Raw genomic sequence first — 71,470 nt, forward strand, 5'->3', positions numbered from 1 at the left:
CAACCATTTCACAAGCTGAGGAAAGGGTCATGACATGGGTCTGAGGGTATCAGAGGTCATAAATGATGAACCAATCAATCGGCTCTGCTCCTAAAGGCACCTTGGTGTTCATATGGACAACACCTTTGGCTGGAAGGCCCGTGTTCAAAGTGTGTGTTATCGTTTAGAGCAGACACTCACGGTTAATCAGAGGGTTTATGTTATACAAGGCTGCATTACAGAGTATTTTAATATGACTCATGAAGGTTGTGGAGAGGAATAGAAACCAGTCTCCCCAGGCAAGCACAGAGAATATGATCTGATCTATCTTTATTCTCCATGCCAAGTATGATCTCTTACCCTCTGGCAGAAGATATGGGTACCCCAATTTAAACTTAACATTTCTAAACTATAGTCCTATTGGGACCTACCTCAATTAAAACTTTAAATAATGTTGCTTGAGGCTGCAGGGGTTGTGCAATAGCTTCATGATATAATGCATATGGTTGTGTAACCCTAACCCTTGTCACTGTTTGTGAAAGATGAGCAATAGACTGTGGCTGTGTGATGTGCTTCAGACTGACTACATATAACTTTGTTTATGTTGTTTTTTATTGTAAGTATATGTCAGCTGTGTGATAAAACAATATGTAAAGTGTTATGTGTAAAGCATTTGAACAACGAAATGAAAAACGTTGTCAGAGGACTATAGCAAACACATCATTGGAAAGGTCTCAACCTCGACAGTAACATATGTCAGTCTGAGGAGGATACATTAATCCTGCTTTGAAATATTGACCTCTGAACCTTGAACCCAGTACATATTTAAAGGCTTGTCATTTAGCAACAGAAGGTGCTACACACATAAGACCAGCTGTTATAGAAAGCTCTGGACCTTAGCTGTCATGTAGATATGGTCACCAAAGTTTACCCACTGTAAGCACTGTCAAATATGGTAATAAGCTATTTTCAACTATTTAACGATTCACGCGGTCGCAGGGGCAGCAGCTCCAGCAGGGGACCCCAAACTTTCCTTCCCCGAGCCACATTAACCAGCTCCGACTGGGGGATCCCGAGGCATTCCCAGGCCCAGTTGGAGATATAATCCCTCCACCTAGTCCTGGGTCTTCCTCGAGGCCTCCTCCCAGCTGGACGTGCCTGGAACACCTCCCTAGGGAGGCGCCCAGGGGGCATCCTTACCAGATGCCCAAACCACCTCAACTGGCTCCTTTCGACGCAAAGGAGTAGCGGCTCTACTCCGAGCTCCTCACGGATGACTGAGCTTCTCACCCTATCTCTAAGGGAGACACCAGCCACCCTCCTGAGGAAACCCATTTTGGCCACTTGTACCCTGGATCTTGTTTTTTCGGTCATGACCCAGCCTTCATGACCATAGGTGAGGGTAGGAACGAAAATTGACCGGTAGATCAAGAGCTTTGCCTTCTGGCTCAGCTCTCTTTTCGTCACAACGAATAAATTGAATGAAATACCCGCTGCACCGATTCTCCGACCAATCTCCCGTTCCATTGTCCCCTCACTCATGAACAAGACCCCAAGGTACTTGAACTCCTCCTTCCTTGGGGTAAGGACTCATTCCATACCAGGAGAAGGCACTCCATCGGTTTCCTGCTGAGAACCATGGCCTCAGATTTAGAGGTGCTGATCCTCATCCCAGCCACTTCACACTCGGCTGCAAACCGATCCAGTGAGTGCTGAAGGTCGCTGGCCGATGATGCCATCAGGACCACATCATCTGCAAAGAGGAGCGATGAGATCCCCAGCCCACCGAACTGCAACCCCTCCACACCCCAACTACGCCTCGATATCCTGTCCATAAATATTACAACAGGATTGGTGACAAAGCGCAGCACTGGCGGAAGCCAACCCTCACCCTCGACTTACTGCCGAGAACCCGGACACAGCTCTCGCTTTGGTCATACAGAGATTGGATGGCCCTGAAAAGGAACCCCCTCACCCCATACTCCCGCAGCACCTCCCACAGTATCTCCCGGGGGACCCGGTCATACGCCTTCTCCAGATCCACAAAGTACATGTAGACGGTTGGGCATACTCCCAGGCTCCCTCCAGGATCCTTGCGAGAGTAAAGAGCTGGTCAGTTGTTCCACGACCAGGACGGAATCCGCATTGTTCCTCTTCAACCCGAGGTTCGACTATCGGCCGAACCCTCCTTTCCAGCACCTTGGAGTGGACTTTACCAGGGAGGCTGAGTACCACCGGGATACATTGGTACAGATCGGAGAATATGCAGAACACTTTTTTACAGACAGAATACTTGACACACTACGCAAGCTTCGCCTGCTACGGAGACCAGCACCTCAGCCAGCAGTGTTGCTCGATGCCGCTAGCTGGGTAAGGGGGCATCCAAAGCGGTGTGTGGAAAAGTGGGACGAGGGCAGGAGTTCCAGCTAGGTGGAAAGCTAACGCTAGCCGGCCACCTGTGCCATCCATCCTGCTTGCAAGTGTCCGCTCATTAGACAACAAAATGGACTACATCCAACTTCAACGAAACTCCTAACGCGAGTTCAGAGACTGCTGTGTTTTTGTTTTTGTGGAAACATGGCTGAACAACAGTGTACCGGACTATCCAGCTACCAGGCCTGCCAGCCTTCCGAGCAGATAGAGATGCTGCTGTGTCGCCGGATAAAACTCGTGGAGGTGGGCTGTGTTAACATGAACTGGTGCAGAATTGGGGTGCTTCTATCCAACTAACTGCTCACCGCTGGTGAAGTTTGTGACTGTTAAATGCGACCATTCTACATTACACGCAAATTCACGGCTGTGTTTATACTTGGTGTTTACAACAAGCGCTAATGCAATGCGTTAGCTGAACTTTACGGAGCCTATAATGTGTGTGCACTAAATGTAGCCTGTTTCATATTTCCTTTTTATATAATGTCGTTTTTATATATTTTAAATGTGTAACACCACTTGTGCCACGGTGAAACGTTGTTTCGTGTATATGGTTGAAATGACAATAAAACACAAAAGGCTTGACTCAGTTGACTGCCTCTCTGTAAGTGGTAGGCATGGCTTGGGGGTGGCCTCGTAGTGAAGCGAAGTAAGTGCATTCTGGGATTTGGTGTCTTTCATCCATATGAGCCAAAAACACATTTTCTGGCTTTTCTCGGCCTTGAAGGCACCAATTTCAAAAAAGATTTCACATTTCTACTACATAAGTGACCCAATTTAAAGATATATTCATCTTTCCAGCGGTGAAATATCCCTTTAAAGCAGTTCATGCAGTAAAAACAATACACAGGAGACAAGGGAAATGTAAAAACATTAGTTTTTTCTAACAGATTTGCAGTTGGCAGCCATCACGAACAATACATCTGGAATGAGTTCATCTTTTCCTGACTCACCGAACCATGTTACACCAGGTCAATCAGAATTTACAACCCCTTCAAATAATCGGACCTTAAATTAACTAGAAGCTAATAAGAACTATCTGTCAACTACAGTGCTGTCAACAATATCTTATTCTTGAGATGTTTAGATTTAGAATTAGGTCTCTTTTTTATATTTTTTATATTGTATTTTTCAGTATGTCTATCATTTGTAGGATAATGAATGAAAAAGTCATGAATAAGTAGTCACAAATTAAAGAATGTTGTGAAAAACATTATCTGCATATAAGGAAGCTGCTTAGAAGAACCTGTTTGACAGATAGCTTCCACCATCGTCAGCCAAAGAACAGGCTCTCGGCCAGGAAAAACTGGTTCCAGAGCAGCACCAACTCTTTGCTGGACTCAAACCTGTCTCAAACCAAGTCCTGCTTACGTCAGCGGCTGGGGCGGGGTTATCGCAACGAACGAGAGCAAGAGTGAGAAAACACCATTGGTCCAGCCACACATTATTTTTACGATTATTATTATCATTGCCATTTGTAATTGACCCTTACCTCTAATCCTTCGAATCAGAAACGGTTTAAAAAGTCATAAAATAGTCACAAATAAAGGAATGTACTGCTTTGCATACAAAAATTATGAAGGGGAACCTGCTCAACTGAAATATTTAAAAACCCAGTAACGTTTGATCAGTTTGTAAGTGTTTCTCTCTTAACTTTGTCACTTAGCTGCAACTTTGACTTCATGAATGTAACGGGAGACCAAATGACATATTGATGTTTTTAGAGATGATTTATTAACACTGGGCGATCTGTATCTGTGGCATATTTGAAAAGTCCATCCTCAGTGTAAGTGCACTGGAGGTTTCAAGTGTCCACATCGCACTTGTATAAGTGTCATACTGGACAAAGTAGTTCAATCATCTCCATTCCAGTGCCTGCCTCCATGACATAAACTTGTGGATGACACAAAACTACCTGAAGCTGAATAACAGTAAGACTGAGCTGCTAGTGGTTGGCTCCAAATCAGCTCTCGCTAAGATGGAACCTTTCACCCTTTCTGTAGATGGCAGCACCATCCCTTGCTCCAACCAGGTCAAGAGCCTTGGTGTCATACTGGACAGTACACTCTCATTTAGTGCGTGCCTTTTTCCGTCTAAGGAACATTGCACGGCTTCGCCCAGCGCTCACCCAGCAGAGTGCAGAAGTCCTTGTCAATGCATATGTGACATCCTGCCTTGACTACTGTAATTCCATCTTGTCTGGCATTCCTAATAAGCTACTCCACCGGCTCCAACTCATTCAGAATTCTGCAGAGAGGATTATAACATGCTCCAAATACACTGGCCATGCAAACACCATTGCTTATGCAACTGCACTGGCTTCCAGTTGCCTATAGAATATGTTTCAAAGTCCTGCTACTGGCATACAAGGCCCTACACAATTATACCCCCACCTACCTCACTGACCTCCTGGAAGTGTACACCCCTGCCTGCTCACTGAGATACTGCATGTCCTTAGTGTGAACCTCAGCACCCTGGGAGAGAGGGCTTTCAGCTACACCGCCCCCAAGCTGTGGAATTCACTGTCAGACCACATCAGACACTGTGACTCAATTACTGACTTTATAAAAAGACTTAAAACATATTTCTTCAAGATGGCTTATGGACTGACAGAGTGACTGACTTTTATCTATTTTTTATTTTTATTTTTATGAGATGACTATAATTTTAACGATGTTTGATGATTGTTTGTTTGTGAAGTGACCATGGGTGTCATGAAAGGCGCTTTAAATAAAATGTATTATTACTATTATTATTATTATTATTATTATTATTATTATCATTAATCATGCTCGTACATATGTGAGGACAGAGAACCATTCCCTCTCCAGCAGATAGATGTAAAACAAACTGCACAGACACAATTCTGCACAGTGAAGCTCGAACATCACAGTGAAGTAACAATAAGCAAAACACATTTTTGAGTGGAGGTGGGCTTTAACTTTGATTGTATCTGGATTATTTCCTACACTGTTAATTCTACCTCAGTGGAAATCATTCATAGAAAAAATGTTAATAAAGTGAAGCAATTCAATTTGACATGCTATAATTTCCCAGCCACCCAGAGCTGAACCTTTTACCTCCACTGCAAACACTGTACTACATTAGTGTGCTCGCACAATATCTAGTCATGAGCTTCAGGAATCTTCTAGTCTCACATTGCCAGACCTTCCTCCACAGCGCTGCGGAGGAAGGTGGAACATGTGTACGTTCAAAAGTTGTTTTAGTCGTGCAACAGAAAACTCAGATTGGACAGATAGTCTAGCTAGCTGTCTGGATTTCCCCTGCAGAGATCTGAGGAGCAGTTAACCATAGTCCTCACAAATCCACCGGAGTTTAAAATGCTAACACAAAGAAAGTATGGGTGGAATATCCGGCAGCACCTGAACAATCCCAGAAATGGAACGTCATCGTTATAGACTAAGACCACCTAGACTACTTGGCGAGACCAATGGCCAAGTCTGAGACAAGTCCGTGTGCAAATACCAAGGGGTCCAAGACAAGTCTGAAACAATCGAGTCGAATCCGAGACCAGACTTGAGTAATACAGCACGGAATTACAGCAATCATGGAGGTTAGATTGAGTTGGATGTCTGAATTGAACGTCACATTTTCTCCAGTGGAATTTTTTGTAGCTAGATTGCCACACAGAGCTAGTCACTGTTGTTTTTAGCAACCATTACTCCAACAGGAGGACATTTGTTAGGGACTATTTCAACTGCGAATTAATCTACATTTGGGTTGTCTACTGAGTTTTTGTGGCAGCAGGACGGTGCATGTGATATACAGACGAACACACAATACAATGCCGGTTTGGAACATTTCATGACTAGTAGTTAATTGAGAGGAAGACAGGATTATTAGTGTGTGTCTCTCCCAACACACAGTTATGATCTGCTGAGAGAACAGGATCCCTCTCAGTGTGTGCACTCATATGATACTATTTTCAGATTAGTTTATCGTCATTCATGCTATGTTAAAAACATAAAGGAACGAAATGTGTTATCCAGATTCAAAGTGATTAATTCAAAATCAGACTGAGACAAAAAAGCTACATACTGTGTGAGCAAAGTTTAGGGAATGACCTTTTATATAAAAGAAACACAGGCAGGAAATGTTTTTTTTCTTTTTCTGTTTATTTCACTAAAGATATAATAAACAAAAACTAAAACTGTTTTATTACCCAACATTTTACATTTTACTTGTCTTATACGGCTTTTATTCATCAAAGAGCAATGTCGGTAAAAAAATGTCAAAATGTGAATGTGCACACACACACACACACACATGCAGTTGCAATCATACGTGTGTGAGAAACAATGTGTGAGTCTGTACCACTGAAACGTAATAATAATCAAATGCTTATAATAACCTGTAATAACCACAATATTAACCAGCTAATGTTGGGACAATATAGGTACTTTTTTTTTATTTTTAGTTGAGTTATGTCCTGGTAACGAAATAGTAAGAGTCCAAATATGTAATTTCTTCACATAATATCTTCAAAAGCAATCGTTCTGTGGTTTATTTCAAAACACCGCTTTCAATGTTTAAATCCTTCATCCAGCACGTATCTAAACCTACATTCACCTCAACCTCTACATGAGGGTATTACGAAGTTAAAATATTCATTAAAGTAGTAAACATACAAAATAGAAACTACCAGTCCTATTGGAAACAAATAACAGATGCATATATTTATATATATATATAGGATGTCATCGTTGTAGTTTTGGATGAAAGACACGTCATGACAATTACGTCTCTACTCTCAAAACAGAACCAACTGTAAGTGTTTGTGTATGTTAACACATGTTGTGGGTTAAAACTACATGTTTGATTCACTGTGAGCGCGTTTGTCATTTTCAAAATCACTATCCTGGGAGATGAGCTTGTAGGGTTTCTTCCTCTCCCTCTCCTCCAGCACTGAGTTTCCCATCTCCACGTCTTTGCTGCGGAGCTCATGACGAGAGAGGAACTCCACAATTCCGGCTCCGATCGAATCCCCCAAAACATTGGTTGTGGTACGCAGACGGTCCCTACACCACATCACAAACAAAGAAAATAAAAGGGGAAACATGTTAAGTACACTCCAGCTATATTTGAGGGCAGCATTATTTTCAACTCAAATGAGGTAAAATACTCACAAACAAAAACAATTTTATGAGTGTAAAAAAAACGCTCTAGATTGTTTGCATTTCTTTGAACCAATCACAATCGTCTTGGGCGGCGGTAAGCTCCAACCCAATATCTCCGAAAATGTTGGTCGTGCAGCAAAGCAGGCCTGCTTGGTTCTTTCAGGGAATGATTGTAAAGATTTACAAAGAATATGTTTACGGCCTTTACTCTCTAAGTAGGACATTTTGGGACCGATTGTTGGGGATTGCTATAGACAAAGTACACATGGCGATACACTGTTAAGAGCAAATTATGTTTTCTTTTGCAGGGTGCAAATATTTCACCAAAACAAGTTCCTTACCGAGACCATTTTGCAGAGCCACCGTCGCCGCGTCCGGAGCTTAGCCCAGCCCAAGACGATTGTGATTTGTTTCAAGAAATGCAAACAACCGAGAGCATTTATTTTCTCCTATACTAGAATGTATCTGTGGTGGATCCAGATCTTACTTCCACAGGGCTGTGGAGATAGAGCTGGCAATGCAAGACTTAGCCTGAGGTGAAGCTTAGCTTGAAAACTAGCCTGACTGATTCAGCTATCTCAAGAGAAGTTTCTACAGGAACTTAGGCCTGACTTATTTGAACCACTATTATGAACATTATTTTCTGAAAATAAGACAGATTCACTGGAGTAAGCCTGGTTATAACACACCATAGCTTTAGAACATACAGGCTTTTATTCATTAACTTAAGCGCTATACTTTCTTCTGTTCAGCATGACAAGCACCTGCCTTCACATGGGAAGGCTTTGACAGACATTCATATTTGGTCCATCCTAGTTAAAGGAGAGAAGGGTTTTTTTTTCTTATTACCCCAGTTAGCTGAGTAATTTCTGGGAAGGGTATTCTAATTGAAATGATTAATTTGGGAAACCTAATTATGTTTCTATGTTAAAACTCATTGCAGAAAATATTCAATACAAAAGGGAAGATGTAGAACAAGACTCCAGGGAGAGAGGAGAAGTGTGTCACTAGGTGGTAGTAGATACAGATCTGCTTTTGACCTTTAAGATGACAGAGATGATTTATGTAGGGATGTAAGTTAAAGTTACAGCACTTCACAAAGCAATGTGTCACACACACACACACACACACACACACACACACACACTAGAGCTTAGATCGGGCCCAAAAAATCAAGCCCGACCCTACCCTGAGCCCGTGCACGTTGTGTCCGAGCCCGGCCCGGCCCGGCCCGGCACATTAACTGTAATTATGAGCCCGAGCCAGATTTAAACCTGACAATTTTTAAATACGTGGGCCGTTATAACTGACGTTTTCAACTACAATTCCGAGTTGTTTGAACTACAGAAATCTGTTTAGAATTATCTTAATGAATAATGCAACAAGGACGAAGCAAGTAAACTGTTTGTTTATTCAGAATGGAATGGATCGCAAATGGATCCGAATGAAGAAACGTAAAAAAAAAACCTATAACCCTATAATTCACATATAATCCAGAAAGCTACTCACAGGAACCAATCAACTGCAATGATTAAAGTGATGTCATCAGTAGGAAGTCCAACAGAGGTCAGTACAATCACCATGGTGACCAGGCCTGCCTGAGGAATGCCAGCAGCTCCAATACTGGCTGCAGTTGCTGTGATACTTGGTTGAAGAGAAGCAGATGATGCTGTTACTGCTGTTTTTTAATAATTGATAACAGCATACGCATGAGCTATTATTATCCTCTTTTGTTCCTTACCTGATGGTGATGATCTGACCAAAGTTCATCTCCATATTGTTGACCTGGGCAATGAAGATGGCTGCCAGTGCCTCATACAGAGCTGTTCCGTCCATGTTGATGGTGGCACCCACAGGCAGCACGAAACGTGTGATTCTCTTATCAATTTTGTTGTTCTCCTCCAGACATTTAAAGGTGACAGGCAGGGTGGCTGAGCTGAGAGATGAAAGAATGGAAACAGGTTATAAAAAATAGTTAAAAGGATCAGTCTTAAATTTTGGGAAATATGTTTCAGAGGTGGAAATAATGAATCACTTTGCTGTTTCTGTCAGAGCAAAACATTCATAGCAACTATATGACCTCCCGGTAACGCTAACTTGGTAATACAGCACCGTAAAGAAAAGATCTTTACGACAGCAGGTGTGGTAGAAACATTTCCACTTTTGTCCAAAGCGGCCGCTAGAATCAACACAAATTACAACAACACAACACTTTAAGTTTAGGCAACAAAAATACATAGGGTAAGCAAAACATTAGGGATTGGCTTAAAATGAGTCACATAAAACGACTTAAATATGACGTCAGAGACTTCATTGGGTAACAGACCATGAGCCGTAAAACTCGGTTAATATCAAACAGTGACAGTTGACTTATGGTTTCACGCGGGACAACAACCCCAGTCTTCTGAATCAAAGTGCTGTGTTTGTTTGACCTATCTACCCCAACCTGCCTCCTCTTTACGTGAGGCTCTGTTAGGCTACATTTACATTACTACATTTTGGTTTTTAAGCGTTTTAAGAGTTTTGAGCCAAAAGTGATCTCTATGCACACAAGTGTTTTCAGCTCCAGTAGAAGAACTAATCTCCGTTTAAACTAACACACTCAAACCACATATCTCATCAGCATTCTCGTATACTGGGCATGCGCGTGCCGGGGTAAACAGGAGGCAGCAGGTATACTCCGCCCCTTGCTGGCAGTTGCCATAGTCACGTTAGGAGATTAATCTCAGAGAACGAGCCCTCATGACCGATAAGACCCAATCAGGCAGCGAAACATTGCCGTCAGTGTCAGTGACACAAAGTTTGAGGCCGTTGAGACTGCAACACAACCCCGCAGATTCCGAACCAAACCGGTTAGAAGTGTTTTCAAATGTCTCCGGTTTAGGGGCTCGGAAACGCCAGAGCAGTGTGAATGCAAGGTGTAAACGTAGCAAAAGATATTCGTTTTCAAACCAAAACGTAGCATTGTAAATGTAGCCTTTGTCACCTCACTTCTTTGTTTGCTGCTCTTTTGATAATTATTACAGCCACGAGAGATAGCTGCCTAACAGCCACCCCCAGCTAGCTGGCATTAATGCTTTAACCACTGGTTGAAAAATCTGCCTTATCATGTTGTAGAACAAAGTTATTGTTGCTGTCACAACAATTAACTAAATTACCAGACCGTCCTCACCCAGAAAACAGCCGTATAGGTTGACTGTGCAAGAAGCTCATAACGACCCATAATTACATTTCTTGTTAGGCGGTGACCTCTCGTGGCTGTAATAAGTATAAGAAGAGCAAACAAAGAAGCGAGGTGACGAAGAATAAGAGTGCCTCGCATAAGGAGGCAGGTTGGGATGGATGGGTCAAACAAACACCAGACTTTCACTCAGGAGACCGAGGTTCAGGCTGTTTGCACGAAATGGAACCAGCCGATCTGTTGTGCGTAATCGTGGCTTGACAGTGTGCAACATCACTCCAGATAGAGACTGCAAATGGACAGATACATGCTGCCTTCAGATAGCTGTAAAGAGAATCACCAATGTAAAGGAAAGGCCTTCAGTTGATAGTTACATGTTGAAAAGAATCCTTCCCAGGGCCTGCAAGATATTGTAGAGATAACTTGCCTACCAAAAACAGCCTAGACCACAACATGGCATCAAGTCATCAGACATTAAATACATTTTTTGTCTTTCCAATTTATAACCCAAGTCAGCGCCTATGTCCTGAAGCCATGTGCTGTTTTATTTATAGGGACATGCACCAATTGAGCGTTATTACCTCTATAAAGGAGGTTTTCTGATCAGTTCATCTATCTGTCAGCAGGATTACGCATAACTACTGGCTCGATTTTCAAAATTAACATTTTTTGGTAGAATGGTGTAGCATGGGCCAAGGAAAACCCCTTTACATATTGGAGCAGATCCGAATCACACATTATTTTTCACTTTCGTTAACATTGCAAGAAAAGGCATTGTACTGCATTCACTTGGTGTTGGAATAATCAGAAAGATTAGTTCTTGACTGGGAAAATTCACACTGCATTAACATTGTTAGATAGGGCATGCCTTGGAAGAGGTCTGTGCTGTGCCCTTCTAGTTGAAACTACTAAATTCAGAAGCCTGCCACTATTGAGAGTGGTGTGATGTTAAAATCGTTCAAATAGGAACAACAGGTCACTCCTCGCAGGCATTCAGAAACAAATAAATAGTATAAATAATGAAAAAAGAAAGCTTGAGAAAGAAGTTCAAACCATATTCACGTTCACACTTTGTACGTAGCCCTCATAATTATGATGTCCAAAAGTTGTGGGGGCCCTGTTCGAACTAGATTGACAACTTGAAACATACTCGCACTTTTAGCAAACAGAACAGATTTGGGTAGTTCAATTTTAACTTTTGACTGAGCTAGAATAGCTGTTTTCACTTGCTCCCAGTCTTCAATCAACCTAAATGTGTGTTTTGGCCACAAACAAGCATAGTTCCCTAAATGCTTGACTGTTTTACGGAATAATTGTGATTTATTTGTTGAAGTGTGGTAGTGTTGGAAACGACTCACCTGGAGGAGGTCCCCAGGGCTGTTATCAGAGCTTGCAGGATCCCAGCAATGAAGACAAAGGGGTTTTGTCGCGTGATGGCAAAATAAAGGGTGGGAAGAATAATAACTCCATGGATCAGTAAGCCTATGATTACTGTGATGGTATACATGCCCAATTGGCCGCCCATCTCTGTCAGATCATCCATCTCCACAATTTTTCCTGCAATCAGGAACAGAATACCAATAGGAGCATACCTGCGAGGAGGAGAGGAGGAGCGAGTTATTGGAGATAAGTATGACGGGAACAGAAAATCACCTTTCACTTAAATTAAAGTCTTACCACATGATGATGGCAACCAGACGCATGATGGCTTCATTGAGGCCGTCGAAGAAATCCCTCAGGAGCTGGCCCTGCTCCTTCATGTTGCCAATTATTAGACCAAAGCACATGGAGAAGACCACCAGCCCGAGGGCATTGACCCCGTTCACCTGACCTGGCACTGGGATCACTTCCTCCCGGGTGATCTCCATGACCTCCAGGGTGCCATTGGTCGAGTTGAAGAGGGAGTCATTCACTGTCACAGTCACATGGACTACTCGCTTTCCATATTTGGTTTTGAACTGGAGAATGAAAGAATTAAAGGATCGATTTTATACTAGTGGACCTTGAGAGAGCTGAAACAGACCACTGGCCCAATGTCAACCGCCACAATCAAGTTGTTAAAGTATGAGTTAAATTACTGTCGCTCACCCTTACTGCTGAGGACCAGGGACAAAGTTTTCTAATAGTTTTAATGGCTCCGTGACCTTTTCTCAAATGGCACTATCAGGTCAAAACATTTCTTCGACCAACACTTAAGGCTATGAACAGATATAGTATTTATTCTATTTGCTGTTTTTTATTTAATTATTTAATTTTGCTTCAATTTATTCATGGTTCCCAGATGATTAATCTCTATGTTATTAGTGACCCAATAACCTTATATCTAGCACCACTCTATTCATAAGAGATTGAAAAGTTTTGATGACGTTAATGGAGTTTTGGTTCAGTACATATTATCAACCAGTTACTACAGTCTTACTGTTTAAGAGAGTCTCAATCTGGCCAATTATGTAAAATGAATTCAAAAGTGAAAGTTGAATCAGGAAAACTGTGGCAGTGTGTTGGTTGTTGACTATTAGCTAAACTTTGCTAGTCAAGTTAGCTGGCTCATATGCTGTAGCTAGAATCATTCTTATGGTGGTCAAAACTGCTAACTCTTTTGTGATGGCATATCATTACCAGAGTTCAAGTCAAGTCAAGTTTATTTCATCCATAAAAATGGAAATTACAGTGCTCATGCCCACCTTAATGCCCATAAAAAATAGAGCATAAATACACTACAATAAATACAATATACAATACAGTACAATACATAAATACAGTTATAAAATTATAAAAATGTACGTTTAAAGTGCTTATTGTGCTGTCTGATAGTCTGAGGTATAAAAGAGAGAGCATACTGTTTAGTTTGTGTCACAGAGAGGGGAGACAGAGTTGAACAGTGCTTGAGCCCAGCTATATGTATTTTGTACGTAGAGTTTTGCACTCAAATTGGAGTGGCTTTGTTTTGTTTTAGAATAGCCTACTTGAACATGTGCAAATGTTTAACCCCCTTTATTTAGCAACAACAATAAAACATAGCTGTACGGATCAATATACTTATATTACCAACTGGATCAAATGACTATGTCTAATGATAAAGATGTCGCTTGTTTTGGGAATCTCAGACAGACACATAGTGGAGCATTTATAAGCTTAAGAGCCAGATATTTCCCTCTAGGAGACAGTGGAGGCCATCACAAGAACACAAACTCTAAATGTTGCATCAATGTTGTGTCTGCTATATGTATAAATAGGCAGTTGATTGCTAACATCGTAGCCATTTAACAACTTCATATGGTGATAATATGTCAATGATGTTTTTTCCACTAGTTCTGTTGGCCCCACGTTGCCAAATGACTTAGTGCAGTTTTAAGCTTTAGCTTTCCTTGCTAAACCAAAACAACATAAAACCAAGAAGCATAGTGTTTATTATGCAGAGAAATTGGTGTAGCCTACTGTTACACCCCTATTATCAGCATGTCTCCCTGTATCTTACACCAACACAATCCATTCCTTACAGACATACGAAATGTGCATCAGGAGTGAAATCAAGCCAACATGTTGTGACTTGCTAGCTATCTAACTGAGAATAGACTGAGAATATCCAGACTGTAATGGGTAAGGAAATCTGCATTGTATAAAGGGGTGGATTGGTCAAGCGTCTACACCTCAGCATCTGAGTGTGTAACAGGGGGTGAGAGAGAGCAAAAAAGGTAAGGGGAGGGAGACAAAGACAGAGTTTTAGAACACATTGGCTTTGGGTTCAAGTTGGGTTCAGGTTGAAAAATGTTTTGAGCTGTCAGGCCTTAGCTGAGCTGGGGCCTACATGAATCTGGTAGGGTCAGTCAAGGCCAAAATGTCAGGCCCATTGAAGTATTCTACCCCTGGCCTCTACACAATCTGTTATTTTGTGGGGTAAATGAACACTGCAGGGGCTAAGTTGGGAACCACTGTTCGCAACCTTTTTGGTCCAAGGTACACAGCCCTGTTAGATAACTCACGTACCCCTTCATAAATTCCCAATGTATGTTCCACATGTATAACACTACTCATTATATTGTTAATTATTTCATACTTACTTCATAGTTAAACTGAAAAATGTAGGTTGGTTAGCACAGCAATCAAACTACTACTACCACTACTACTACTACTAGAATAAAGTTGAATGTTTCAACCATATATTCATTACTTTTAGCTAACAATTTTAACTGTTAATGTTTTTAGCGAATCATTGGAACTGTTTAGTCATCTCTTTTAGCTTTTTATTTCTACCATTTATCCATTACTTTTAGCTAACCATTTCTGCCGCTTATGCAATACTTTAAAGGTACACTGTGTAGTGTAAGTATTTTATTAGCTAAAATCAATGTCTTCATTCATAAATATGTCCTCATTGGTATAAAATTAAAAAGGCAACGTGAATTCAAAACACAAGGGTAAACATCGGGATAGCCTTTCCCAGGTGGAAAGAGCCAATGAAGGAGAAAGACTTTCAAGTTCAAGTTGCCGGCTTTCTTCTCAACAGGTAAGTCAATGTTACGGTCTAAATTACAAGGGTAATTACTTATACATGCTCACACTAATGATTCAATGCAGTTTGCAGTTTGTTTGAAATAACGAACCTCATCAGCTTCTTGGTACATAAAGGCTACCGTAGTTGCAACACACATTTGAAAAAGCGAGGCGCTAGAGAGCACTATTCGTTTGAATGCAAAATACAATTTCACAGCTAGATGGGAGAAATTCCTACACAGTGGCTTAAAGCTTTAAGCTAACTATTTCAATCGTTTAGTCATTATTTTGAGGTATCTGTTTAAACATATGTGCTTGTTTGCTGACTAGTTTTCACACTCTTTTACATAACTGCAACATGTACTGTTCAAGTGTTACAGCTGGTATATTATTATTAAGTCTTTTTTTTTTTTTTTTAAATAGTTGAGCTACTCCACATCTTTCCACATACCCCCTGGCAACAGCAGAAGTACCCCCGAGGTACAAGTACCATTGGTTGGGAATTACTGGGCTAGGGGCTGCTTGTCTAAATATTACCTATATAAGATTTCATGGATAAAAAGTACTGCAAATTTACTATTCATATTCATTAAAAAGCTTACCTGTTGTGTGCAGGCTTGGACCAAGTTTGGTGGAAACATATTTCTGAAATGAGAAATTACACACATTAAGAGATTATGTTGGTCAGTTCCAGTCAAACTTTGTGAATAGGCTATTATTATTGTTCTGTGCAGGCTACCTGATCAGATCTAAGAAGGCATCAGCAGGACTGATTTGCTCTATTTTCTGCTGCTTTCCAAACTCTACTTTTGATCCTTTTCCTGGGTGGATGATGAGGACGATTAAGATACCAATGAAGACTGCGATAAAGGTTGTGGTCATGTAGTAAATCACGGCTCTCATGCCCATCTTTCCTGAGGCTTTGCTGTCCAAAGCTGCCATTCCTAAAAAACAGAGGGTGGAAATGCAGTTGATATCCGAGTATTAAGACATATAAAAAAAATCTTACCAAGAATAGATAAGTAGTGTAGCCAGACCACTCCAGCGCTGACACAGCATTGTTGAATTAGGTCTGGCAATCGAGACATATTCCCCCAGCTGATCACATAAGGTAGCTATTCACAGAGCTAAAAACTAAAAACAAATTCCTTTCTATTGATGGCCTAGGTCTCTTGAGCTTGCCTGTTTACACACTCCATTAAGATCAGAGGACAGAAGATTACTCAATTCCCAAGGTGCATTTCAGCAGAAACAGCCGATCAATAAACCCAATAACTCTGTATGTGCATCTTACTGTAAGCTAACCCTAGCTTCTGTTCAACTAGCCTCCTTACCAAAGGCTAATGTTATTTCTCGGCCATTGACCATGTTCAGATTTAATTAGCAAGTATAACAAGTGTATTTAAAAGCTCATTTAAACATTTGACCTAAATAGCCCCAGTTATGTTTCAGCTTTTCAGAAAGATCAATGAAAGAAACTCTGTACAGAAACACAAAGTGACTAGTGGAAAAGAAGCTGACCTGGACGAGTCAGTGTCAGCCAGACATTGTTGATATAAGATATTAATGAAATGTAAATTTTACCAGAGATAGTTAAAGGTAGCATTTATCTGGACTGATGACTAAATGGCCGACTGTATGAAGACTGTATGAGGTCAATGTTGGGCGAGCATATGTCGCTCTAGTTTATGCAGTGTGTCCCGCACGGTCGCACCGTTGGCACAAGTCATCCCTTATCAACTTTTTTTCAGCATGTTGAATCAGCGTTTAACATGTTGTCGGGGAGAGGAATCACTCTGATTGGCTGTTCAGCTTATGTCAGTCTATGTTGCACACACAGAAGGTTTTTGTCATTGTTATCTGATCATTCCAATACACGATAGGGCTGTCTTTAGCCAAAAATGATGTTTGAATATTCCTTCCAAAAAAACAAATAGGTTTGAACAATTTGAATATCTATTTTTGCGCATTATGTGCAAAAGAGAGCAAACCAATACAACATAAACATGTCTTTTAAAAATATCTACAAACTTACATTACATGTCCTATCCCGTGCAATTTGATTTAAAGTCTGTAAACCTGTGAGTCGGCCTGAGTCGGCCTGAGTCGGTCTGAGTCGGCCTGAGTCGGCCTGAGTCGGCCATCGCTGCTGGTTCTTTCATGTCCTTTTGGTTTCTGGACCTTAAGTCTCAGCACTGTCTTGATAAATTAGTTTGCCTCAAACATGAGAATAGACCCGGTGCAGTTAGAGTCCACAAGGATAAAGCACCTTCTGTAATTGGTTAGAACCAAGTCTCTGTAACTGAATCAGTGGGAATCTCTTCATCACCAAGCTGGGGGTGAGGTTGGCCTCCTCTTTACTGGGTTGTAAACCAAATGACCTCCCCATGAACCACCTCTACTGAGCTCTCATTCTTTCCCAACACCAAGCAAGCCCTATTTTCTTTACATGTTATTACACCCATCTGAGACACTGTTGATCTTTTCACATTTTGACATATACTAATTACCATAGCTCAAGTTTGGGCCTCTCATGTATAACTACTCTATTCGAGTCACAGAGATAAGCATCAGAGTTTCAAAAAAATAAATACCAAGCAATGTTTGGAAGGTATTTTCAGAATCCACTTGTATTGGATTTTCAGAATCTTACAGAAGATACTTGTAACCCTCTGGATCATTGTCATGATAAAATAATTTTTTTTAACTGTTTTCCAAGTTGCAGTTCCTTTTCCAGAAATGACTTGTCACCTTACTGAATTTGTACAACAAGTATTATTATTTCTGTTGGTATATGTTGAAGTTACTTTCTGATATTTTATATATTTCTAAAAAAGAATGCGTTAATATTTTGCTTGTGTTTTACAAAAAGAGCAAGGACACATGTAGTTCCCAGCTACCTGGATAAGTAAATACAGTCAGCTGTACAGATGGTATTAGTCCAAGTAGCCTTTATGTTACTTGGTAGCCTAACAAACAGATCAGATCTCAAATCAGAATTTTTGTCAGACCCATATTTGCTAAGGGTTAGGGTTTTTTTTTTCTATGCAGTGCAATGCCTGATGGAGACATGGTGCTGAAGTGACAACTGACCAATCACATGAACATAAAAGACTACTGATGAGAAACTGAATCATAACTCTGAGAATACAGAACAAAGTGAATGTTAAGTCCTATATCCAACGTATGACATACAGTAATGTGTTGTACCTGTTATTAGACTGGAGACCAGTAAGGGGAGAACAAGCATCTGAAGCATTCTCATTAACAGCTCTCCAGGGAAAGAGAAGTACTTCACTTCTCGATAGGTCATCTTATACGGGCGGAGTGCAAATCCCAGACCAATACCTGTAGGGAGAATGACAGCGTGGGCCTGTGCATTAAATATATGTGTCTCCAAGTCAAAGTCTTGTCAATGCAATTTAGACACAGACTAAATGAAATCTGAGACATTTCTATTTAGCTTGCAGAGGCATACACACCTACAATAACTGCCCCAACTGTAAAGAGCACAAAGGCATTCTTCTTGAGGAAAGCCTGGACATCCTCTTTGGAAATCTCCTCCACTTTCCTCTTTGCCTTCATTGTACGTATGTGAATGCTTTCCCGGAATCGCTGCATCCTTCTGTAGTAAACCAAAACATGTCCATTAGTGCAATATAATATGTGTGTAGACTTACCAGCAGGCTGGTCAATTCACGTCAAGAAGAGAGTGTATCAAGGTTCTTTTAGTTTTAAAGGATGGGTTTGGATATTTTCAAGTTTGCCTTAACACAATACTCACATGTCCATATGTACATGGGCTGTGTTCAAATTGTGCCACTGTTTCGGTGGACCGTTTTTTAAACCTAATTCCTGCCTCTGGAAAAGTGTGCAGAGCTCTTTGCTTGACATAATTGGTCAGAACCATCAAAACAACATAAAGGAAAGCCTAGAACTGATATTGTGACCAAATGCAAAGCTTGGTTTGCACTTTCTACTGTACTCCCAGTTGTACTGACAGTCAGGTTTTGCAGAGTTTGGAAAAAATATATCCATAATCTGATGGACAGTGGATCCCACGGTCACAAGGGGGCACTAGTCTTTTTCTGACTGTCAATACAGTGTCTGTGTCTTTCTGAGTCTGTCATTCACTCTCTTTTGGAATTCATGACTTCTAGTTTCCAATAATTCGACAATGCGTTGTGCCCATAGCGGAATGTGACCTATTTGCTAAATTATTTTTCATGAATCGCTACAAATTTTGGACTGCTGGAGTGTTTTCAGTCTGTTTATCCGACCCCGTTGGACATTGCAGATAATAATACAGACGTTATTTTTGGTTACTAACAACATGCTCTGACTCTGTGTGAGGGACATGAGGACTGTCTAGTTAGCCCCTGAATTCCATTTACCTCGAAAGTCTGAAGCCGTAGCTGGGAATGATGCCACACCCGAGTTGACTGCGTTCCAGTACAACAGGTCGTAATAACCATGGGGTTTGCTGTAGCCAGGTTAGCCGTTGTTAGCAATACCAGTTGATAACTATGTATTACACTGTATTTCATGCATACAAACACTTCAGCAACATGTCCACAGATAGAAGTTGGACAATACTGTGCGTATGACTGTGTTTAATGAGACACAAATAAGAGAGAAGTGCTAATAAACTGTATATTACTACTGCTTTCACTACTGTTGATGCACGGAGCAGCCATGTTGGATTTTGAGGTCGGCTTTGTTCGGGGGACCTGTGAGGTTCTTTGACTTTCAGAGTTGGAAATCCGACTTCAAGGGGTGTTCCATTTCAACTTGGATCTCAGAAATTCTGACTTCCAAGTTCAAATGGAACGCACCATTACTCCACAGCACTGTGGAGATAGGTCTAGCAATTCTAGCACTGCGATTTCCCTAATTAGCCATGCAATACATATACCAGCCCCCTTTCTCCAGTCAGTTGCCAGTTTTGTCAATGTTTCTACATGCCATTGCGTTTTAAGCCATCTGAATCTTTACCCCGTTACCTGGACCTGCAACCTGAATCTAAATCCTTTATCCTTAAATCTGTACCTGCCTTCCCGACCTTTTGCCTGATCCACAGACTAATGATTCGTTACCTAACCCCTTTGGATGTGTTTGCCTGTTCGGACTGCCTTCTGGTTTTGACCCTTGCCTGCCTTATGATTTTGCGTATAATACGCGTATTTACCTCCATTTTGTCATTAAACCTCTGAACTGTATCAGTCTGCCTAGCTGATTGCATTTGGGTCCTATCCCTGCTGGCCCACTTACACCAGACATGACACTGTGTGTGGGGAGAGTGTGTGTGTGTGTGTGTGTGTGTGTGTGTGTGTGTGTGTGTGTGTGTGTGTGTGTGTGTGTGTGTGTGTGTGTGTGTGTGTGTATGAGTGTGTATGACACCTCAGCCTCGGCTTAAGTTCAGAACAGGTCATGAACTCAAGCTGTTTTTTCTGAGCAGATACATTTAATCGATTTCCTTTAAGTGATCAAAAAAGGAAAAAGGAGAATGATGAGACATGTAGCTTTCCACATGACATAATTCACAGATAGAGTAGAAGAGTTTTTGTGTGTGTGGAGCCCATTTTACTATCCCATACCGTAGATCAGCAGGAAACATAGAATGTTGTACTAAAATGACTGTAACTTTGGAGGATACCTTCTTTCTTTTTCTAACTGAGACTGCTGAAGCCTTGTATTAACTTCAGCAGAACTTAAGAAGGTGTTTTTGCTCAGAATATGTTGTGTAGATATTGTCCCCCAATCTCTAACATGAAAGTCTCATTGAAAAGGGATCTCTTCACAGCCAGTATGAACAGGAAAAAATAACTTTTATACGTACATATGGGCATGTGAGGACTCTTTTAATCTGAACCCAACTTTAAATGCGTGTGCAACAGCCTTTTATATGAAACCAACATTGATTAAATAAAGTTGTTTGGCATTGAATCTCAGGTTAGAACATTATTGACATTAAAAAAGACAATATGAAGATGACGTTATAAAGTCACTGGCGGTCTCGAATGCTAAAGCAGTCTTTTATTAATGTATAACAGTAGTAATCACTCTGCTATAAATGTTCCATTTAACAGGTCAATTCAGCCTCACTTACCTTCAGTGGTTTCCAGTTATGATAGTTTTGGCTTGCCCAGATTTTGAAATATTTGCTTTGGAGAATGTCATTTTGTCCTTTTTCTGCGCACTACAAATGAAATTCTGTTCACCAAAACTCCATATCTATATGTCTTTGATCCTTTGATATCCATGTTTTCACCTTTACTTTTTAGACTCATATTTCTTTCTCCTTTCAATTGAAAGAGTCAACTAAAAATGTTATCAAAATGAGTTGAACTCACTCCTTAGCTAAATGTAAACTTTGTCATCTCCTTATCTAACACCACTTAAAATAACTAGTACCCCCATACATTTTAAAGCAGAACAGAAAAAGAGCTTTATTTGTCACCTACCTTCTCAGACCAATATTTGTTATTCAGTTCTCAGTTAAGAGCTCTTCGGTGTTGTAGTTGAACCTGGCAGGCCTGTGAAGCAGCAGCGGAGCAGGGCACTAAAGCTTCTGAGAATCAGGAGAACAGAGTGACTGGAAGATGGAGCTCTAACATGGAGCACTCAGAGTGTGTGGGAAAGAGGGCTCTCATGGAGCTATTGTAATTGGAAAACAAGGGAGGGGAGACATCCAGAAGAGAGACAGAGAGAGGGAGGGAGGGAGACTAAGAGCACAAATAAGAAAATGGTCCTCCCATAATAACACCGTTAGCCCTGTGACACAGTTTCAGGTAAAGCCCAGATGTATGAACAACTTTGTTGAGGGTTGTTATTAAAATCATCATAGAATTGTTATGGAATGATCCGTCTAAAGCTAGATGTGCTTCTGACCTCTTCTCTCATCCTCACTTTACTTTCTCTTATCTCGTCCTCCTTCCTGTCCATTGTGTTTTGACACACAAAACTCTTTTTCTTTTGCTTTAATGGAGTCTGTACATTATACAGACACATAAGGAATTGTTTCTGGTATAAAACAATAACCAGGTTTAATTGATACACATCATCTCACTCGGGACGTGTTATAGTTCGAGGTTATTCCGCAGAGTAAATGACACACCACAATTAGCTGAAAAAAGTAGAGCTTGTGCAGTAATAAGTGACCTCACTGTATGGAAACATATTCCCTGGTGAAGTTGAATATAATTAGTGACGAATACCCCTAAAATCAGGTCACATAGCCTTTTACAAACACTATTCCCTACTCACTTTCACACTAATAAATGAAACATTTCTGTAAATGTGTATTAGGGACCCAAACAATTCCAGAAATACTTGTCAGTCCTTAAAAAAACAGTGAATTTTAGTTTATTTTTAGACCCGTGAGTTCAGCTTTCAGTCTGCCTATTTATCCCTCAAAATGTATTGAAGATAAGCGGTCTGTTAATTGGCAGGATTTATTATCAAACCCCAAGTTGGACGTCATATCCAGGGGCATAGCACAACATTTTGGGCCCTGTAGAAAGGCATTTTCTATGGGCCCCTCCCCGCATCCACAGCTATTCATTCTAGCATCATTTTGGGCCCTCCTCACATGAGGGCCCTGGGTACTCAGTCCCCTTTTCCCCCCCAGTCCGACACCCCTGGTCATATCTCCATAGATCCAAGACAGAAATATGCTCTATTTGAGATACAGAACATGTGACCATGCGTTGGAAGTATTTTAATCCCTTAAGTACAGGTAGAGCTACTGTCAAACACTCAAGTTCTGCATTCAAAATTGTATTTACAGCTGCACCTATCCATATTTTATGTGTAATTATAAACGGGTTGCTCACAGTGACAAAACCACTAAGAATTATCGATAACACTTTGAACGGATGTGCTCAAGACTTACATGACACTATGTCATGAACATGGAAGAGTCTTTATGAATGTTTGTGACTGTTGTCATTAAGTGTCATTCGGTAAATGATGACATATTTAATGCTAAGTTAGCATTGTATGAGATGTTTGTGTTATGACAACTTGACATTAACCAAGACAACAATGTCAGTGTTATGACAACTTGACATTAACCAAGACAACATAACTTGTCATAAATATGTCATAGCAGGCCTAATCCTCAAAGTTAAATAAACTATTTAGCCTTGTGTGTTAACATTACATTAAACTATCGTAAGTGGTAGGTTTTTACATTTACTGTCATGAGACTATAATAATTGTGTCATGAATATTTTTTCCTTGACCTCAAGTGAACTGAAATAATTTGGACTTGTCATAAAGATGTCATGAACTTTGATTACACTGTCAAGTGCTTTTATAACGGTGTCATGAATAATTCCCTTGACCTCAAATAAAGTGGAACCATTTGGACTCGTCATTAAGGTATCATAAAAGTTATAAGGTTGGTTGGTTGGTTTTGTGGTGTATTAAGCATCTGCATGGCTTTTCTGCAAATGATATTGTCTGTAATTTAGTGCTTACCACAAGAATTCCAAACGTTATGCCTTTTACTAATATCAACCAAACTCTATAGCAGGAAAGCAATCAAACACAAGTGCAAAATTACAGGTATAACCAAAGCTTGGTGATTAATTATCAGTTTACACAGAATAAAAATGCTTGCAATATTGTTGGCAGTAGAATTGTAAATATTAGACATTCTGATTCACACTCCGTACCAGTTGGTGGCGGTAATGCACCAATTAGTTGTTTGCCAACCGCAAGTAAACCTAAAAAATGGTCATGACGTAGCGTACGTACAACCATATGACGTGCAACTAGGGTACGTGCCAAGTTGCATGGTACGTGAAGTGTGGCCAGTGCAAGTGTTCCTAGTGTTGTCGTTTATTGTTCTTACCTGGTTACGTGTTTAAACATATTTTGGACATGAGGAGTGTGGCAAAGCTCAAGTGTGGTGTGTGGTAAGAGTAAACCCAGTCGGAATTGTAATAGGACCACTCGCTCACGTCTTGTAAGCAAACTGCGACATTTAGCTTTGTAAGCTCAGCTGGGAACGTTAACGTAACGCTATCTTTGAACCGTACTAAATACGGTTAGAATGGTTACTAGCTTTAGTTAATGGCGAGCTGACTGTTGTTATTGCTGTTTTTTGACTTGGCTGAGGAAACACTCCACTTGGAAACTAATCTCTTCAAGTTATGAACGGGTCCCCAACAGCTCGCTAGGTAACGTTAGAACACAGGTCACCTTCCTTTGCAGCTGGGTGTGTATGACTTCTTTTACCTCCCCGACTTCTGTGACTGGACAATAATAACTTAATCTGACCAGAGGAATGACATATGACCCAGTATGTCAGCTACGTAACAGCAGAGCCGTCATTCAACGCGTCTATTTGGACGTGTCATTAAGTTCATGGTTGTGTGTTCACTTGTAAGAATGACTCGCCGCTCGGTGGTAAAGTTTGTGTGCCTTGGGAATCGAGCTGTCAGCCTGCTGTGTGGAAACTCCCTTCGCCCCGTTCACACTTCGATATGCGTCTCATCGCAGCAAAAAGCTGGATTCAAACCGGAAAAAGTAGCAGTTGTTACAAAGACTACGCGATATGAGTTTGAACTTCAGCGGTATCGCTATGCAGGGCTCTCTGAAGAGGACTTTAAACAGCTGGTAAGAGTGTCTTTCACTTTCAGGCATGCTTGTGACCTCCAACGCAAAACAAGCACTTTGCTGTTACATTTGTTGTCTGTTTTGCAGCTTGCTATGAAGGGCTCCAGCTACAGCGGCCTGCTGGAAAGACACAACATCCACACTAACAATGTGGAACACATTGTGAAGAGCCTGCGGTAGGATGTGGCCCGTCACAGAAAGATTATCACAGCCACATTCCCAAGAAGCACACAGTAAAGTGTTTCTTTTTGAGATGTAAAGGATTGTTTTATAATTGCGTGTTTGCAGGGGAGAAGGCATTGAAGTACAAGTTGTGAAGAGAGGAGAATATGATGAAGAAGTAGTTCGATGGGCAGATGCCATTATCTCTGCTGGAGGTAGGAATTTCTTTTGTTCTTTAGCCCTACTCTGCCAGTGACATTGATTCATTACATACACAGTATATAGGCAGTACATGTCATTAGGTCCAGGAAAGTAAAAAATGGTAAATGTTGGCTTTTACAGTTTTTATCAGTATATTAAATATACTATATTTAACAGTAGTATCTATACTATTTGTTTAATAAATGAACACTGTATGAAATAATATTCCTTGAACACCAACTTTTGTGCCCAGGCATGATGTACACAATGGACAGTACTTTAACTTATTCAACCGTGAGGGCAAAAAGTCACATGAACAAAGGCTTCAGACAACACATGCACATACACAATACAAGTTCTCTAACTGCAGTTTGTTTTGTTAGGTGATGGGACAATGCTACTTGTTGCCAGTAAGGTTTTAAGCAAGGACAAACCAGTTGTTGGAGTTAATACAGACCCTGAGAGGTAAAACACTGAACAGCACTTTTTGGGAAGGGCTTGGATTGTTATGTGTAAAGAACAATCGGAGCCGATATACTGTGGCTCTTTAGAAGTGGGGGAAACTCTTTAGGAAGTTTGTCTATAAGCACTTGAGAGTAAGCCTAACACATCATGTTATGTCATTACTTTACATTGTTACTATATAACAGTCCTCCTACATTTAGCTGCGTCCGTTACATTTCTCTTTTTTAACTATAGGTCAGAAGGTCATCTGTGCCTGCCTGTGCGATACACTCATGTCTTCCCAGAGGCACTGGAGAAACTCTGTCGTGGTGAGTTCAGGTGCGTATTTCCCCACAAATAATCCAAGCGCCGTTGTACTGTGACTTTCTTCTAGTGAACATGCTGCCCTGTTCTCCTGTGGGTGCTCTGTCACTTAACTTTAATCATCTTTTCCTATCTCATAATAGTGACAACCTACAAGTGAGTTACTTTGTAAGCAACTACCAAAAATAAATAATAAAAAAATATATATATATATATATATAAATATTAATAGTAATGTCACAGACGGATATAAAACAGTACATGTGACATGATGTCATAACTAATGGGATAACTGTCCGTCATCTTACCTGGGTACTGTCGTCTATGGGCAGAAACTATAATATCAGCTGTACAGCACCTGTTGCTTCACCAAAAAGACCAAAGTGACTAGGAAGGCTGGCATCACTTTCCACACGTCAGTATAGAGTAGATGAGACGTTTATTTTTTACATATACGTAGGTTAAAGTGCTCATATTATGCTTTTTGGCTTTTTCCTTTTCCTTTATTGTGTTATATATCTTTTTTTGTGCATGTTATAGGTTTACAAAGTGAAAAAGCCCAAAGTCCCCCCCAAAGGGACTTTGGGCTTTTTCACTTTGTAAACCTATAACATGCACAAAAACAGAAAACACTGTTCACAAACTGCTCCAAACAGCTCTATTGTAGTCCAGCCTTTACTTCAGAGACAAACGTGCGTCACTTTGTAACACACGTTATAATGCTCGCCTAGCTGCTAACGTGTCGCATCCTCATACTCTGCTTCTGACTGGCTAGTAGTCCTTACTTAGGTACTGAGCACGTGCGACTCCCAACAAAGATGGAACAGAAGTGAGATGCCTCACTCTGTAGCTAAAACAGAGAGCTCAACACACAGGGTGAAAAGAGGAGCTGCAGCAATGTGTAGTACAACAAAAAGTGTTATTTGATAATTAAACCATGCAAACCTATTCTGATATAACCTCTAAATACAAATATGAACCTGAAAATGAGCATAATATGAGCACTTTAACTAAAACTACAGAAAGGTCAGTGAACTACGTAGCTTGACTGTTGGCTACAAACGGACCAGCTGAGTTCTAACTTAAGTCAACGTAACTTCTAGCACTCAACAGCATTGATTTGTTAGCTAACTTAGTTTAAAGATAATGTTTAACGTTATAACAATGTTATTATTATAACCCTAACACTAACGTGTCAGATTTATTTATAGTACCAGCCTATAGGCAATAAGCTGAATCTATTTAGGATTTCTACATTAAAGATATTGCTTAATGTAGTTTATTAACCATTCAGAATATAAAAGACAGTAATTACATATTAAATTCAGGCAAAATTGAAAAAATGAAATTATTTGCAATATTGCACATTTATGAGATCATCTTCGTTATTGAATGCAATGTTTCTTCTATTGGAGCTATAATACTCCAAATTCTACCAAAATCTTCATTGTTTTTGGTTCATTCTAGACAGGCAAAGTTGTCTTATGCTCATTACTTTGAATGAAAAACAGTATTGATGTATTGGTAGAGAAATACAAGGATTGTAAAGACAACATTAGCCTCTTTCACCATAGGGTCCAATGCAGCAATTCTAATACTTCACCCAGGTAAGATGGCCGCCCTGTGGTTCCATCCCAGAATTTATATTTATGGTCACAGTGTCATGCAGAAACTCCCCAAAATGTCTCACTGCTGTTGTCTGTACATTGGTAAACAACTTGGGGCTGTTGCTCTGTTATTAGCTTAGAGTTCAAGATAAGTTTAAACCTGCGTTATCTGAAAAAAAAAGTCACGTGGATTCTAAAACCCCACTGCTGTGTCTTGAGACTGTGGGATAGCTTAAATCCAGTTACTGTGTCCCTTAGAAATCGCCTAACTGCTATTACAGGCCACTTTATCTAAGATTTATTCTAAACCTGCTGCTCAGGATTTTTTGATTGAAGTGCAATATAGAGTTGGTGATTTTCAGATCAATATCTGTTTAGATATTTATTTTAAAATAGATGATAAGCAGGAGATGTTTTAGGGCGTGGCAACACGCCAACCTGTCGATCAGGACACAGGCTTAGGATTGCGCATTGGACTGCGCCATTGCAACCATAAACAACAGTGGTTTCCCCGTGTCATCCTCCCCAGCTCCACCCTCCAATCCAATAATCGTCAAGTCCGGTTTCAAAAAACCAAGATGGCGAGCCAAACTTGAGTCTTCAAAACGGCAGTCCACAAACTAATGCATGACGTCACTGCTGATACGTCCACTGTTTTTTACAGTCTGTGGTCTTGACAGCAGATTCTTTTGGGGTGACGAGACGGTTTGACCATTTTTACGTCGGCCCAAATCTAGCATGGTACGGCTTGACTAGACTCTACTAAACTTGCTTCTATTTGTTTTTCCATTAGCAAAAGTTGTGGATAATACCTTGTACTTTTTTTGTGACACCACCTTGAGGTTCCAAGCGAGCTGAGCTGATACTAAATGATTACGTTAAACACTGATTGGTCAGAGAGAATCGTCACTGGCGTGACACCGAACTTCCTGCACAACCGTGGGGTTTTTAAATTGTGACCTCAATATTTGTATTCCCTCGACCCCGATTTAAAAAAAATAAATAAATAAAATAAATAAATTTAGCCCGCAAAGTTACGGTTTGCAATTGAAGAAGTGCAGATGTGCCTCTTTGGTTGACGATAAACAGGATGGATTCAGCAAGTGAATTAAAGATGATGCCACAGCAGTTTCATCCGTCTTCGCTATGGCGATCAGTTGAGAATCCCGCCTACGCTGAGGGGGTCCTATCTGCAGTGAAAGTCGATAACATGGCGATACAGTCTCTTTGGTGCAATAAAAGTGCATTCAGATGTTCCAATATGTCTAACTTGATTGTTGATGTTTTTTAATGTAATAACTTATCAAGCTGTTCTCACTGCATTCACTATAGTCTTCCGAATATAACTGTACAATATTTAAAAGACGACCCACTGGTTTAGTTTAAGCCAAATGGTCCTCTTTAGAGCAGACGTTGTCCCCTCACCTCTCCTGTGGTGTGTTCAGGTGGCTGTGGCGTCAGAGGATCCGTCTGCACTTAGAGGGCACAGGAATCAATCCCACCCCTGTGGACCTGCATGAGCAGCAGCTGAGCCTGGAGCAGCACAGCCAAGCTCACCGCATCACCACCATGGGCCGTCAGCAGAGTACGTCTCCAGCACCCATCATGTGTTCCTGTCTGACTGTGTGACTTGGAGTTAGATTGGCAATAATAGGCTGATATTGACCTCCAATTACAAACTTCATCAATATGTACACTACCGTTCAGACGTTTGGAATCAGCTCTTCAATGGATGTTTTTCTTCTTTCCTAAAGTAATAGCTATTTTAACAGAGATAAACACTGTATAATTCAGATACCTGATGTGTTATTTGCATTTAAAATAGTTTGGGCCCCAATGGAAGAAGAATTAAATAATTCAAACTTCCATATAGTCAATGTCCCCACAGGGTTGCATGACAGGGGAGAATATTGTTGGAACTTGCATTTTGAATTTGTTTTCAATTCAATTGTATTTATAGTATCAAATCATAACAAGAGTTATCCCAAGACACTTTACAGATAGAGTAGGTCTAGACCACACTCTATAACATACAAGGACCCAACAATTCTAGTAAGTCTCTCAAGAGCAAGCGTTTAGTCAGTTTAGTAAACTCCCTTTTAGGAAGAAACCTCAGACAGACCCAGGCTCTTGGTAGGCAGTGTCTGACGGTGCCAGTTGGGGGTGTGATGAATAGTGGCAATAATAGTCACAATAAAGATAATTGAACAGTGACTAGAAATAGTAGTTGTAGTAGTTCATGGCATAGCAGGCACTGCAGGGCGTTACAGGACGTAGCAGGGCACCGCAGAGCATAGCAGGACGTAGAAGGACGTAGCAGGACACCGCAGAGCGTAGCAGGGCATAGCAGGGCATGGCAGGGCGTGCATCAGGACCACGGCGACAGCTGCAACCATGATTTTCCAGTCCAGAAGAGCGTGAGTGACTCTCAATCATTATTGGAATATTTTTTGGGCCCTCTGCAGTCTACTCAGTGGCTAGATTGAAGATGTTTAAACTGTGATATGCTCAACTTCACAATAGAAGCACCATAATACGATGGTATTATGGTGCTTCTATTGTGAAGTTGAGCTTTGCTAAACATGTTGCCTATTAATTCCAGCATGTTATAGGCTGCATTATTGTGCACTTGAGACTGAAACAGGAACCTGTTCCTATTTACAGGGCTTAAAGTATTCCGGTACCGTGCCGGATCTCCGGCGTGCGGCCGTGAGGAAAACATTTTTAAATAATAATTGGGAACTTGCATGCAGTTTAATATTTTCAAGTCAATTAATTTCACCTACCAATAATATGAGAGGAACGCAGCTCTAACTAACGCAGGGCTTAAAGTACTCAGGCCTGGTACCCGATTTCTGGCGTGACTATTTTAGAAAAATAAATAAATTAAAAAGTCCACATGGGATTTGTTTTGGAAAATGGAGGCGACGTTTCATCAAACTTGGAGCATGTAGATACAGCTTTAGTTGAGAAAGGAGTTAAAAACAAATGGCGCTGGGCATGAATAGAGGACAAGAGGAAACGGGTGGAGACGGGAAGCCGTTTAGCACTTGGTGCCTCATTTTTGAGGGAAACTGGTGCTTGCTTCTGCAGCTGTTTAAGGAAGATACTGTACGGCATCAGCGGTAAGAAAGTGCTCGCTAGTCATTAGATGCTAGTCACAAAGCTTCGGTCCGTGCACTCTGTCATACGAGTATCTTACCGGCAACGACCGCTACCGCTGCGACTGCGCCTTCACTGACCGACCGTGTTTGTGATACAAACAATACGTGTGTGCACGTTCATAGCGGAACACGATTTGTCATTAACGATGGCCACTGTGTAAAAGCTATCTGAAGCCCAAGCTGCCTTGACAAAGCTGTCTGTTTGGAATCAGCATGGCAGGTATTTAAACATAACGGCCTTGTCCCAGAGTTTAGACGTCTAGCTATATGCAAAACAATGCAAAGTTTTTAATGATGTAAGTAATAACAGAACATCCATAAAGTTTGGTTTTCACAATGATTCATTGTGGGATTATGATATTATTGCAATATGTAAATCTACATTGACTCTTCATTTAACATATGGTTGGAAGAAGTAAACATTGATCCAAAACTTTTTACTTCTTAAAAATTGTGACTTTTATTATTGTGTAATGTAAGAAGGACTTTTTTAACTGTTTTGCCAGTCAAATTAACTTTAATGATTGTGCATATTGAAACATAACGTTTACAATCAAGCTTTTGTGGGAGGAGATTCCACACGTTTGAACAGTAATGTTTCTGTAAGTTGATGTTTTTATTCTCTCGCTGTTCTTCTACTAATTCAGTGGCATTTCTCAGGGACAGGAACACTACATGACAGCGTCTCCAAACCTAGACTCCTCCCGATCAGAAGCCTGAATGAGATCTTCATCGGAGAATCTCTGTCCTCCAGGTACCTCTGTCATCCTAACTGATGCACATAACTGTGTCTACCACAGGGTGAAGTTGAACTCCTTTTAAACCCCATGTTAACCTCTTGCTACATAGGGCTTCCTACTATGAGATCTCTGTGGATGACGGCCCGTGGGAAAAGCAGAAGAGTTCAGGACTCAGCATTTGTACAGGAACAGGATCCAAAGCCTGGTAAATTCCACTATACTTGACTTTCAACTTAACATTAAATGTTTCACCCGTGCCTAAAGCGTAATTTATGCTTCTGCGTAAAATCTACGGCGTAGCTACGTACGTAGGTACGGGGAGACACGGACCCACGCCGGAACCTAGGCCGTAGCCTGACGCGCACCTCTCGAAAAATGTAACTACACGTCGCTCGACCGTGGCTTGGTAGCGTTGCATTTCCCCCTGCTCCTGGTTCTCCTTCTCCATAAACAACATGAAATCAAGGAGAGGGCTAACTTTTCCTGCTCCAGATTTCCCACCGTGGTCAGAAAGCACAGTGGAGACTCTTTGTTGCTCTCACTATGACTCTAGAGTCGCTCCGAAGCTAATCGCCGTCACTCTCTCACTTCTCCCTCGCTCTACCACACTCTCCCAACCACACACGCACACAGACACATGCCGGCTCGACGCACACTCCAGCGCACAAGCATAAACGTCAGGCCACTTACGTGGGCTACGGCAAAAGCTCTGCGTGGAACCTCCGCACAACCATAAATCACGCTTAATCCTCATCCACTGTGAATTAAGGTTGTACTCACAACTGTACATAGTGTTATGACATCCCATGTTTTAAATCCTTTATTAAAGGGTAATTATTTCTTTTTTCAACCTGGACCCTATTTACCTATACATTGGTGTCTAGTGACTAATATGAACAAGAATCTTTGAGCAGCCCCAAACCAGGCTGCAATGTAACCCTATAGGGCAAAGGCGCATCGTCAATGTCTGTCCACTAAAAGTGCTGTTTTTGTCACCGACAGGCTCAGATTGTTATTCTAAGTGTTTGACAACTTTATGGACTATAAAATCTTTTTTTGTTTAAACCAGAAACGGCTCAGAAATCGCCATTGCCAAACTCCCCAGACTCCATTTAAATAAACAATACTTTAAGCGTGTATAGAGCCAGCATATTTCCACATGTAAATGGGTAAATTAAGGGTTTATTTCAACCAAAACCAGAGTGGTGGTTGTTGGAACAGTGGAAAGACGAACCTAGGCAGCGTTTGATAGTTTTATTTAGTTTCTGTCGACTTCGAATGAAATGTTTTACGCTGATAAAATTACTGTTTATATAAACGGAGTCTGGGTTTGGCGGTTTTCGGGTTTAACAAAAAGGATCTTACTCTTTAACAAAAAGTTTTGACCTCTGTAGGGATCCTTTCCATAATGTTGTCAGACACTTAGAATAATAATCTGAGCCTGTCAGTGGCCAAACAAGCACTACATTGAAAATGTACAATTGCCCAATAGCGTTACATTGTAGCTTGTTTCGCTGCTGCCAACTTCAGCAGTCTTGCTTAATAATGGACCGATTTCAAAGATTGTTGTTCCCATCAGTCACTTGGACACAAAAAAACATACTGTAGGAAAATAGCGTCCAGGTTGAAGAAATGAACAAAGTTACCCTTTAATCCACTTGTCTGCTCTTCAGTGTTTTCTCTCTCTTGGTCAGGTCATATAACATCAACAAACTTGTTGAACAATCTGTGGAGGAGGTTCTAAAAATTGGTACGTACCGTACGTGTGCAGGTTTTGATTTTAAAATGAAGTCTATGAACCATGTTTTGTTCTCCAAATACATCACCTAACTTCACTGACAAACACGTCTTTTCTCAGGGAAGTCTCAAACAGGTCTTGATATCCCGCTTAATCGTGACTTCATCGAAAAGGGTGAGTTGATATATATATTTGTATTTATTTTTTTGCCACTTTGTTTTTATGTGACAATGGTACCTGTGTGTGTTCAGTTACTGACGAATACAACGAGTCTCTGGTGTTCAGTCCGGATGAGAGACGTTTGTTCTACAGCATCAGGGAGCCCATCGTCAACAGAGTCTTCTCCAGCAGTCAGCAGAGAGGCTTCGCCAGCAAGTTAGTGAATTGTTTCTCAGTGTCAGAACAAAACTTAAAGACCTCCATATTATGCTCATTTTCAGGTTCATAATTGTATTTACATGGTTTAACATTTACATGGCACATCGTTCCATCGTTTTTGGGAGTCGCACATGCGCAGTAACTTGGTAAGGACTACTAGCCAGTCAGAAGCAGAGTAGGGCGGGCCCTGACAAGCAAGCTAATGTGATCCAAAACAAACCCGCTTCAGCCAAGGGGGTAAGCTTCTCCTCACAACACATAGATCCTATGGCGCCATTTTGATGCTACCAAGCCATCACCCCCCCGTTAGCATTCCATTGACTGCCATTCATTTTGGTGTCACTTTGACAGCGAATAACTTTACATCTGAAGCATTTAAAGACTTTATTTCTAAAGAAACACGACAATGTATAAAAGGCTCCATTACCTTGTATCTCACGTTATGGCTCCATAGCAGACGTTTTTGTAAAAATAGGCTAACGATTGTGTCATAACCACGAGACTTACTGTCGCACAGTAGAGGAATTACCGTATAGTATGTAATCGACTTACATTAGCTGTTTAAGGTTAATTACTAATGTTAACTAGCATTTTAGTTAGCAATAATTAGCCTGTGTCCATGTTATCTCCTTACATATACCTACGCTCTCCGTCTCTGCAAGATTGGGAATGATTGAGATTTCTCTTGGCACAGCTACCAGAAGACTTCCAACTTTCAGACAGGTTGCTCACGTCACATTTACGTTGTCTCTCTCAGTTGGAGGCTGCTCAGTAACGCTCGGCGCTCACCGGAAAAGTGCTTCTAATATCCTTCACTGGTCTCCGTCCAGAGCAACGGGATCTGTTGGTCCATTCTATATACAGTCTATGGCTTCAGCCGGTAACCATGGCTTTGGCTCCGCCGTACCAGGGCTCTACAGTGCGACCGTTTCACTCGCATTTGCGACTAAAAATAGATGTGTGCGAACTGTAAAATGTATTTAGGGGCACATGTGCGAATAACCTAATGTTAGGGTGTTTTCATACTTGACGTTTTTTGCAGACGTGGCTCCCATGAACTTCTCTACATTTAGTTTTACATGGTTGTCTTTCTGTCTTTACTGGAGCACATACAGCGTGTCTCAGAGCGGCCGCTCTCGGCTCGTCATTATATTGTGTTGGAGCGAGCCTGCTGCGAGCGTTGCCTGCTTGGCGTTTTGAAAAGTAGCCACAGTTGCTTTATTGGCATTGCTATCCCTGTTAACTGAACAAGTAGCAGAGCACATTACAGAGGCAACGTCTCTCTGCCGTCCCCTGTACAGGTAAAGCCGCCTAACACATGATCCGCTGTGAACCACTCTGCGCTGGCCAGGCCGTTGCTTTTTCTACGGGGGGAGCGGTGGAGCCCGAGGAAGCGCTGCCCTAGGCGTCTGTCCTCTGTCCTCGTAGCCGCTGATTTTTCAGCTGCAACTAAAACCAGAAGCAACGACGTATACATGCCTCACAGTTTGTCTCTGCGCCCTACCTCGCAGTTTTTACTCTGATCACGTGTAGGCGTGTTTCACAGCAACAGTAAAACTGTATTAACATCTACAGTATTTTACATTTCACATGCATGCTGAACCGTGGGAGTGGTCTGTTACACCACTACTGTATATTCAGTGTACTGATCAGTAGAACATGTATTTTAAAATAGAAAACATTACACTTCATAACGTTTTGTGTTAATAACACGTGTTGACACAATGCATCACTGTGCACCAACAGTAATAGCAGTTACCTTATGTAAGTCACCGTTAGCTGACTGGAGTGAATTCTCCAAAGGTCTGTCTGGATTTAGTGGGACATTTGTTGAACAATGACAATAAATGAACCTTGAACCATGGACACTTTAAAGTATAAATGATTACATCAACATTAAATAAATACAGTTTGAAGCTGAAATAATCAAAAACCTAGTTTAGGCTACTTGTTCTATTAAAATAAATGAAATCCCTTTGCTTGTAAATGACTCCTCGTATTCCTTTTTTATGAACGGAAAAACACATTATTTGATACATTTTCATTGCGCCCCTAAAATTCTTTATGCGCTCCTACATTTTTCTACTTAGGAGCACATGTGCTCCTTAGGGGAAAAGTTAGCGTTGAGCCCTGCGTACAAGCTAGACTGGAGCGAGACGATTCAGAGTGGTAAGTTCATTTAAATGTCAACAAATTAGTCTTTCATACGTAACGTTTTAATTCTGCACTGTCTCCTACAACTGTCTGAACTCTTGGGGCCTCCGCTAGCTCGATTTGAGAGCGTGCCACGCTAGCAGCTAGGCCAGCCTTCCAGCGTGTGTTACAAAGTGAAGCAAAATGACGCACAGTTGTCACGGACGTTTAGGTTGCACGACAATAGAGCTGTTTGGAGCAGTTTGTGAACAGTGTTTTCTGTTGGAGATGGTAAGTCCCTTTGGGGTGGACTTTGGGCTTTTTCACTTTGTAAACCTATAACGTGCACAAAAAAGATATACTGTATAACACAATAAAGGAAAGGGGAAAAGTCAAAAAGCATAATATGAGCACACTGTGTGTTGGTTATGATTTTGACACGTTAGCTTTCTTTTGAATGTTATGATGCCTCCAATGCTTCAGGGTGTCTGTCCGCTCACGGTGTTGGGACGCCTGCATGGTGGTCGATGGTGGGACTTCGTTCGAGTTCAACGACGGTGCCATCGCTACACTGAGCATGAGCGAGGAGGATGAGCTGCGGACCGTCGATCTTGAAAACTGAGAGGAGTCCAGAGAACACGACACTAGACTGGTGTCTCTCAGGCCAGCTGTTTAAAAGGATGGGGCTCTTTACCTTTTAGTCTCCGCAAGTGTTAAATATTTTTATACCTGGGGGGGAAAAAAAGGTATTATTGTTGCTATTGTTTTATTGAATGTGTGCATTTTCACAAAATATTTCCAACTCGGATTGTTTTTTTGCGTGTCATTCTCTATTCCACTATCCCCAGGTTAGAACAGGTTATGATCCTCTGTGTTCTAATGGCTTTGATCCATTTTAGAGATACTGGGTCGAGCAACATTTAAAGTATGTTACTATTGACTGTCTTTCAATGCATCACATCAACAGAGAGTCTCTAAGCAGAGGAATTGAATTTGTATCCAACAATGTATTTCAGATTACATTTTGTGTTGTGCTTTCACACCTGTGTAGCTTTCAGTTAATGACCTTTAATTGATAAGAATGAAGTTATTCTATATATTTTTTTTTTGATATTGTCAACAAATCTCAATTAGTCAGCCTCTCACTACTTTCTGACCTCCCAAGCTGTCTTTGTCACTCAACCCCAAGTCCTTTGGTTCTTACTGAAGACATAAGTCTTTGAAAACAGCTCACAAATATACTAATAAAAACTCAATAATTGACTTACTTCTTTTTTAATGAACACTACTCAGACAGGAGTAAATGGTGCATTTGTTGGACTGTTTTCAGCGACCGATTAATGACACTTGGTACTCTAGCGAGTATTTGTGGCAGCAGGACGATGTGTGGGGGATCGAGTCAAAATAAACTTGTGTGGGTGTTCCTGGTAATGAAAGGCACTGGGTGACATCGTTTGGCTCTGCTCATGGGATTTGTATAGATTACCAGACTTTCAAAAGTCTAATTTGTGCTTGTATAAAGGTTTATACAGTAAACTGAAAGCCCAGTGGCTGTCTGTTACGGCTTGTTTGGCGACTAAAGATATTTTTGGAACATAGCTTATATTTTTTTCTAGCTGTTTTAAGCCATTTGAGCTAAGGAATAAGTTTGATTAAGAAAGGAAAAAAAGATGTAAGTGCACTAAAAACACCATGCTTTAAAGGGGCATTTTGCTCAATGTTTAAGTCAAAGGTATGTCTTGTCTTGTAACCTTTCACAAGACCGGACGTTTGGAGCTTTAGAAGTGCTCCTGAAACAGCAGCATGTGCCTGAGGCGGACATGCCTAATATTTCCACAACCAAAACTACAGGGTGTATACTATATCTGATATAAAGTGAAACAAACAAATGTTTTGTTTTAACCAGCAAAGCCACCTGACGCTAAATGCTTAAACAATGCTGTATGGTGATGCTGAAATTCTAAATACGACACAGTTTGACCAACGTGGTGGTGTAGTCGTAATGATTTGAAATACTGAAGACAAATCTAGTCGGACTATTGTATGCACTTGTAATTCCAATTGATCAGTTAAACATTGTTGGTGCAACTTATATAACCCCTCACTGCCCTTGACTCTAAACCAGGACATGTTTTTTTTTTTTTTTAGGACCAGTTTACAAAAACAGGAAATTGTAATATGCAGCGTGCCAAAGGCAGCGTTCCTCGTGAGTATACTGTGTCAGTGTGTTAGGATGCGTTTTGTTTTTGAATCAGATAAAGTGAAATGGAAAAAGAAATGCTTGTGTGTGCTTACTCAAACTCAGAACTGCCTCATTGTCATCTACAGTCCATTTATTACTAATGGAACCACCGTTGACTGTGTGTGGGTAAAAGAGTCAAGCTGAAGGTCAGTTTACCTACATTACAAAACACACACACAAAGACATTTGCCTTGGCTCTACTGCTATCTAGCCATGCAGAGAGCTGTGGTTTTGTTCAGGTTGTTTGAGCTACAATTTTCTATTAGTTATTGTCTTTTTTCCAGATTAGAGCAATAGCCCCTCCGAATGTCTGTGCACGTCCCTGGGGGACATGTTACTACCGAATCCATAATGTGTACTGTACTTTTAATTAGGACTTGCGTTGTAATGGTACTTTTACTTGAAGTCTCTGATTAATCACATGTGGGATGTACAGGAGTGTAAATGGACTGTATTTATATATCGCTTTTCTAGAGTTAACGACTACTCAAAGCGCTTTTACATAGTACAGGAACCTTTCACACACATTCATACACTGGTGGCCGAGGCTGCCATACAAAGTCATCATATAAACATTCACGGTTACGTAAACTCCGATGACACACCATCGGGGGCAATTTGGGGTGCAGGGTCTTGCAGTAGGACACTTCGACAGGGATGGAACCACCAACTTTCTGATCGGTAGGCGACCGCTCTGGCACCTGAGCCACGGCCACCCTGTACTCAGAGGAATTTCATTGATCTATACATGTCTTGCGAGTATGTAAGCCTATAGGCCTATGAAAACGGTTCATACCTACGTCTATGTACACGTAGGTATGAACCGTTTTCATAGTATGTATATACACACACTCTTGCTGATGAAGACCACGTGATGTGAGATTTTTTTGTCAAAAATATTACTTTCAGGCTTTTATATTTTGTCCGTTTGACAAACCGCTAGGACTTCAAACGATGAAAACAACTCACACACAAGTTTCATTGGTTTACTTGTTAAGACTCCGAAGGGAAAATGAACAGTTCAAGTAAAAAAAAAACTCCCATTCCTAAATATTCAGTCATATGACAATATGAAAAATGGTAATATAGAGCATTAAACATACAGCACATCTACAGTGACATAATGCACTCATCATAAAAGCGACTACTGTCCAGCTGGAGAGCAGATGATAACCTGGTCCAGTGATTACAGTAGCACGCAGCCAGACAGTGGCAGCCTGCACACAAACGTACTGTCAGTTCAGCAACACTGTGCTTTAACAGGAATATCAACAGTCAAGAGATTCACGATCCACATACTTCATTTCACATTAAAACTTCTTCACTCAGTAAAATCATCTGCTGTCATTATTACAGCTGAGAACAAGACACGTCTGTCCAATAGCATTACTCAAATGTCTGAGGAGTGATCTGTCCCATATACAGTACCAATCAAAGGTTTGGACACACTTTCCCCAAAATGATAAAGTGTGTCCAAACTTTTGACTTGTACTGTATCTACAGACATCTTGCATCTGACAGAAGTAAACAGTCAACATCATACGAGTCTTTCAAACCATGTTTTCCTTATTTAAATATTTTGTAAACGCATTATTAGAACCTTAAACAGATTCAAAAATCTATTAAACATTTGTGTTAACACATTACCAACAAGAACTGGATGCAACATCCAAATCTGACATTCCTTAATGAAGTATTACATTTGCTCTACAAGCTTGCATGTTCAGTACTTTAAAATGGCTTGGTCAGGTATGTGACTTTAGTACCCTTAATGCAAGCTAACACTAAAAACAAACCATCTTCTGTAGCAGCAAGAAACACTGAAACATGGCTCCATCACCGCACAATGGGCTGGACGTGCGACAGGTTGAACCTCAGTCGACACTTGGTGTTCCACATGAAGTAGCCGACGGGCCTGGTGGCGGTGGCGGGCGTAGGCCGGGCGATGCTGGAGAACGGCAGCGTGTTGATGCCGACGAGAGGCAGCTCCTTCTTCAGAGAGGACAGGTGGCTGCCATTCACAATGCCGAACACGTCCAGCAGGCGCAGCATAGGGAACGTCTTACCCAAGTCACTGGAAATATTAGAAATATGACGCAAGTTAGGGTTCGGACTTCCAAACTCAGTCACTCTAAAGTAACGCAAGTAGGGCTGAACAATTTCGGGTGAAAAAAAATAATTATATATATATATATAAAAAAATTTGCGATTTTTCTGCCAGATATTGCGATTACAATTCAATATGCGGCATGTTGCACACATGAACCATGACAAAACAAAACAAATTGGCGGTACCAAAAATGGATTTTCTTTTTGGCACCTATAGCACATTGCGCATCACCACAAGCCTGTAAACACAGAGGCTTCAATGAATGAAGAAAATATAGTACATACTGGCCATTTAAGTACAGTAGGCTACCGAAAATAGTGACACATTACACATTGAACTAAATATGGCCGATACAGGCACTCAAGTCATTTAAAAATTAACTCGCAAACAGGGGTGACTCGAGATCGCGATTTTATAACGATTTATCGTGCAGGCCTACATGAGACACCATCAAAACTGCTCTATATTCTCATGCAGGGATGAGAACATAGATATGAATTTCCAGCAATAAGTGAAGTTTCTTTTGACAAGCATGGAACATTGAACAGTAAAACACAAACATTTATCCCAAAACAATTCCAATAAAAAAAAAATATCAGTACTTTCCTGTAAACTGAAACGTCTGATATGCCTCAGTTCAATAGCAGCATCTACATATGGCACCTTCTACAATCATGTTAAATAAAGTCATAAAGAAAGAACTGAAAAACCCAGTAAAAAAAAAAAAAAAAAATAGGACATTTCTGTTAACAATCTGTGATATGTAACAATATTCCAGCATTTATCTTATAAAAACAAACCGTAAATATAATAAAATGATGAATAAAACATGTTTAACCAAATGTGACACCAAACAGTCAACTTAATACCCCACAGTCAATGAATCTCATTCTTCACTTGAAAGCGATTCATCGCTCCGCCCTAAACCGAAGCATGGACGGTGACGGGAGAACTTACGTGAGAGCAGCGAGGTGAATGTGATAGCAGCGACTCAGGGACAGATGCACCAGAGCCTTCAGTTGTTTGAGGACAGGGAAGCAGTCGGCCATCAGCAGAGTGCTGTCACTGTAACACAGAGGAACCAGCTTGTTGGCAAACGGTTGCCTATTTACACATCCAGCAGACAGCAATCTTAGCGTTATGTGCACGAGTTGTGTGTCAAGTGTGCGTCGCTGCCACTCGGTGCCGAGCAGGGAGCGCACGGTGGTTTATCTGAGCTTTTTCTCTAAAAACAGATACCGGCGGTCGGAACAACGCTAAAGGAGGCAAGGCATGCAATTAGCGTAGTCCTAATGGCACTGTGTGCAAATCCATAGTGTGATGACTTTAACTTTGTTGTGCACAAAAGGGGGAATTTGTCTCAAAAAACACAGACTTGAACATAAAACATAATACCTACATGACAAAACATGTTAAGACAAATGCTAAAACTTTCAAAACAAGCTCACATAAAACAATGTACCGTATTGGTCCGAATATAAGACAACACTGATTATATATGAAATACTTTTTCAGACTCTTTTCTATAGTCGGACCAATAGGGTACTTCAGTGAGAGCATGACATCAGACATGGAGTACATCCAGCCATCATCCAACAGAGTCATCCACGGCAGTGTTTACTCTATGTTGATTTTACCGTGGCGGCCCGCCACAGTATAATTTCTGCCGCCACGGTATCAGAAATAGGGCAGACGGACAACAGGCTTTCCGCTATGTACACCGCGCGCCGCCGCTCCTTCAGCTGTTTATGAAAAAGTCATAAAGTCGTTATTACACGCCCCGACTCCGCAGAGCCGTCTGCTCTACTGAACTGAAGCCAACTGTCATCCGCTCTCTCTCCCCTTTAGGGTGAGCAACTGGAACAGTGACAGGACGTCATCACTCGCAAAGTCATGGCAACCAAATAAACAACAGGGCGAGTACTACTTGTCACTCAATCTAAGGCAAAGAGACAAACGGCGACGAAAGCCGCAACATGAAATCTGCATGGAATATGACAGCTACAGTTTATTGGAAAATACCATTGTGGACACTGAACTGGATGAATTAACGGTTTATCAGACCCCAGATGAGACAAGAAGCTAACGTTAGCGAACGCTGCGGTTTTAAGTTCAATTCTAAGTACCCACACATGTACAGTACATGTATAAAATGCCGTGCCATACAAAACATGTCGGTCAGTATCTCACCTTAAATCTAGCGTTTGAATATCGGGGCACCTCGTCACCAGCACCTTCACATCTGTAAAAAAGACATATCACAGATCTTTAGGTCAGTAGCAAAGTGAACATTTGTGATGATGTGCTCTACTATGAATTTCTAAAGTGACACGAGGTAAGATCGATGTGCACAGATGTGGACAGAACCAGTATAGACACTCGCCCAGTGTCGATGGAATGCAGTCGGCATGCGAGCCTGACGCAGACATGACGGTCACGGGTAAGAGCGTCCCTATTCTAGACATACACTCATGCTCTTCCCATTGCTACAATAACGGACAAAAAACCCTGAATATTGGCATGGTAATGAACCGATTAGCACCAACACCACAACTTACCGTCTAGCAAGAGGTTCTCTCGGTATCCGCTGAGGTTGACGTGGGTAGCAGTGGGGCTCAGATTATTAACAACACTCTTCACATGATTATTGTTGAATTCACACCATGATATGTTCAACTGCTCTATGCTGCGCAGGAAAAACAAAACAAAAAGAAGACAGCATTAGCAAACTGCAGAGATGGAGAATGGATAAAACCGACTGTTATTTGGAGAACAGGATTTAGACATACGAAATGGACCGAGTAGCTGACCTGACACAGGATTTGAGCATGTCGGCCAGCGCGGGACCAGAGAAGCTGGAGCAGCCGCTTAGGTTGAGCTGCAGAAGGTTTGGGTTCTTGGACAAGGCGCTGACAAAGGGACAGAGGGGGAAAATAAATAATCAAATGTCATCCAACAGAATCAGTTACTGAGAGAAGACCACATGCGCGCGCACACACACAGGCTAAAAAAACAAAAAAAACAACAGTAAACACCCCAACTCCACAATAACATGGAGATTTGCACACAGCTTCTATTTATACTGCCATTTCTGCACATGATGTACATGTTGCAACGTAGAAATAACAGCTTCAGAGCTGGCCTAAAATTCTCAGACATTCATCAGACATCAGTGAGCTGAGGTGTATGCATGTACATATTGATTTGATCCCATACTTACTCACATAAAATCAACTTCTACTTAGAAAGGTGTAGAAGTCACCAACATAAACGAGTAAGGTAAACGGGGTGAACGTCAATCCCCGATCAAGCACTAACGTTAACTAACGTTTATGTCAGCTATCCGAAGTTCTGTGTGGAGCTGAAGAGTTGAAAACTCACCTGATGATTGTGTCTGAGAGCTGCAGGCCCTCCAGGCTCAGATACTCCAACAGCCTGCACTGACAGATGATGCTCTTCAGAGATGAGGTGGGGATGATGGAGCTGGACAGATCCAGCCGAACTAACTGCAGAGGGCTGAACAACACAAAAGACAAAACGTTTTTTCTTTCTTTCTTGTAAAAATCACTTTGGGTCTGTCCCCCCCCTTTTAAGAAATGTTTATTTGAGAAGACAGAAAATAGCCCATGTAACAGCAGCTCACATTGTTGAAATGTGAAATCAACGTTTGTTTTGTGGAAATACTGGAAAAGGCAAATAAAAGATGGAGTTTACAGCTATGTCCAGCAACAACAACAAAAAACTACACTAGCAAACGGCCTTTAAAAGGCCAGAGCTGTTTGACAACATAAATTATACAGGTACAGTATTATTATTATTATTATTGGAACGTGGTGAGCAGGCGTGTAGGGTTAGTCCATTAAAGACCTTTCAGTCATTCAATTAATTTGTCAGATAAAGACATTTTCCCGTAAATATTGAATGGCAGCTACATTACACATGATCTTATTAAAAAGACTTAAGACACTTTATATATATATATTTTTTTCTTATTGTCAACAACTCCCATGAAAAGACAAACACCATCGGCCTCTTAAAGGACAATTCCGGCGCAAAATAACATAACGTGTACCGAGTCGACCATTCTCTGGGATCTAGGGCTGTCAATCGATTAAAAAATGTAATCTAATTAATTACATACTCTGGGATTAATTAATCTAAATGAATTGCATACATAATTAACGGTGCCTGAACCGATATTTAAAGAAAAAAAGGGTACTAAACAACATTAAAGAACGGCTTGTTTATCGCTAAGGCCATATGGTCAAAATGAAATGATTTAATAATAATGTATAACAATAACTTTTTTTTTAACGTTAACAATAACGTTTTTGGACAACAATGAGCTCTATGGCACAGAGGAAGAAGATGTATCACACACCAGACTATATACGACGCTAGCACATCCTCCAACTCCGGGCAGCCTTCCTCATCTCTCCCACTTACCAATTCTGCATGTGACGTGACCTGCAGCACTCCACACTCCACCTGAGGAGCGGTCAGCTCGGTGCCTCTCAAAATCTGACGAAAATCTTTTAAACTGACCTTTTGTCGATCCAAAAAAAAAACAGACAGATTCAGCCACTGTATGGCCTATTTCTCGCTTAAAATGTTTTGAGAAACACTTCTCGGTGAACTATTTTCGTAAAATAGGAGATCGTATTCAGAACGAGACGCCATTAGAGTCTGTTTTGAAATTCGGGAGCAGCAAGAACAACGCGACGCGTTCGTCCAATCAGCTGCCATGTGTTGCGTTCGTCACGCTCATCCCCCCCCTCGTCGTTTATATACTGTCTATGGCCGTTCCTTGCCACTAAATGCTTTTTTACTGGAATTGTTGGGTCTTTGTAAATTATAGAGTGTGGTCTAGACCTACTCTATCTGTAAAGTGTCTTGAGATAACTCTTGTTATGATTTGTTACTATAAATAAAATTGAAGTAGATACATTCAGTTTTTGGTTGGCTCTTCGCTAGGGCTGCACTAACTAACTAACTAACTAACTAACTAACTGTCATTGTGATGTCAACTAGATCTTTTTTTGGGGGGGTTCGGCCAAATACCGAATCCACTGGTGAAGATTCTGGCGAATGCGAATACTACTCCCAGGGCTTTCAAAGCTGGTAATGGTGGTCTGGTTAACACCAGTTTTTAGCTGTGACTGTCCTTCCTTTGCCGTACCTGAAGTTGCTGCATTCTGGCTGCTGTCTGTAGATTCCTTCATGCACAACTCGTATTCTTTCGGATGTTTCATACGCAAATGTTTTAACAGCGGTGATGTTGTGTATTGTTCAGGGTCCTCGCCACCACCAGACTAAATCGGCATTGCAGATTGAACATGTAGCTGGACTTGAATGGCCTTCTTTTGGCTGAAAGTACTGCCAAACACTTTCTGCCCACAAGTTCCATTTCCACATTCTCACAGCCTACTGCATTTGTACGGTCCACCGACGTAAACACCTGCCCGTAATCAACGGCGCCGTCATTACGTCGACCAGCTGCTGGACTCACCCTATGCCTGTGAAGTCCAGCTCTTCCACGAAGGAGCGAGGGCAGCGCAGCATGCGGACTCCGGTCTTCAGCACCTGCTGCAGAGCTGAGCCCGTGTGGGTCAACCCCTCCAGATCAACGCTGTGCCACAGAGACTCATCAAACCTGGGACAGACACAGGCAGGGAGGGAAGCAGTTTAATTCAGTTTGAAAAGGTCTCAGACAGTCTGCAGTAAATAGCCTTTTAGGTTCTCAGGACCCAAATTGAAATGTAGTGTGCTCCAGGGGTCCAAGCTCATAAAAAAAGTAAAAGTACAATTACCATAATATTCTTTAGTCTAATATTAATACAGGCAGACACATCAATTAAAATACTCATATCTATAGACTCTTGAGTAACTTTTTTTTTTTTTTAACATTACCCGTTGGTGAATGAGTTCCATTAATCAGTGGTTCTGTAAGTGGGGTCTTTGAAGGGGTTCCAAAACAAAAAGGGGAATCTTTTTTTTTTGTATGACATACAAAAAAAAAAAATGACATATTGGCATGACATAATGGCATATAAAAAAAGCAAAAATTCTACCAGGTAGGGGACCTTCGCTGGGACAAAGTCTTATCAGATGGGGGTCCGTGGTCTAATTTGTGTCAGTTTAGGGGTCCTTGATGTGAAAAAGTTTGAGAACCACTGTCGTAAATAACCAACTACAAGAAAAGAATAAACAATGAAAAGTGCAGAATAAAAATGACATGAGATTCGGAAGCCGTTAAATCAGGACAAAACTGAGAGGAAGAACATTTCACTCTTGTGTCGCACTCTGAAAAGCACTAGTGCGATCTAGTGATTGGAGACTCACGCTAAGCGATGCCAGCGCTTGCAAACTATCGTCATCCTGAGGAGGTCCTGCAGAGGAATATAGAACAGTATCCTGAGAAGCAGCTCATCAGGAAGGTGGTCCCATGAAATGCCTGCTGGGGGAAATAAAAAAGGCATATGAGCAAAGGCTGAGTTTATCACAGCTACAAACAAACCACTGCAGCTGCTTAAAAAAGGTGATCAGAAAGAGGTTTCCTACATGTCGTGGATTCTTTTTTCCTCCTTGATCTTCTGGCCAGGACAAACTGGTTGCGGTCGTTCTCTTTCCCCTTGCTGATGAGCCGTTGGTGCTTGTGGTGTGGTGACCACTGCTGGATGAGCTCTGTTGGAGTGCATTCGATGTCCAGGCCCTCACTGAGGCAGCCTTTGGACTTGCGTTTGTTGTTCTTCTTGGACTCAGACAACATGGAGCCCTGAAGACTCAGGCAGGGCAGATCCTGCAGTGGCATGCTGTGGGTGGAAAGAGAAAACTAAACCAAACACTTCTTCAAAATGTTGCCGAGGTTACGCAACGCTTTATTCTTACATTTTTACTTGATATTAATCTCACATAAGGATTCAATCGCGACCTAGCTTCCTCCAGTGAACAACATCTGCCCGCCATAATGATGCTACAACCAGCGGTGTGACCGCGCAAATTCTAACAGCAAAAGAAAACGCAAATACATTGTCACTTCTATTTTCAAGCAATATGCGTGCAGAGTTACACGAGCTTTTATATAGTATATTCCGTAGTTAGTTTACACTTTATTTAACCAGAAATGAAGCCTTCATGGTAGACCTGAACGGAGGCCTGGCTGACATGAAAGCGCGGTATCGACTATTATTAGCTTCAGTTTTATACTAAAGCTGCCCAGAATGGCGAATCGCAAACACATGTGGTTGACAACTAACGTTACAGACTTGCAATTCATTACATTCAATGAATAACGTTAACGTTATTTATTGAATCGCTGCACAATAGCTAGCTTACCATGCTGTAACTCGTTAGCGTTGGTTTATTTTCTTACATGGATGGCATCTTAACGTTATCGCTGGTGCAACAAATTATAAAAAAACATTAGTAACCATACCTGTGTTTTGGCATTCCCTCCATTCAGCTCTCAAATATGTATGTAGAGAAATGCGCATGAAAAAGCTGGCTGTTTTTAGTTTCACCGCAGCCCTCCAACCAAGACTCTTTAAACTCACCGCCGAGAGCAGCAGGGCGCTCTGTATTTACCACGTCACTGACGTTTCTGCGTCGTACGTCTTACGTCATACGTTTTGCTGAGTAGGGATTTGTTAGGGTTAGGGGAAGAATACCAGGGCAAGCCAATCAGAGGCAGAATAAGGCGGGCCACGAGGCACGTCCTTTGGCGTCGACATGTCTAGCGGATCCGATCTAGCATGGACTACACCCATAGACCGTATATAAGAAGACTACACCAGAGAGTTTACATAAACGGTAGAGAATTTTAGGCATCCAGTAGCCTAGCTTATACAGACATAACACAACAAACACACACACAAACACATATATCTCACATACATAAAAACCACTCACAGAAATTTAAATAGTTAACAAATTGTGAAGTGATTACATTGGTCTGGTATGGACTGACCATGTGATGAAATGACCATGATAATGTGCTATGGTAGAGTGTGTGCAATGGTGGTAGTGCAAAAGTGAACAGTGCAGGGATTGAACAGTGCAATAGCTTATTACTAAATATTAACAGAACAATATATAACAGGGAATAAATTATAAGATGTAGATGTTATGACCACAGTCCAGATTGTGTAGGAGGGCTAATATAGCCTATAAGTCAGTCAGGTGTACAGCAGACAAAGTGATATAATGGTATAGGGGCTGAGAGAGACAGGCTCATGCTGAAAAGTCCATTTCTCCCCTCCCCCTTTGTGTGGTATTGAAGAGTTGGATGGCCCTGGGGACAAAGGACCTCCTCAACCTGTCTGTTGAGCATGACAGTGACAGAAGTCTGCCACTGAACATGCTTCTCTGTTTAATGAACGTGCTGTGTAGTGGGTAGCGGTCATTTTCCATGATCGCCTGCATCCTACTCATGGTTCGATTCTCTGCAGTTGCTGTGAGTGACTCCAGCTCAATGTCAACAACAGAGCCAGCTATCCTAACCAACCTGTTCAGTCACCCAGTGTCTCTCTTCTTGCTGCCTCCCCAGCACACCACATAATAAAATAGGACACTGGCAATGACTGACTGGTAAAACACCTTTAAATCATACACACGTCACACAAAAAAACTTATAGAAAATGATATTCTGGATATTAAACCTGTTTCAATTCAATAATTAAATAAAACCACTTTAACATGTACTTGTTTATCCCCTGTCTCTAACACACCCATCTTACACATCTCTCCCCACCCTTCCCATATCTACCTACAGCCTATTAGCACATGTTCAACAGTGTCCCTACAATTACAAATCCCACATTTATATGCCTCTGTCTTTTTCATCATATATAAAGTATCAATAAGTCCTGTATGTCCTAATCGTAACCTAGCAAAATCTTCTTTCTTACATTTACCTCTATACTTCTTACTTTGACAAACTTTAGAATTTTGGAATATTCTCTACCCTTATTGTCATTTTTCCAGAGTTCTTGCCAAGAAGTCATTATTTCATGATGAATTATTGATATCGTTTCTGACCTCCCAAACTAATTTCTAAAATATAATTACAATTTTAATTAATTTTCAATTCAATTCAATTGTATTTATAGTATCCAATCCTAACAAGAGTTATCTCAAGACACTTTACAGATAGAGTAGGTCTAGACCACACTCTATGATTTACAAAGACCCAACATTTCTAGTAATTCCCCCAAGAGCAAGCATTAAGTGCAACAGTGGCGAGGAAAAACTCCCTTTTAGGGCGAAACCTCAGACAGACCCAGGCTCTTGGTAGGCGGTGTCTGACGGTGCCGGTTGGGGGTGTGATGAACAGTGGCAATTATAGTCACAATAAAGATGATAAAACTGGAACAGGGCACTGCAGGGCGTAACAGGGTGTAGCAGGGCACTGCAGGGCATAGCAGGACGTAGCAGGGCGTAGCTGGACGTAGCAGGGCACTGCAGGGCATTACAGGACGTGGCAGGGAGTAGCAGGGTACTGCAGGAAGTAGCAGGACGTAGCAGGGCGTTGCAGGGTACTGTAGAGCGTAGCAGGGTGTAGCAGGGCATAGCAGGGCACGGACTTGATTTAGGTGCCACCCTAATCCAAGGAAAACTTCTGGGCAAAAAAAAAAAACATAAGGACTCCGGGGAAAAAGCTCCCCAGAGCCCCCTGCAACATTCCCTTGTTCCAGAGCAGCAACAACACAACACCGACCATGTGGCATTCCGGTCTTGCTTGTTTTTTTCATTTTATAGCATAAAGGGACGCCAATTATTTATTTTTTTTCCCTAGGATGGCGAAGGCATGGGGTAAGGCTTGACCCACCCTGCTCTCCCAATTGGCTAGTACTCGTTGGGTTGGTTAGGTTTAGGCAAGAGTGGGATTGGTTAGGGTAAGAATGTCAGGGTTAATCAGACAGAGGACAGGACAAGCCTTCGCCATCTTGGGAAAAAATACTGGCCAAGGGACTCATGAATGGCCAAATTATCTTAAGTAGATCCTCTGCCCTCCCCAGGCCGCTTTAAGAATGTGCACACTAATATTATCAATCATCATTACCAACACCGGAGATCCTCAGGGCTGTGTCCTTAGCCCTCTATACAAATGACTGTACCCAGGATGAACCTAAAATCCACTACAACCTTTACAGGTGAACTTAATGTGACCTTCTCTAAACTTTTGAATGCGCATGTCCAACAGTTCAATGTTTCAGTACTTTCTGCACAACTTGCTGTTCTCTAACAAGGAGCTTAACGGCAAAATTCACAACAGGTTTTGATCCATGAATCGACCAATACATTTCCTGGTTCAATTAGAATTGGTATTCAAACAGTCCTCCTTGTCATGCTGTTCACATTTTGACATCATGAGACTAAGACGACACCTAACAATTGATCAACAGTACCTTGCCATTGCAAGGCTTCAAACAGGATGTTCTCAGACGGAAGTGGTAGCTTACAGTGTCACAGAGTGTCATTGGCAGGTTGCAACAGAGATACAGAGAGACTGGAAGAGTCACAGAAAGGCATAGAAGTGGACGCCCATTGGCCGCATCCCACACTGATGACCGCTTCATTGTGAACAGTGCCCTGCGGAAACGGATAATGAATGCCAATCAACTCCAGGTACATTTAAGGGAGGTGAGAGGCACCCAAGTGTCACGTCAGACCATTCAAAACCGTTTATATCAGCGTGGTCTGCGTGCTAGACGACCTGCAAGGGTACCTGACCACACCACCAGGCACAGGCGTCATCGTCTTGCAAGGGCCAGGGAGCATTTACGCTGGACGAGGGACCAGTGGGCCTCAGTGCTGTTCTCTGATGAAAATCGATTCACGGTGAGCAGAAATGATGGCTGCCAACGATGTTGGACACGTCAAGGAGAGCGCTATGCATCAGCTGTTGTTGTCACCAGACGACCTTTTGGTGGTGGTGGTGGTGTTACAGTGTGGGCAGGTGTGTCTAGTCAATACAGAACTGCCCTTCACTTTCTGAATGGTACAGTGACAAGCCCATACTACCTGAATAACATCATTAATCCAGTCATTGTGCCCCTGCATGAACAACACAGGCCTAATTTCATCTTCATAGACGACAATGCTCCAGCTCATTGAGGTCGCATCATTAGGGAACGGCTGCTGGAGACTGGGGTACCTCAAATGGAACGGCCTGCACTTTCTCCAGACCAGAATCCTATAGAAAACCTATGGGATCAGCTGAGTCGCTGTGCTGACGCCCGTAACTCAGTACCCCAGAACCTCAATGACCTGAGGGCTGCCCTTCAAGAAGAGTGGGATGTCATGCATCAGCAGACAATAACTCGACTTGTGGACAGCATGAGATGTCGTTGTCAAGCTGTAATTGATGCTCAAGGGCACATGACAAGTTATTGAGACATTGACATTTTTTGTTGTGGTATACCCACCACTGTTGGCTTTTGTTTCAATAATTTTTTGGAGATGAGGAAATCACCATTGCATGCTTCTACTTAAATGCCCTATTTTCATGATATACCACTGTAGCTTGAACTTTTTACATTTTCCATGAATTTCAACCGAAAGCCAGATATTCCTAACTTTTTGTGAGTAGTGTAATGGGATAAGTGTGAAAAACATGACGGAAATACGACAGTTTATTTCATGTATTGTGAGGAATGTTACAGTCTGTTTAAGGGAGTCCCTCTGATTGGTAGTAAATTAGACGTTCTTTGAAAGTCGATAGGTTACATTGAAAAGAAAATTATAAAAACACATTCTATTAGGTTTTAGGTTTACAAAGAAGAAACCACAAAATAATCAAAACAATGGTAGACACAATTTCCAGATTTTTTTAATTGACTCATATTTAAGATGCCAGCAATGACCAATTCCATTTAAGTGCATTTGTATCTTGACAGTCAGTGCTGTTCATTTGATAAAAACTAAAAAAAGGTTTAAAACTCAAATTGGAGGTTGCAGGGTGAATCTGAAATACTTGTAAAGGTTACGACATTGGTAGGTTTCACTGAATGAATCACCATGACAACATAAAGACCAAGATGATAAGAGCAAATTTCAATAATTTTCACCATTATACATACAATGAAGTATGTAGTACAGTCAAATAATTTAATCATTATTATGCATTAAGGACAATTTTTACTATAATTCCAGTGTAAAATAGATTAGACAAAATTTTATTTGGTTACATGAATTCATCTGATTCTAATGTAATATTTACACTTCTACAAAAAGTGAGAGTAGGCCATGTGTATGGAGGACATTGTCAAATAGAAACCATGCAAAATGGCTTCCTTTAATAAAAAAAAAATACTGTAAAGATAATAGTGTTTCAAATAGATAGTAAAAACCAGAAAACCCAAACTCCATGTAGCACGTTTTGCTGCCATTAATCTCCAACTTTTATAGAACGGTTATGTAATAACCATCACACCACTCTGGTTCATCCTGGGGGCATTGATGATCACTGAAGCACACACAGTTAGCTAACTCAGCTCACATTGTGGTGGACATGAATGTACACTTTGTAAACATTTGGCTTCAAGTAAGACTAAAGACATTAGCTCCACACATGTGTGCAACCATCTGTAAGGCTCTGGGTGAAACTGGGGATGTTGTGAGGCATAGAGCTGCCTTGGTCCAAACTTACAGGTTCCTAGCATTAGCCACTGTAGTAAAGCTACAAGATAACAAAACCTGGGTGCAGCTAAGCCCATTCAGGTCAACACTCTAAGTCACTGTCCAAGAAGCTAGTACCACAAAAACCTCATCTAAAAACAGACAGAAATCATTTTTCTTCCAACAAGGTAAATGCACACGTCAGCAGAGCATCCCATTATTTCAACGGTTTTGAATTCACAAATTTCACATAATCCGTTTACTTGGAGGAAGCTGGGTCGAGGTGTTTGAGTACTCCTCCCACCAAGTGGAGGCTTCCAGTGATGAGGATGTGGATCTCGGCTGCATCGCGGAGCGGAACAGCTTTGGCCATGACGCTGGGTTTAACCGATAAGACTCTCTTGGCTGGGTCTTGCAGCACTGAATCCCTGCCCTGGGTGATCCACTGGAGGGCACTGAGGATGCAGGGGAACACCAGGCTGTCTGCTTTCTTTTCAGAGCCAAGGGGCAGGCTGTCCTCGATGAACAGCTGTGTACCTTGGTTATCCCCCAGGCTGTTATGGAGATGCCAGCTCCTCTCGTTGTCCAAGCAGCGAGTCAACATGCTCTCCACCGAGACGTTGAAGTTCTGCTGGTCTGAGAGGTGTGGAAATGACAGAATGGTAAGGTTCATAGTTTTTCATGTTTCTTTTTTTTTTTTTTGTAAGCCAAAAAGCACTTCAATATTCAAGATTCAGGATAAGTATTCCAGATAGATCTGGGAAAAGGGACCATTTTCACATGTCTCTTCAGTGTAAAAGCAATATATTTATTTACTTACATAACCAAAAATCTAAAAACGCCAGTTACAGTGACTGTGCAGTTTCCTGAGGTTTTGTTGTCAAAATGAGATTGCTAGGTTTAGAACCATTGTGTCTGTATAGAGTCCAAAAACGTCCTGTGCTCAGTGACTATCAGGCAACCCCCGCTACAGCCGGAGACAAAGCAGAGAGAAGCACTGGGCAAATGGACAAACGTTCTCACAAAATACTGTAGTTCCAACACAGAAGACACAACCTTTCACATTTTTGTTTGAGTATTGATTTAACCCTCATGTTGTCCTCGGGTCAAATTTGACCCGTTCTCAAAACTTCTATATCAGACATATGGGTTTCTTTTTAACCAAATTACTCAAAAAATTAAGTACAATTTCAAGTACTCGATTACTACTTTCATTGAATTGTGGGTATTCAATTTTATAGCATTTGAAAAAATTTTAATGGTTTCAAAACCTGACTTAACTTTGACATACACACATCGGTGATTCTCCACCAACATACGTTCCTCTAATATTAGTCAAAATCATTCATTTCAAAATATTAGATATAGAATAGAATATTAGATGGTTAGATATAGGTATAATCACCTATAAATGATATTTATTGACCGTGAATTCCAAAAATACGTGTAAAACTATTGGTAATAAGTTGGTGTTATTGAAAAATAGCATCAAAAACGTGGAAAAAAGTGACAAAACAAGGGTTAACAAATAAGCAACTGTTTTAAAGTTATACTAGGCAGCATTGTTGGTTGGTGTTTGGAAACATACAGTGTTCAAAGATGGCCCCTCCTCTCTGGCTCAGAAAGCAAACGACCAAAATAAGAAAATACCATAGACAGTAAAAGAATGGACACAGCGACGCCGTATATTTCGACGGACACCAGTGAAGTCACTTTTCCGGTGAGCGCTGAGCGTTACTGCACAGCCTCAAACTGAGCTCGAAGACGTAAATGTGACGTGAGCAACCTGTCTGAAAGTTGTAAGTCTTCTGGTATCTGTGCCAAGAGAAATCTCAATCATTCCCAATCTAGCAGAGACGGAGAGCGTAGGTATATGTAAGGAGATAACATGGACACAGGCTAATTATTGCTAACTAAAATGCTAGTTAACATTAGTAATTAAACTTAAACAGCAAATGTAAGTCGAAACTGCCTGTGAGTTTCTCCTGTACTATACGGTCATTTATCTACCGTACGACAGTACTCGTGGTTATGACACAATCGTTAGCCTATTTTTACAAAAACGTCTGCTATGGAGCCATAACGTGAGATACAAGGTAATGGAGCCTTTTATACATTGTCGTGTTTCTTTAGAAATAAACAATGGACAAATAGTCTTTAAACGCTTCAGACACCATAATGAATGGGAGTCAATGGAATGCTATAACGGGAGGTGATGGCTTGTTAGCCTATAATCTCCCCATTGGAGGTATGCTTTCCAGATGCTCGCTTACCCCCTTGGAAAATACAGGCAGAGGGCAGGGTCTCTGTAGATAACAGCCACCGCAACACACTTTAGTGGGTTTAAAGTGATGATTGAGAAGAATTACTTTTGTACGAGTCTCTTTTGTTTTTTTTAGGAATGCTGCTTAGTATACCTTTCATTTTTGGATAAAGCCAGGTTAGCCATTTCTCACTGCTTCCAGTCATTATGCTAAGCTAGGCTAACCCCATCCTGACTTTAGCTCTGTATTTAATGCAGACATGAGAGTGATACCAATCTTCTTATCTCACTCTTGGAAATAAAGCAAACATGCACATTTCCCAAAATGTTCAACTATTCCTTTAAATTAACCACCGGCTGTCCAGAGGTGGGAAATCAATCTCAAAACTATGCTATGCATTTAAAAAATTAGCAGTCATGAAAATTGCACATGATTTGTAGTTAAGGGGCTAAAAACCACAGGTATGGTCCTTTTTGGGAAAGGTTTTATATTTGTTACCAACAGCTGAAAGCAATGATCTCACCTGCATTACAAGAAGCGATGGCTTCAGTGATGTTTGGACAGAACACAGCAAAGTCAAAATGGCATGGCTGAAAAGAAAAAAGAAAAAGACATAAATGTCTGCTTACACAGTTATTAGTGAGCTGACCAGTGCGGTTACCAAATCACACCTTCTGGTGAGATTTATTAGAGGGTCCATGACGACAAGTATTTGCCTGTCAATTCTTCATTCTTAAAAAACTACTCATCTAGTAAAAATGTAATTAAAAAAATGTAATGACATTTTTTAAAGTTCATTTTATTTTTGTGAAATACTTAAATACCAGCTGACTGTTAACTTTTTAATTCCAAACTAAAGGCTTGGCATTCAAAATTAACAATCAGCTGGTGAGAGACCCTGTTGTCCTGGCACAAGAGCTTAATTCCTTCTTCATTAAATCAATAGAAGATTTGGTGAAACAATTCACATCTTTCGAGGGTTCTGATCAGCAGGTTCCTATTCTATCTGACAATGGTCAGTCCAAATTTTACATCCAAGAAATCACAGAACCAGAAGTTATTGATATCATTACGGCTTTGAACAATTCTAAAGCCAAGGATATTTATGGGTTCGATACTAGCTTTATAAAATCACATAAGGAGGCTTTAGCGCCCCCAATCATGCACTTGCTTAATTTATCTATAAAAAATTCAACTGTCCCTAAGGCTTGGAAATTGGCCTTAGTTACCCCAGTATTTAAAGATGGGGATAAATCTGACATGAATAACTTTAGACCAATCAGCATTCTACCTATAATTTTTAAATAATTGAAAAATGGGTTATTAAACAAATCATTGAATTCCTTAGCAATAGCCAAACATCTTTACATCCCATGCAGTTTGGGTTTCGGCCACGCCGCTCAACTGAGACTGCATTGGCATGTTCATGGAAAAAATCAAATATCAGCTAGATAAAAATGGATGTGTTGGTGCCGTATTCCTAGATTTAAAAAGAGCTTTCGACACCGTCAATCACAAGGTGCTGCTATCTAAATTGTCCCGTTTCAATTTTTCTGCTCAAACTATTAATTGGTTTCACTCATACCTGTCTCACAGAGAACAATGCACTGTGGTGGGGGAGCTAGTTCTGCTTACATGGGTTGTCCAGTAGGAGTCCCCCAAGGGTCCATACTGGGGCCCATTTTATTTTCATTATATATTAATGATTTACCTGAATACTGTTTACATGTTCATGTCCAGCTTTACGCCAATGACGCTGTGATTTTTACTGAAGCAAAAAATCCTGAGGAGGCAGCACCTGTGCTTTCAACAGCTCTTACACACATACAAACATGGCTCAATAGATCGTGTCTTATGTTAAATGCTTGTTTGACTAAATTTGTTGACCCGGATCACCAGAGCTGTTGTAAACAGGGACTGTGAGGTTCCTTTTAGAAAAACCTCTTTCAGCCACAATCTATTAAAAGGTAGTGCATTATGGAACACACTACCCCCAACTATAAAGGGAATGTCCCACTCTGGACACCTTTAAGAGCCAGGTAAAGGTGTGGATTAGAGCTAACCAAACGTGCAATCACCTCTAACTGTATGCTGTAACGTATTAGCCCAGTAGAGCATACTAATGAATTGTGTGTCTGTTTTAACACTTACTAAACAATTGTCCCGTTTTTCTTTTCTTTCTTCCTGTTTTATATAGCAAATGTTACTACTGTATAACTTCTGTCCTTTTTATTGTAACTTCAACCTGCCTAATGGACTACAGATGGAAATTAGCCCTTCGCTACAATCTGGTACTTTTACGTGTACTGCTGTACATGTTCATCAAATGTGCATTGTCCTGAAATAATAAATAAAATAAATAAATATCTCTATCAATCAATCATCATTTGTCAAATGAAGTTGTACATGAGGTACATACATTACATTTGAAAGCCTTGAGCGGCCAGGCTAGTAGAGTCAGCAGGAGACTGGGGAGTGGATTTTCCGATCCTAACAAGCGACTCGTAGTCATGAGATAGCTGCAGAGAAGGTCTTGCTAGCTGGAGCTCCTCCTCTCCACCTTTTCCTAGGTGTTAACTTTAATGTTTACATTTGAAAACTTGAACGGCCAGCTGGCTAACTAGTCCAGGCTAGCAAAGCGACTCATAGCCACATGCCATCACCGTCCAACCTCAAACACAACTAATTAACTATTAATTAATTAACTAATTTGTCAAACTGAAAATTCAGCATAAATATTGCGGCTTTACACAATAAATATATTAGATTGTTGTTACACATTTATTTATATAGTATATATAAATGTATATGTCTTGTCTTAGAACGTGAAGGCACAGACCTCTCCAGTCGCTGACGTTCTAAGACAAGACATATAAACGTATGTATACTGTATAAATAAATGTGTAACAACAATCTAATATACTGTATTTATAATATAATTATAGTGTAAATAGGAATGACATTTGATTGAAATGAAAAAACCAAAAGCTTTCCACATTTTCGCTACAACAAACTCACATACATACTACAATACCCACAACAACCTTCTGCTTAATAGCTGTGAAGACAATGGCCTTTTCCCCTGTATTGCTGAAAGCAGTTGTACTCACCACCAGTAGTTTAATCATAGCTGCTGAGTCTCGCTCTCCTGTGGCATTGAACAGCAACACTCTGGCCACAGGTCCACTACAACACAAACATGTCAAGGCTTTACATCAGTACTGTTGAGCGGTTTGAGAAGTGCTTGTTTTAGTAAAAGCAAGGAGGAACAGTTATTAGCACAGGGAGGTGCTCTGATACTAGAGTATCAGAATGGGTGGTCTTATTTCCACTTAACCGCGCTCATTTCACATCTTCAAACAATATGGAAGATCAGCCGACTGGGCTACAGCTTCATGTGAAAACATTTTACATGTGCTCAGCTGACATTTAGAACACGTGGTCTTGTTGGTGGAAGGGTGCAACTCCTAAGAGTGCTCTACCTGGCGGTTTGTGTCACTAGTTTGGTTTATTTCTGCAAGTAGTAATGTGTGTGTGTGTTTAACATAGTGACTACATCCACACTTCTACATTTTCATTTTTAAAAAAAAACGGCAATTGGCAGTAGAAGCATTTAGAATGCAGGATTTAATAGCGCGTTCCATTTAACTCGGATTCCTGCATTCTATTTACAAGTCAGATTTTTATTGTTTCGTTAGCTCTAGCCAGGTTAGCCATTGTTAGCAATGCCAGTTTATAACAAGGCATTACACTGTTTTTTGTGCATACAAAACAGCATAAGATAAGATGGACAGAACTGTGTGTACGACTGATTTAGTGAGACACAAATAAGACAGAAGTGCTAATAAGCAGCCATGTTGGATTTTTAGCTCAGGGTACTCGGTGGTTGCCCGAGTTCCGAGCCCAGAAATCCGAGGTCAAGGGGGCGTGTTTCCGACTTCGACCTCAGAAAATCCCAGTTCCGAGTACAAATGGAACGCACTATAACTAGACAATAGCTGCAAGCATCTACCTACAAGGTCCGAAACAGCTGTTATCCATGTTGAATTTTCTTCAGGTAGAAGGTCACGTAATAAGGGCGTGACACGGTGTGACTGATCAGAGCCGATCAGGAAGAGAACGTGGGTGTCTGCGTCATCGTTTCCAAAAGTCTCTGTTTTTGCGAGTCCAGACTAAAATGCAACCCCTGAGTTTTCAAACTAAAAAGGGGTGAGCCGTGTATTTATTTATTTTTTTAAAAGTCTCCATTTGAGGGGGTTCTAAAACTGCGTAGTGTGGATGCTAGGCATAAACATAGCAAAAGATGCTATGCATAAACGTTAAAAAAAAAAAAAAAAAAAAAAAAGAGTATGCATTTTAAATCAAAAATGTATTAGTTTGGATGTAGAGTGTCATGTCATTAGAGAGTGATGTTCACCTTGCATTGCTTTCATGCTGGGCTGCAGTCTCTCTGAACCAGTCTACACAGGCCTGCATACTGCGCATGGTGTGAGCTCCGTCCAAGAAGTAGGTGACTGCTCCGTGTTTCAGAGTCTGATTCCTCCCAGGCCACTCCGTGTCTGCCAGCCCTGAGACAAACACACATAACATTCCTGGATGAGGTCACATTTTGCTTGGCAACTGTTAAATGTTGGATTTCTATCAGGGCTGCACGATATGAGGAAAATATCTAATTGAGATTATTTTTGACTGATATCGCGATATGATTCACGATATTGGAGGGAATGATCGTTTTTGTATCATTATTCTCATTTTCATTGAAAAGTATTAACATTGAAAGAAATTAAAATGATTATAGTGTGGTTTTTGTGAGGCTCTGTACTCTGTAGAATGGTTTGACACATATTTTGCCATTAACAAATATTATGCCCCCCTGCGATTTGGATATTGCACTAGTCCATTACTAGTCCGAGTTTGGAATCCTTTCAACCCTGTTTGTTCTTTGTCCTAATCTCATTTTGCTCTGCTCTACAGTGATTGATTCTTCTTCAGGACTCACCTTTTACCATGATGGGGCTGGGCTTGAAGGTAGTCACTTGAAGTACACCCGTGTTCTCAACACTGGTGGAGGAAAAGCTTTTATCTGTTGAGAGAGGACAGGTTGTTGTGAAAACTGATATAGCCTTTAGCCCTTTTCAGATATGGAATACACAACATTGCTGCTCGTTTAGGTTTCTTTCCATTCAGATGTACTGTAGGTGTCAGTGACGGCTTTATTCGGACAGGACATTTACAGAAGCATTCACAGTGCTCACACGATATTATGTGTTTATAAAAGGCTTTTTTAACCTCTCTTTCCCCCCTCCAAGATAAGGCTAAGATGGAGGAATGTTGACTGTGTCCGTTTCCATCCGCTTTCTCCGTGTTGTAATTTCAAACTCCGGTGGATTTTTGAACAGGGGCGTTTCTAGGACTTGAGGAGGTTCGGGGCTTAGCCCGGACCCATTTAAATAAACTGCATTCAATGCAAAACAGCAGTTGGCGTGCCCAGCTTGTTAATAGCCAGTGTATTTTAGCTTCCAGTTTGTAGATGTAAGTTAGATGGCACCAACATTTGGCCTGGCAGCCCAAAGGCCCAGGTTTTGTTTCCAGATCTGTGTGGCGACCTATGATGCAGGGGGTCTGGCGGTCCTCCCCCAGAAAAACACTTCATTTCCTGCATTCAGGTGAATTTGTATGCACCTATTTCTACCTTTTTCTGAATCAATTTATGCTGGAAAGGACAGGGAAACATAGGGGACAATTCAAAATATAAAAACATAATGGAATATATTGCAATAAGGCTCTGAGGCATTCTGTATTGCTTTCAACTATTTATTGTCCTTTGGATCGACTTTTCTAATTATATCTTTTCTAACCCTAACCTCCTTAAATGTGCACATGACAATTATTTACCTCAAGGATACATTAATTCATTTTAATGAATTAATAAAGCCCTGGACTATAATATTTCTGATGTGTTTGAGCAACATTTCTGCTCATGGTCAAAACTCTGTGCACATTCAAAATATATCTGTGTTCTCTGAGATTTGGAGGAGTACTTAAACTTATGTTGTCCTTTTCTTTCACCTTATACTCAAAACCTATTCACTCCCTTATGGAGTTAGATCGAGAGAGAGAGAGAGAGAGAGAGAGAGAGAGAGAATTATTTTTTTAAACGATTAATCTAGCGATTATTTTCCCATTGCTCAATTATTAACAATTTACACAAAACTAAATTTCAATAAGGTTCAAATCTCTATTTATAAAAAATTGTTTCACATTGCACCGTTCAAGTAAAACGAATGTTTAGTGCAGCCTGAAGCCAGATGTAGGCTATCAGTCCAACCACAAAATAAAGTCACTTTCAGGAGGAATACAAAAATAAAAACTTAAAGTAAACAGAGCAAGTGCAAAAAGAGTAGCCTGTATTTACTCGACGCAAATTATTTGTGTCGCCGCATTTACGTAATCAATGACGTTGACTACGTCGACGAATCGTCCCAGTCCTAACACACACACACACACACACACACACACACACACACACACACACACACACTACAATTACCACAGTTTTCCCCACTCATCCTGTCTCTTTCTATTGGAGGGATCGCTTTGTGACAGGCACGGAGAAATAAGCATCAGGTATGAATGGCCAGTCGATCAGGCACGTTTACATAGGCTATTGTCCGGTTTCATATTTGTCAGTCAACTTTCAAAATACATTCGGGGCTACACACAAAACATTCGGAGCTGAAGCCCCGGCAAAATCGGCTGACGCCGCCAGAGGACTGTGGCTGAGTTCTTCTCAGATCTCTGCAGGGTAAACTGAGACAGCTAGCTAGAATTTCTGTCAAATCTGAGGTTTCTCTCGCACTTTTGCAGCGGCTCCGTGCGGACCTTAGCGCCGCCCGTGACGACTGTGATTGATTTAAAGAAATGCCAATAAACCAGAGCACGTTGTTCTCCCATCCCGGCGTGCTGTTACCCTGGAAATCCAGAGTTTTCACGAGAGCACAATTTAGAATTTGCTCAGCGAGTCACTCTGGCATTGAGTAATGATGCTCATTAACTATGCCCTTGTAGCCGAGCTGCACCAATCCAGCGGTGTATCTGCTATAGGTGGGCCAGAGGCGAGCTAAACAGATGACGACAGTTTAATCTACCAGTTAGCTCTGCTGGTAGCTAAGCGTATGGGGCTCTGGATACGTCACCCAGTGTATTGTTGTGATTGGTCGTAGTGTTATCCAATTGCGTGCAGTGAGATTTTCAAATGCATGCTTGGTGCCGCCCCTCGAGTTGGACGATTTTCATTACTCAATGCCAGACCCTTAATCTTTCAGATTTGGGTCTGGATTTCCAGCCTGGCAAACTCTAGCCTGGCATTAATTCAGACATGAGACCAACATGCTAAATTGTTGACAAATTTGTGAGAGGTGTGGGGTTCTATAGATACACTTGCCCTGTCCCAAAAAGAGAGGTAGCTCTCTTAAGAATTGACACACAGTTCAAATGTTAGTAGACCACCCATCCCCACCTGGTAGACATCTTTTCTGCAGCCAAGTGTGACTCAGCTGGAGGGCCAGGGTGGCGTTGGACCGCTGGTGCTGCCCTGCCAGGCCCAGACGCAATGGTCCACAATCTGTCTGGTAGTCCTCCAGGTCTGGACACGCCCACAGAGGACACTACGACAACAGGTTAGACTGCATTACATAAAACTGAGCAGCTGGACATTTCACTAAGCAATCCCTGGCTGGAAACTCTGCATTAGTGTGGCTGGAAACTCTGCATTAGTGTGGCTGGTCACTTACTCTCATCTCTTTGGCCCTGTTCCTGAGCATGAGCATCGCATCTTCTGGCTGTTTGACTGTGAAGGCAGGAACTCCTGGCTGAAAACACATGCACATGATTAACAGCCAGTAAGCCAACTGAGCAGCAGAGAAATACTGTACAACAATGAGTAGTTTTAATTTAAAGAACTTCAATGTCTCTTCACCAAGTCTAAATTCAAGTATAAAGAATGGGTGTTTCTCAATGCCAGGAATGCAAAGAACGGACTTGTGTTTTGAGGAGAACCTTCTTGCTACAGTATTCCTTTTTGGAAGAATAAACTTGCAAGGTGACAAGCACACAGAATGCCGTTGACCGTTTGAGACGATGTATTCTTGCTGGTATTGCACAATACCCCCAGCATAGACACTCTAAAATAACAGCCAGAAATGAAAACCCCAACAATACAACCACGATATAGATAGGATTGGGTATCGAAAACCAACTCGGTTGGTTTAAGCCAAGTTTTTGATTTAAAGAAATGCCAATAAACCAGAGCACGTTGTTCTCCCATCCCGGCGTGCTGTTACCCTTGAAATCCAGAGTTTCACGAGAGCACAATTTAGAATTTGCTCAGCGAGTGACTCGCTGAGCAAAGTTTTGGTTTCCATGGCGGCCACCGTACTTCCAGGCGCTTGTTGTGTTGCAGTCATGGAGCACAGTAAGCAGCACTCTAAGTGTGGCTTTATTTTACGTTGAAAAAGCCCAGCAGAACTGTAAATCACCATTGAAAATATTACTTTTATTTGTGAAATAAGCATGTGACTTATTTCAACTCCACCTCTCCAAGAATCGAGAATCGGTAAGAACCGTAACGGAAAGGAATATTCGGAATTGGAATCAGAATTGTTCAAATCAAAACGATGCCCAACCCTGTTTATAAACCATTTAAACAAGCTCCGGACATAAAAACTAACTCATACCACTATTGCAATATTATTAAAAAAAATCAAACTTATTGAGCTTTTGATTTATTTATTTTTTTGTTTGTGTACTTCATTAGATACTGCATGGTTTAAGCTCCAAAACCCCTTAAACAATTTATTATTACAGCTCGTAGTGAAATAAGACAAACATAATCATCAACGAGGGGAGACTGCTATATAATACATTGCTATACCTGCTTTCTCAGTTCCAGCAACAAAACAGTGGAACGCTCCCCACAAATATTTCATTTTTTAGTCAGTATAAATCAAGAGTCACGTTGTAATTAAGGTCTGCTTATGCCTCTTTGAATGGATATGCACGGATCTGTCTGTCTACCAGTGTACTCTTAGTGTTGTGTAGAGTTGGGTTCATTTCTGGTTCCACCAGCCCGGTCCAGTGTAGGAGGCTGAACCGTTTTGATTGTACGCAAACCTGTTGAACAGACATTTACTATGACACCTTCTATAGACAATCTTCAATAGTAGCCTACGTTAGCAAACAGTGCCGAGGGCATCACAGCACTAAATCCAACGTGTAGTGCAAGCAGTGTTGGGCAGTAGCATTACTAGTTTAACTACTTGTCAATAGTGTCGCTGTTTTCTGAATCAAATAGTTTTTCAGCAGGCAAAGTGTAAACAGTGCAGAAAAATCAGGGCGTAGAGGTGCATTACCACCACCATGTGGACTCAAAGATATTCAGTTTAATCAGAGAACTTTGCTTTTTTTCCTTAAAGATTCAAACTCCATCTGCTGATGAATACTGTTAGGTGACGTTTGAAAGCACAAAAAAAAAAAAAAGCTAGAATTTTTTTTTCATATTATTTCCAATATTTAGTGCAATCACAATGACACATTACTGATGTGTACAGCCAACACACCTTGAAAATGCCTCCTTTTTGCCAGGCGATCTTTTCAATGGTGTCTCCAAGAATCTGAGTGTGGTCTATACCCAGAGAGGAGATGCCACACACCCACGGCCTCCTGTGGACACAGAACCAGAGGACAATTGATTTTTATTATTATAGGACCTAAAAGTTAAATTCTCATGTGCAATTTATATTATAAAAAAACTTTGGTACCCGTGTATCGATAGTAGGGGTGTAAATCAGACGTTTAATCAAGATACGATATTATATCAATTCTTTGGACAACGGTACCGATACGAAACATAACCCTCTATAAGGCAATCAGTTAAATTCATACCATATACCACACACACACACACACACACTTAGTCATCTCATTATTGAGCTCTTCCAGGCATTTAAATGAAAAACAAACTACTCTTTTAAATAAAAAAAACAAATATAAAGTTGGAATTTCAAAATAAAGGCGCATTTTAAGAGATGACGATATGTATCCATATTTTCACTTTGTATCGATAATATTGGATCGTTGGGGATTTAACTGCTCCATCGATCCTGATCGATACATCGTTACAGTATTGCCACGGAACATTTTGCGATACTGCTGTATGGAATTTTCCCCCTTACACATGTACAGTAAACCTGTCTACAATAGTGCAGGTTCTGTACCAACACTACCTGCAAGTATTCTCTCTGATAAAGTTTGATATTGTTTACAAGCACCTTTTATGCTACAGCAGTCCATTATTGGGTCAAACCTTTATAGATATTACAGCCGTTGTGTGTTAGTGTATGAAAGAAACAGGTCAGTCATGCACAACTAAAGCTAAAGCTTCATTCTCTAATAGGAAACGTAAACATGCAATTTGTACAATCTTTGTTCACGAGTGTCTGATCTGAAGTCTGTTGTGAAACTCACAAACGACAAATGGGTATCCCGTCTGAATATAATTTGGGATCCAGAATGTAAAGATAATCAAGTTCTAGTTCACCATTTCCAGCCTGAAAGAGGTGAGTAAATTACTATTGCTTTATACTTGAAGCTTACCTTATAATGTTGGTGCAGTCATATGCTCCACCAATCCCAACTTCAATTACAGCTAAATCCACCTGGGGAAAAAAACAAAGCTGTTTAGATTTCAGGCAAGTTAGTAATATAAGTAAGAAAACGTTTTGCCCTGCTAGTGGGCTTGAGGATGGTGATCCTCCTAGTCTATCAACACACGCTGATCCAGCGCAAGACATCTCAACAACTACAGGCCTGACTGCCAGGAAGTCTCTGCAGAGAATGAACCTTTTACATTGTGGACAAGATTGTCCACTTTTGTGCCGTTGCACCCAAGTGCAAAGAAGCAGTGAAAATGGCGTCTCGGTGACTCAAGTCTGTTCAGTGTGTTCCATCCCGTTGTCCGTCGGAGGAGCTGTCAGCCTTCATTTTGGCCGACCTGACTTGCTGGGTCTGAGGGCAGGCAGTCGGACTCAATGACCAATCTGATTGGTGGAGTGCTAACCCGGAAATGACGAGCGGGATGAGTGTGACCAAGCCTCTCAAAATCTGACAAAAATCTTTTAACTGAACTTTGTCGATCTGAAATGAAGACAGATTCAGCAACTGCACGGCCTATTTCTCGCTTAAAATGTTTTCAGAAACACGTTTCGGTGAACTATCTTCGTAAAATATGAGATCGTATTCCGAACGAAGCCACCATTATGCCCGGCTGAAAAATCTGGGAGCAGCCAGACCCAATAGACGCGTTCGTATAATCAGCTGCCGGTTTTCTTTTTTTTTTTTTTGGGCGACAATACAGATTAGCGCCGCCTGCTGTTATGGAGACGTATTACGTCTCGCGCACGCGCAGAACGTACTCTCAAGTCGGCGTCGCTTCGGTGTGTTCTGAGGCACTTTTCGGACCTCGGGGAGCCGACCGATCAGTTCAACTGCCTTTTCTGCCAACGGTCGGCCGTCGGGTTGGTGTGTCAGGGGCTTAAAGAAACTATTTCTTCAGAAATATCTCATCTCTGTAGAAAAGTTAAAAACTAGAAGTCCATAACGTATGTATAATTCCCAGGTAACATTGGGTTCCTATTTGCTGGCTGCTGATTAAGGGAGCAGAGGCCTGCTAGCGCACCTTCTCCTGAAGAAACACATGGAAGGCCAAGATGGTGAGGAAACGAAAGTATGCCGGCATCGTCCCTCCATGGGCATCCTAAAGAGGTCAAAGAAGAAACGAAAAAAAGATGGCATCACCTTGTTTGCAAAGTTTTTATACAATAATATACACCAGTTAATGCCCCTGTGTGTAGAATATTTTTTACTTCAGTATCTTACAAATAATTCATATAGAATACATTTGTTTGTAGAAAAACTAGAGACCATCTTGTAGGGCTGGGCAATATATCGATATTATATTGATATCGTGATATGAGACTAGATATCGTCTTAGATGTAGGATATCGTAATATCGTTATATGACACAATTGTTATCCGTCCCTGGTTTTAATGGCTGGATTACAGTAAAGTGATGTAATTTTTTTTAACTTACCAGACTGTTCTAGCTTTTATTATTTGCCTTTATCCACTTCGTTATTATATACACATTAATGATGATTATTTATCAAAAATCTCATTGTGTAAATATTTTTTTGTAAGCACCAATTGTCAACCCTACAATATCGCCACAATATCGATATTGAGGTATTTGGTCAACAATATCGTGATATTAGATGTTTTCCATATCGCCCAGCCCTACCATCTTGTGATGGGCTCACACCAGCCAGCAACTTTAGCCCCTACTTCCAGCACCATTGCCCTAGCTGCCATGCCACTGCACGCGCTCCCTGTAGAAACAGCCTGTGAAAAACATTCCTAAATGTAGCAGCTGTCCAGAATATACAACAGCGAGCAGACTGGCAAAACTTAAAAAATCATCTTCTGCTCATGTCTGGAGCAGAAGGTGAGAGCTAGTCCCTTTTGGGTACAATTTTATTCATATTTTGAACTAGAACCTTATTTTTAGTCTAGTTTAGTCAACGTGAAATCAGTGTGTTTTGGTACTATTTTATTTATATTTTGCTTCTAGGAGATGCATTGTGAAAATATGCAAAGAGTTGTACATTAGCAGGAATGTAGGCCTAAACTTGACCGAATACCACTATATCATATTACGTTTCTATGAGCTGAAAATTCCCACTTCTAAGCACACCGGAGATCATAATGTCATTTCGGAGCGGATAGGCAAAGTCTTTCTTCTTCTCACTCAGCTCCCCCCCCCCATGCTCACTCTGGGTCTGGTTGTGCTGCTAACTTATAACACTAATAACATTACCGTCGACAAAATACCCCCGCGAATCAAATCCATACTTCAACGTTAACCATCAAGCCACTAAGCGGGTTTGAAAAGGAATACCCCTGCTGATGTGTTAAATTTGTTAACGATAATAATGACGAGACAGCACCGCTGTCATTAAACGCCGACTGTGCTGATATCAACATGTATCGTTGACGAAAAAGACAACACTAAAATGTAGTTAAACAAAAACTCTTCATTTTCATTGCCTTCCACCTGTGATGGGTACACAACACTACCAGCTAGAGTGCACTGTGGACAATTTAGTTAATATAGAGATAACATGCAGATGTTTTTCCCCATTGACCAATCAATTGGTTAAAGAGTACCGTATTTTCCGGACTATAAGTCGCACTTTTTTGGCTGGTCCTGCGACTTATAGTCAGGTGCGACTTATATAATCAAAATATATATAATTGAACATGTTTTAAATGTTATTTCATGCTGAAAACATTACCGTCTACAGCCGCGAGAGGCGCTCTAGGCTTGTGACAACTATATGCTGCTCCTAAAGACAACTGAGAAACAAAAGAAACTGCAGGCGACTGCAGGTAGTAAAACACGCAGCCGAAAACGGTAATCGAGCAGCAGAACGAAAGTTTGGAGTGAGTGAGAAACTTGTGAGGGACTGGCGAAAAGGTTAGTCTTACTGCAATGAAGAAAACAAAAAAAGCTAGTCACGCTGAAATCCAGATGGCCAGAGCTGGAGGAAGGAGTCCACCGATGGGTGCTTGAACAACGTGCTGCTGGGAGAGGCTCGTCAACAGTGCAGTTACGTTACGTTAACATAGAGGACACCTACTGTATTCAGACCCTTGTTCTGGGTGCTGTTGTGTAGTTTAATAACTTGCCTTTCCAGATTAAATGTCTGTTCTTGGGCTTGGATTTTGTGAAATAAATTTCTAAATAAATGCGACTTATACTCCGGAGCGACTTATAGTCCGGAAAATACGGTAGGTAGAATTTCAGTCGACCAAGATTTTCTGCGGTTGAAGACAGCCTTAATGTCAACGTGTCCAAAGTATTTAAGGGGTCAAACCGCGCACTGAGTGCTATTAATGTGACCAAAGAGTGCTGTCACATGATGGCCATGCTCATCCTGACATGAGGGGTCTCATTTTCTGTTGACTCAATTACAACCTGTGACACTGATAATACAGGCTAAAGCTCTACTCGGGCTGGGTATATACAATATAGGATACAAACAGGATGCACAATCAGGTAAATAGACACAGAAATCACTGCTTGGAATGCCAATGGTTACCTTTAGACGATTAAAGGTTAATCCATTGAATCATTTCACCGAGTGAAGTGAATGAGTAGCCATGGTTAGACTGGATATCCTGATACGTCCCAAGTGTTAGACTGTCAAGTTTCTTTTTAGCTAGTCCATTTTCAGTTAAATAGACAACAGTTACATTTAAAACTGAAAAGGGGCTGTGTTTTAAAACTATACATCTCTGCCTGGTTACATGACCTACCTTAGTTTCATCCAGCCTTCCATAAACCTGCCAGAAGTATTTAGTGAAGAGCTCTTTTCCAATGGGCTGTCCATTGATTCGAATCCTCTCCCTGACTTGAACCAAATGTGGGGAACTACAACAAAGAAGGAAACATCAAAAGAGGAGTGTTTAGAGCAGAGTTTTTACTTGCCGAGTAGAGGGAAATGCATACCATGGCAAGATTTATCAATATAAATGATAACCGCGTTATTTTCCTTATTTTGAATTTAATTTATAAATGTTTGTTATTGCACTTGCAGGTCTATGTAACAGAGCCATACCAATGATGGTATATCATAACATTAATGTGGCCACATATGGCATTTTAAATGAATGCATGTAATGCTCTGTGATATTAAAATAGTACATTCCATGACATATGCCGATGTTATGCCGGTCAAATGCACTCGGGCGCCGCATGATTGACATCGCTATATGCGTGTAGCAGCGGCGCCCTGCTGCTCAATCAGCTGTTGAGTATCTCTCTCTCTCTCTCTCTCTCAACCGCCGCTGGCTAACATTAGCAGATAAGCCCGTTGACAGCAACGGTAGTGTTCATATTTATGCACAATGACAAATAAAGCAAACTTGCTAAAAAAGGAACTACACGCTGTTTTCAGGTAATGTTACTGTTGGCGTTCAAACATGGCCTAAGGACTACTAGCTAGTCAGTTGCAGAGTGTGAGGGCGTGCCATGCTAGCAGCTAGGTGAGCATTATAACGTGTGTTACAAGGATACATCTTTTGGTTGTATCACTGTTATGTGACCCATATAATGTAATAACACTATGAACATAAACCTGACAATAGAACATTTAGCCTCATCAATGAAAAACAAAGCAGTAATCATTAACAAAAAAATAGTTACAGTTACAGCCCAGGATATTTGTGATAATAAGTGATAGCTGCCGCTAGCATAGCTTTAACTCAACGGTCCAACCATCACATATATAATTACAATTTGCCATATCTAAACAAAATCAACAACTACCATCAACAGTCATACCCCTTAGAAAAATTTGAATGGTGGCCTAGAGGTTAGAGAAGCGAGCTTGGAACTGGGAGGTCGCAGGTTCAATCCCCAGACCGGATAAAGTCTGGGTGGGGAAAGTGAATGAGTAGCTGAGGTGCCCTTGAGCAGCAATGTCCTTAACCCCAACCGCTCCAGTGGAGCTGCTCAGTGGCCAGCAGATCAGACTGTGGTTGTACTGGGCAGCTTCCAGGTGTGAATTTGGAACTGTGTGAATGTGACAGGTCGTTGTTGCAAATGAGAAGTTGTTCTCAATCGACTTACCTGGAGAAATAAAGGTTAAAAAATAAAGGATTGACGGCCATTTCCGCTACAGCGTTACTAATTTAACAAATCACAATAGACAGACTCAAGTCCTCTGGTAGGAATCCATAGCCACTGTTCTGGGACGCTACAGCGTGCATGCAGGTATTGTAAACATGTTTGATGGATGCAAAGAAAACTCTGACCGATCTCATTAAAATGCTCCAATGCTTTAATTGCGGTAAAACAAAGAAAACGTGATTACGTAAAAAAAGATTGCTGTTAGACAATTATGTAATAACTGACCTTTTATCTACCCATGAACATTCCCCGTCCTCCACCCCTCTTAAAAACAAAAAGGGGGCAAAATGCTGAGAGGTTAAAAACGGCAACACTTTATACTTTCTCTGGTTTCAAAATAAAAAGCATAAGGCCCAATGTACTGGCAATTTCATCCCTCTGTATCAATAGTGCAAAGTTTCATATACTGCAGTTTTACCTGTAAAATCCAGTGCGGAAACCATATCTTCTTAAAATGTGCTCAGTGAATGCACAGGTTGACCCCTGAAAGACAAATGCAAACATTTAAGAGGCCACCCTCGTTTAGCTGTCAAACTCCCGTTTAAAAACATGTTTGCATGACCTTTTGTCAGAGCTTGCATAGTTAAAACGTTAAAAGGAAGTCTGCGATCTAAATGTAAACCAAGGGTTTGCCGGATCAATATATACCATTCAGACTTCTCAGTTCTATATGTAAAAGCATCTGTAT

At 41.0% G+C, this 71,470-nt stretch overlaps 4 protein-coding genes across 7 annotated transcripts in view; 1 reads left to right on the top strand and 3 right to left on the bottom strand.

Annotated features, from left to right (window-relative positions):
* Positions 1-7,237: 7,237 nt before the first annotated feature.
* Positions 7,238-20,910, bottom strand: LOC144531314 (excitatory amino acid transporter 1-like). 2 transcript variants are annotated; one of them, XM_078271384.1, is made up of 10 exons: positions 20,897-20,910; positions 18,705-18,844; positions 18,433-18,570; positions 15,962-16,166; positions 15,825-15,867; positions 12,406-12,686; positions 12,087-12,320; positions 9,289-9,483; positions 9,057-9,191; positions 7,238-7,448 (listed from the first exon to the last, which is right to left on the bottom strand). In XM_078271384.1, the coding sequence occupies exons 2-10, from the start codon at positions 18,841-18,843 to the stop codon at positions 7,238-7,240; spliced, it is 1,581 nt and encodes a 526-aa protein (XP_078127510.1). In that variant the 5' UTR covers position 18,844; positions 20,897-20,910. The 2 variants fall into 2 exon arrangements, with proteins under 2 accessions (XP_078127510.1, XP_078127509.1); XM_078271383.1 differs by lacking the exon at positions 20,897-20,910 and having other exon boundaries at positions 18,705-18,843.
* Positions 20,911-24,001: 3,091 nt separating this feature from the next.
* On the top strand, positions 24,002-38,018 carry nadk2 (NAD kinase 2, mitochondrial). 2 transcript variants are annotated; one of them, XM_078270992.1, is made up of 12 exons: positions 24,002-24,849; positions 24,937-25,025; positions 25,138-25,226; positions 25,596-25,677; positions 25,912-25,995; positions 29,033-29,172; positions 31,412-31,505; positions 31,601-31,696; positions 33,165-33,241; positions 33,350-33,403; positions 33,481-33,604; positions 36,224-38,018. In XM_078270992.1, exons 1-12 carry the CDS (start codon positions 24,598-24,600, stop codon positions 36,360-36,362), a joined length of 1,320 nt encoding a protein of 439 aa, XP_078127118.1. In that variant the 5' UTR covers positions 24,002-24,597; the 3' UTR covers positions 36,363-38,018. The 2 variants fall into 2 exon arrangements, with proteins under 2 accessions (XP_078127118.1, XP_078127119.1); XM_078270993.1 differs by having other exon boundaries at positions 33,186-33,241.
* Positions 38,019-38,954: 936 nt separating this feature from the next.
* Positions 38,955-47,665, bottom strand: skp2 (S-phase kinase-associated protein 2, E3 ubiquitin protein ligase). 2 transcript variants are annotated; one of them, XM_078272076.1, is made up of 10 exons: positions 47,528-47,665; positions 46,654-46,904; positions 46,435-46,546; positions 45,602-45,745; positions 43,474-43,608; positions 42,903-43,001; positions 42,651-42,778; positions 42,283-42,334; positions 41,050-41,157; positions 38,955-40,056 (listed from the first exon to the last, which is right to left on the bottom strand). In XM_078272076.1, exons 1-10 carry the CDS (start codon positions 47,548-47,550, stop codon positions 39,819-39,821), a joined length of 1,290 nt encoding a protein of 429 aa, XP_078128202.1. In that variant the 5' UTR covers positions 47,551-47,665; the 3' UTR covers positions 38,955-39,818. The 2 variants fall into 2 exon arrangements, with proteins under 2 accessions (XP_078128202.1, XP_078128201.1); XM_078272075.1 differs by having other exon boundaries at positions 46,435-46,549.
* Positions 47,666-51,904: 4,239 nt separating this feature from the next.
* fpgs (folylpolyglutamate synthase) overlaps positions 51,905-71,470 on the bottom strand; it is a 24,436-nt gene continuing 4,870 nt past the window's right edge. Inside the window, exons 4-15 of the mRNA XM_078272264.1 lie at positions 71,201-71,265; positions 69,408-69,522; positions 66,709-66,786; positions 65,628-65,689; positions 64,592-64,694; positions 62,768-62,845; positions 62,494-62,641; positions 59,974-60,057; positions 59,392-59,542; positions 58,085-58,160; positions 55,498-55,564; positions 51,905-53,346 (exon numbers count right to left, since the gene is read on the bottom strand). Coding sequence (XP_078128390.1) covers positions 52,970-53,346; positions 55,498-55,564; positions 58,085-58,160; positions 59,392-59,542; positions 59,974-60,057; positions 62,494-62,641; positions 62,768-62,845; positions 64,592-64,694; positions 65,628-65,689; positions 66,709-66,786; positions 69,408-69,522; positions 71,201-71,265 — 1,404 coding nt within the window. The 3' untranslated portion in view covers positions 51,905-52,969. The remainder of the gene's footprint in view (positions 53,347-55,497; positions 55,565-58,084; positions 58,161-59,391; positions 59,543-59,973; positions 60,058-62,493; positions 62,642-62,767; positions 62,846-64,591; positions 64,695-65,627; positions 65,690-66,708; positions 66,787-69,407; positions 69,523-71,200; positions 71,266-71,470) is intronic.

Source organism: Sander vitreus, chromosome 16 (genome assembly GCF_031162955.1).
Source record: "Sander vitreus isolate 19-12246 chromosome 16, sanVit1, whole genome shotgun sequence".
In the NCBI taxonomy this organism is placed as follows: Eukaryota; Metazoa; Chordata; class Actinopteri; order Perciformes; family Percidae; genus Sander; species Sander vitreus.

Excerpts from the sequence above, each read along its gene's own strand:
- LOC144531314 (XM_078271384.1), bottom strand. The coding sequence starts at position 18,843 with ATGCAGCGATTCCGGGAAAGCATTCACATACGTACAATGAAGGCAAAG. Across the intron at positions 9,192-9,288 it reads GGTCAGATCATCACCATCAG|TATCACAGCAACTGCAGCCA; the intron begins GTAAGGAACAAA and ends TCTTCAACCAAG. Across the intron at positions 7,449-9,056 it reads ATTGCAGTTGATTGGTTCCT|GGACCGTCTGCGTACCACAA; the intron begins GTGAGTAGCTTT and ends GATGTGGTGTAG.
- nadk2 (XM_078270992.1), top strand. The coding sequence starts at position 24,598 with ATGGTTGTGTGTTCACTTGTAAGAATGACTCGCCGCTCGGTGGTAAAG. Across the intron at positions 24,850-24,936 it reads AAGAGGACTTTAAACAGCTG|CTTGCTATGAAGGGCTCCAG; the intron begins GTAAGAGTGTCT and ends TCTGTTTTGCAG. Across the intron at positions 25,996-29,032 it reads CTCTGTCGTGGTGAGTTCAG|GTGGCTGTGGCGTCAGAGGA; the intron begins GTGCGTATTTCC and ends TGGTGTGTTCAG.
- skp2 (XM_078272075.1), bottom strand. The coding sequence starts at position 47,550 with ATGGAGGGAATGCCAAAACACAG. Across the intron at positions 43,609-45,601 it reads CTGGACTTCACAGGCATAGG|CCCTCTGCAGTTAGTTCGGC; the intron begins GTGAGTCCAGCA and ends TGTGTTGTTCAG. Across the intron at positions 41,158-42,282 it reads ATTCAAACGCTAGATTTAAG|TGACAGCACTCTGCTGATGG; the intron begins GTGAGATACTGA and ends TCTGTGTTACAG.